The 72089-nt window shown below is 31.1% G+C and overlaps 3 protein-coding genes across 4 annotated transcripts; 2 read left to right on the top strand and 1 right to left on the bottom strand.

Moving 5' to 3' along the window:
* Positions 1-14498: 14498 nt before the first annotated feature.
* LOC148180752 (uncharacterized) lies at positions 14499-31641 on the bottom strand. Its single transcript, XM_088042185.1, has 4 exons — positions 31393-31641; positions 31314-31329; positions 16477-16725; positions 14499-14914 (listed from the first exon to the last, which is right to left on the bottom strand). The coding sequence occupies exons 1-4, from the start codon at positions 31435-31437 to the stop codon at positions 14499-14501; spliced, it is 726 nt and encodes a 241-aa protein (XP_087898311.1). The 5' UTR covers positions 31438-31641.
* A 14349-nt stretch (positions 31642-45990) lies between these two features.
* On the top strand, positions 45991-57315 carry LOC148180751 (phospholipid-transporting ATPase ABCA3-like). The gene is made up of 11 exons (XM_088042092.1): positions 45991-46155; positions 46723-46929; positions 46984-47405; positions 47456-47621; positions 47668-48046; positions 48092-48138; positions 48186-48550; positions 52040-52249; positions 52297-52643; positions 53329-53377; positions 56195-57315. The coding sequence occupies exons 1-11, from the start codon at positions 46041-46043 to the stop codon at positions 57287-57289; spliced, it is 3402 nt and encodes a 1133-aa protein (XP_087898218.1). The 5' UTR covers positions 45991-46040; the 3' UTR covers positions 57290-57315.
* Positions 57316-60333: 3018 nt separating this feature from the next.
* On the top strand, positions 60334-62640 carry DhpD (guanine deaminase). Of its 2 annotated transcripts, none has more exons than XM_088034774.1 (8): positions 60334-60686; positions 60741-60850; positions 60982-61242; positions 61296-61616; positions 61660-61761; positions 61810-61975; positions 62025-62168; positions 62213-62640. In XM_088034774.1, exons 2-8 carry the CDS (start codon positions 60752-60754, stop codon positions 62413-62415), a joined length of 1296 nt encoding a protein of 431 aa, XP_087890900.1. In that variant the 5' UTR covers positions 60334-60686; positions 60741-60751; the 3' UTR covers positions 62416-62640. The 2 variants fall into 2 exon arrangements, with proteins under 2 accessions (XP_087890900.1, XP_087890891.1); XM_088034765.1 differs by having other exon boundaries at positions 60338-60686; positions 61290-61616.
* Positions 62641-72089: the final 9449 nt, after the last annotated feature.

Raw genomic sequence — 72089 nt, 5'->3', positions numbered from 1 at the left:
CACAAAAAGACATTTTTGGGCATAGTCAGTCTTACAGTCGTCTTCTTGGATTTCTGCATAATTGAATAATAGTTATCTGCAGTGGTTCAATTTAATAATAACAGGAGCATCCTACATGGGATTTATGTTATTGTTCAATAGATCAAAAAACAATAATTCTTATATTAAAGTGTGCACCTATTGTTTCCATAAATTACTATGGAGGTAATAACATATACTTTATAACGAACCATTAAGATAAGTTCTAATTGGCGTTAACGTGAGGAACGTTCAGTGATAGTTGAACCACCAAAGAAGCTAGTTACGTTTTGTCAACAATATAAAACTTAATTTTCAATTTATTTCGATATGATGTGGAACCTATTTTTTGAGTGTAATATCACACTTTTTAATCTTAAAATTTTATAAAACGATCACGCAACTGTGTCACTTTTTGTGTTGTGATTTAGATGTCAACCTCATTGAATTTTTATTGGTTTTATATTGGCATATCTACATTTTACACACTCTGTAATGAATAATTATCAAAATAACGTTTAACTAAAAAATTTATTTAGCAAAATTACTCCAATAGTTACACATTTTCTCAGTTTATACAGTCATCTTTCAGAGTTATCAATGAGATGCAGTTACATTCAAGGGAACTGGCAAAAAGTTCAAGATATAGTGTGATTTAAATAATCGAGAGATAGAGAAAAAAAAATTTAAATAACAATTAAATCTTGTTTAATTGGTTGGCACAACAAGAATGAGATGGTGCAAGTCGTTTCGTCTACTACTTGTCTACCCCATGTTTCAAAAATTATAGACGCTCGACAATGCTTTAGCGCCCTGTGCTTCATTTCATTTTGCATCTGACAGCGCGGCAACTTTGCGTAAGCGATTTGCGGCACGGAGATCATGGCTATTCAAGATTTAATTTTACCGATTCTGTAGTACAAAATTGCAGTAACACTGATGTAGCACCTCAGTTGGACTATTGGCTTTAAGAATTTTAGGTCCATATGAGGCTTAACAGATTGTGTCAGTTTTAATCGATTTATCATCACTTTTTGACATGGCAATGTAAGGCAAGCTTTATTATCATTGTGACTGACATACAAAGTAAATTTCTGACATTTGCTGTGCCGTTTTAGTTATTTACAATACTAGTGCGCGAAGCTTATGTTCGTGCATGAACGTTTATTTACGCAAATGCACGAACAAGTTTCGCGCACGAGGATTGTATAACATTTTTTATACGAATATATTTTTAGTTAAATTTTTTAGATTTTACTAAATTTTTAGACAGAATTGTCATGCGATTGCCATGATTTGTAAGCCTTTTTTGACATAGTACTTCCAAGTCACTAAAAAGGCAAACAAAGGGGTAGACAAACTGCTTATTAAATCAAGTAGTTATTGGTAACTTAGCAATCATTTTTTATATTTGTAATTTTGTTGTTGTGAAATATTCAACTTTGTGTGCCCCAATGTCGAATAATAAAACCTCCTGTTATTTATTTGGTTCACCCTTTCAATATTAAGTTCCATACTGACACTGGTGAAACACGTTGTCAAGGCACGATTGTCTTTTGTTTTGTTTTGCGGTCGACTAGCCCTACTCAACCGCGAAACACTGCTTCGCGCACTGAAAAGCGTGCGCAAAACATCGAAAAACAAGCGATGAGTATAAAAATAAATTTTAAGGTTATAAAGACAATAGACAGTTTACAATTTTTAAACATCAATCAATAAGATGTTCGAAATTTTGATTCCGCGATAGTACATCAAATTTTTCTTATGAGTTGGATCTTTGTTGCATAACACCATTCGTTTGTGCTTGAGCTTCTGAGTTTGGTAATTTTCGTTGAGCAATTTCTCAATTTTAATGCACATCAAGACAAAACGAATTGCATTTTTGGCGTCCTGATTGCTGTCGGCATCCGCCTTTTTTCGGCTAGGCGCTAGTTCTAGGACACTCTGTATAAGAAGAAATCAATGACTGAAAACCGTCTATTGCGATGACAAACTATAAGAAAAAAAAGACATTAATGTCTGCGATATAGACAAAACATGTGATTTTACAATTATTAACTTATTATAGGTACAAACAATGCTTTCCAAAGATAAGAAATTTTTCACACAAAATAGCTAATGATTACCAACATTCAAGCAAAAATGATAGTGGTACGTAAAAATGATTGAAAACGTGTGTTTTATGGGTTTTAGGTAAATAAAAAAGTTTATTCCACTGAGAATTTTATACATTGTTTGTTCGCTCTAGAAGTGATGACTTATACCAAATAACCAATTTACTTTTCCCACATGAAAAGACAATTGTGGTAATTATAAAAATTCATACAATTAGAGGGCGAAAACCCGAAAACCGCAAATTAGTGTTAATTAGTATATTCATACAACATATTTTATCATGCGCTTATACAGGGTGATTTTTATTAATATTAATCAAAGGGCGTGTTGACATCAATTAATTCCTGAAAAGTCAAAATTTCGGTATGAGAATGTATATAAATCCTTTTTTGCACGATAGAACAATTTTGCTTAGTTACCGCGCCTGCTGTTGAAACAGTAAGTTGAGTTTACTGGTTACCAAGACAAACAAAACGGTAAGTACAAAATTTACTTACCGTTCTAGAACGGTAAGTAAAAATTTAAAAATAGTCATTAAAAAAGAAGAATTTATATCCATTCTCAGACCGAAATTTTGACTTTTCAGGAATTATTGAAGAACAATTAATGTCAATTATTTGTAACATTTTTATTTTTATAAAAATAATCGAAATTTGTCCATCGTGCAAAAAATATTATAAGCATCACGAACGTTAAGGACTATACCGATCTCAGACAATAATTGGAGTCGTCGCTGCGCTCCTCCTCCAAACAATTGTCTTCGCTCGGTAAAGTGTCCTTACCCTTCTTAATACATAATATACTATTTTTTTAATGACTATTTTTTAATTTTTACTTACTGGGTTCTAGAACGGTAATTAAATTTTGTAATTATCGTTTTGTTTATCTTGGTAACCAGTAAACTCTACTTGCTGTTCCAACAGCAGGCGTAGTAACTTAGCAAAATTGTTCTATCGTACAAAAAATAATAAATTGATAAACGTGGTCTACTTACTCGTATTTTTTTACAACTTTGAGTCTTGAGCTCATAGAACAAAATGGATTATAGAATCAGAATCATGAGGCCATTTAACTTCAGCAATGAGATTTTCAATCTGCAAGTACATTTTTTGTAAAATTTCGTGACGTGCTTGAACGTCCACGCATACTCTGCATACAGTACCTTGCTCCTACTCATTTTCATCTTCGCGCCGCATTTGGCGAGTTACATTCGCTGTAGCAAAAAAATGGATAAGACAATTTTTGTAGAGAATTTAATTGTCAACATTTTTTGTTACTTCTATATTTGCTCTAAAGTACATGGTTTAGAAGATAAAGGAGGAAAACAATTTTGGGGCTGTTTACCCTAATTTTAAATGTTTGGTGAGAGAACTTTTTTTATTGATGTCCTGATCCCTCAAGAATTGTTTCTGCCAAGTTTCAAAACTTTATTAATTTGTTTTTGTCATTTTCGATCTAAATTCCCTGAACTAAATGTGCACTTTGAAAAGTTTTTTTTTCATCATATTTTTGAGTTTCGTCAGTCATAATTACTTAAAAATATTAGTCTTGTGGGCATACAAAGACCAGGAAATGTGTTTATTGACCTTTGTGGCCTTACCTTGTACAATTGAAATTTAATTAAAAATTGAAAATTGGAAAGGTTTTATGGAAATCGATTTATCAGTTATTGCTTATTGAAAACTTCTTGGTAAACAAGTAATAGGTGTAAAAATAAAAGTATGGAATCAAAAATACTACACTAACGTTCAAAACTTTTGCACCCCTCTATAAAACCACACACTAAAGATTAAAATAAAAATTTTCTACTTCAAACAGCATTTAATTTAAACAAAATTCTCCTATAGAAATTTATTGGCAGTTTTGAAACTTATAACGCAAATTAAAAAATTCAAGAAAATTTACATTCCATCAGAAACAATTTTTCTCTCATAACAATGAAAATTAAAAGATTATAATACGTTGGACCACCTCTGGATCTTAATAAGGCATTTACTCGTCTTGGCAATCTTGGCATTCCAACAATGGAATCGTTAATTAATTTTTGTGGCATATTTTCCCATTCTTCTTGAACGGCCAAAACTAACTCTTGTGCGTTATTTGGCGGATTGTTTCGACGTCTGATTGCTTTACCCAAGCAATCCCAAGGAAGTTCTATTGGTTTCATATCCAGAGAGTTTGGAGGCCACTCCATGCTGTGAACATTTCTTTCTTCAAGTGCCGCCTGCACCGCATGTGTGCGATGAGGCCGCGCATTGTCGTCCATAAAAATTAACTTATAATACCTCCACATTCTTGTCGCAGGAGTCAAACAATTGGTCTAACAATATTTTCTTCGTAAATGTGGCCAGTTAGAGTGCGTGGTATATGCAATTACCGCAATTTATGAGGGGTTGTGTGAGTTATTAGCGTTTCTAAGGGTGGTACTGCCATAAAAACGTTAGAAGAATTGGAACAGTATATAGGTACGTAAAATTCCTATGATCCAAAATCCATACACCTGGTATAAGTTGAAATTAATTGTGGAACTACATAATGAGATGTTTAACATGAGTAAATATTTACTAAATTCCTATGAAACAATGTCATCTACCTACTCTTTATTGTTAATTCTAACAGCAATAATTTCCAATCATTGAATTGACAACAATGCTGATGTAAAAATAATCACAACTACTAATTTGTTACAAAGTTCTTATAGGTAGGGGAGAGGGGGGCATAGTGGGGTACCGGGGCATAGCGGGGTAACACTCCTGCTGCTCAAATCAAACGCCGTGAAAAAAGTCGAATAGCGTGTTTTGATTGGTTGTTAGTTGACAGTTAACCACGTGTGTTTTAAAAAACAAAATGTGGAAACCTATATGTTTTATAAAACAAAATGTGAAATTCAGTGTTTTCGTTAAAAAATTCGCGAAGTGAGGGAGCAAGTTTTTTTCAAATCTAGTCATACAAATGTAGTGGCTAAATATGATGAACCTGCTCATTTATGTGCAATATGCATTGATGCCTAAGTAATTTTAAAATGTTGCTTTTTCCAAGTAGGTACACAGTTATTCAAAAATTTGATTTTCCCTTAGGGTACCCCACTTTACCCCTATGTGCGGGGCAAAGCGGGGCAAATCCCATTTTTCAAAATAATGCTCACATGTCGTAAGTTTTTTATGGTAATCAAAAAAAGTACAACAAAAATCATCCGCAATACATTAGTCTATGATATTTAGTAAAAAAAAATTGTTAATTTCTATTATTTTAACATGCGTGGCTAATTGAATGTTAAGTACCCCACTATGCCCCCCTCTCCCCTACCTAATTTATTTGTTTTGATAATGAATTTACTGTATTTTTTGTTATCTTCAGATTTTTCTGGACGCAATTTATTGACACAGTTCTCGAGGATGTTCATTGCAAGAGAAACGAAAAATTCATAGAGTTTTCAAAAATACTAGAGAACTCGAGATAAAGAAATTAAAAACAACGAAGTCAAACTACAAAGTCCAAATTGAAGATACAGGATGTTTTTAGGGTTTAGGGTGGCAAACTTAAACAGAGGCTTAATGGTGACATATTAAACAAGAAAGTGTAAATAATGACAACACTAATAGTGCATCAGCCTTAGGAAATCACTATGAATCAGAGGAATTCGTTACGAAATCAGGGAAACTTAAACGAAATAAAAAAAATCAAAGAAAGTAAGACGAAATCCTTGGAAAATCATTAGGACATCAGGGGCAATCAATAGGAAACTAGGGAAAGTCAGACAAAACCACAAAGAAATCAGGGGAAGTTAGACAAAATCAAATGGAAATCAGGGGAAATTAGCGAGAAAGTAAGAGGAAGTTAAGTGTATGGCATTTTTGAGAAGTAGTAACCTCTGACAAGTTATGTCATCAACAAGAAATCACTAGACAATAAGGAAAAATTATTAAGATATCCGGGGCATTTAATAAGAAATCAGAGAATGTTACTTGAAAATCAGGAGTTAGAAGACATCAAAATAAAATCAGGGGAAGTTAGACAAAATCACACGGAAATCAGGGGAAGTTAAACAAAATCACAAGACAATCAGCGAGGAAATCAGGTGAACTCAGGTGTATGACATTTTTGAGAAGCATTAATACTTGCTCAATACCAATTTATAAATAAATAAATTTAAATAAGCGGGTCATTCCTAAAAAAATGGGCACCAAAATTTAACCCTTTAAAATTGTTGTAAACGTATATGTACGTTTCGCCATTTTTCTCAGAAAATGCAAATGATAAGAATTTGAAATTTTGGAGACAAAAATAAGCGGTTAAGACGAATCGAATAAATAGATTCACATTAGCGTGACACTTTCGGTTTTGCCGGAAGTGCTAGTCAACTTGCTTATTTTAAATAGCACACCCTATATTTTATTACATTTTTGAATTCTATATGCAAATTAAAGATCACTTTCTACATACCGTGCTATACCTACATTGCATCATTTCTGAAATATCTCGATTTAAAAAAAAATTAGCATTACAAAAAAAAATATCTCCATAAACATTTTTGAGATTTTTTTATTTCTATTAGACCACCAAATTTGTTTATAAAAGATCCACATAAAATTGAATTGTCATCATTCCAAGGCATGCTTAAAAAAATTGAAAACAAAAGAGTAAAAACTTTTTTCCGTGTTTTTAGTAGGAAATAGATGTCCAATACATAAAATTAACGCAAAATTTTATTGTACGTTTATATTGAGCTTATTTTCCAATTAACGTGGCGATTTTGAAATAGATTTTAGGGTACTTATCGCGAAAAGATAATTTCTCTTCTGTTGTGCAATTTTTTAACAAAAATCAAGATATCTCTAAAATGGTTTAATTTAAGATCAGCATATTATGCATAAAGTCACCCTTAATTTGGATGTAGAATCTGAAAATGCAATAATATTTATATAGGGTGTTTTATTTTAAATAAGCAAGTTGACTACTACTTCCGGTATAACCGGAAGTGTCACAAATGTGTAAATATTGTCATTCGATTTGTCTTATTCGCTTATTTTTGTTCCCAAAATTTCAAATTATTATCTTTTGTAGTTTATGAAAAAAATGTCAAAACGTATATACATTGTATAACAGTTAAAGAGTAAATTATTGTAGCTCATTTATAATTATTGCTGAAATCTCAAAATGTTTATAAATTTTTTGACTCGGCCATTTTTCTGTGTGTCCGTTTCAAATATGGCAGCGAAAATTCAAAACACCTGTATGTAAGTATAATAATTCTAATTATCCAGGATAAATGCAATGCTTATTTGCGAATTAACAAACTTATTCCTAGACACTCACCAATTTATATAAATTCACGAGATTCTGTTATATCTTTTTTCTTGCTATGACGTGGTGTCCAAATGAGAGACTACTCATGACCAATGTAGCAAGGGAGGGTGCCGACAGCAATAGAGATCGTCAATTTCAAAATAAAAATTGATTATGTTTAATACAAGCTGTTTATAAATGTTTCTAGCATCAAGCGTGGCTTTGGAATTCCCGCCGTACACTATTTTGCCGCTTTGTTCTCATAGTGAACATTACTATCATGAAAATTACTTATAATGTTACTTACTTCAATAACGTTTTAGTTACGGTTTTGTGCCCAAGTTTTCGATTTTTAGGTTTTCAGCCACAACTGAAACAGTTTATTTCCCAAAACTTACTTTGCTTCATGTTTGAGGTTAGCTGCAAATGTCAGTTGACAAATCGAAACCCACATTTGTAATGAGCGGCAAATTTCTTTGACATTTCATCGCCACCCTTGATGCTAGAAACATTTATAAACACCTTGTAGTATTTGATAAAGGATAAAAAAGTAACAACCAATCCCGGAAACCTATTCTGGCGATAAAATATCCTAGGCAACGAGAGTGTAATGTTGATCTGTCCATTATATGATAGTATGTGTTCATAGATACCGATTTTCAAATACTGTTCTGCTTCAGGATTGGCTACCGTTTTTTTGTCTTAACTCGATAATGTTTTGAGCTAAATAAATTTTGTTTCGAAATTTTGGTTCAAAATTGTTTTCTCTATAAGCCTTGTTTCTCTGGGTCACGAGTTCTGGGACAGCCTGTATTTGAATTTTATTTTTTTTCCAAATTTATTTGAAAAAAATCATTTCAAAAAAAACTTTAGCTTTCGCTAAATCAAATTATTCGGTAAGTAATTCAAATTCTATGCCTGGTCCTTGGAATTCGAATAATTGAGTCTATTGATGGAAAACCATTGACGCTTACCTTATTAAACTTCATATGTTAGCCTTAAAGGACCCAATTGGTTGGTAATAATTTAGCGAGGGGGAATGTCAAAATAAGTTTGTTGACATTTTTATTTTAAATGCAAAGATATTTACGTCTCTTTTGATGATAAGTGGGAAATAAAAAACGTCTACTACGTGACATGGATGTTTTTTGCCTAGTAAAAAAATCGCCTATTTTTCTGAATCGAACCTTTGAGCAAACGTTTTTCAATTTATTGATCAAACCTAGGTTTAGAATCGAAACAAGGAAAACTATTTAGGTCCAATGAGCAAGAAAAAAAGAAGTTATCAAGTCTCAATTCTTGAAGACTGTAGTTAGATGATAATGAAGCAAATGTTAACAAAACGGCAGCATTTTGTCTTAGTTCTTTTTTATCGTGATGGTGTGTTGGACTTTGAACCACACGTACAAAATAAGAAGTGTGTACACAGAGTGATTCTTAAATAGATTAGAATATTTTAACTGGTAATAGAACTAATTAAATGTGAGATATTTTTTATGTACCAGCCTTCCCATACAACATCGCCATGTCCGTCGATTCGACAGTAGTGAACATTTTTAATTTAAACTTGTCAAATTTATGATAATTCGGAATTTTACCGTTTATCGAAATTAATTTGTGTTGTCACAACAACACAACAAAACATTTGCGCGACTGAATTATCCATTTTTCTATCATACCTCAAGCGGCTCGTTAAGGATGGGCCAGCGTTTTTCTTCCTTATACATTTCGACAAAATGGTATACAGGTGTCCCAAAATTCGCGAAACAACTTAGTGGTACGTTGATGAGTAATGACTAATACTGTTCAAAAAAATGTTTAAAAAAAAATCTATGCCTTTGTTTTAAAAATATGGGGGCTCAAATATTATTTTTTCACAGTCGTTTAATTCAACAATTAGGACACACTATTTTCCATTAGTATGTTCACAGAAACGACACTTTGGGCGTTAGCAACACAGTTAGCAATTGCTTGCTTTACAATATTATTTGTTTTAACCCTTTAACTGTTACATTTGAATCTTAGAGATAACTTTGAAAATGTTTTTTTTTTTTGAGACTTGAATGGTAAAATAATTTGAAATTTTGTGGAAGAAAATGGTTTATCTGTAAACTGATTGTGATTACATTCAAAATATTGCAAAAATTGTTTAATAATAATAATAATAATAATAATAATAAAATATTAATTTTATTTATTTATAAGAGCAAAACAATACTAGGAGAATATAACAACTTAAAGAAATATTAACAAAATTAGAAAAAACCTTCAGAAAAAAAATCAAAAAACATCCAACAATGAAAAAATTATTAGAAACATTTTTGAGTATGGTAAACTCGAAAACACGGGTCCAAACATAATCCTACATCGCATTCCGAGCACATAACCGTGGAACTTTTTCGTGAAGCTCTTCCATATTTTCTATGCTTACAAACAAAGCAGTCTCTTTGTGCTCTTCTTTTCTTCTCAGTTGATGGAACTTTAGCAGGAAAGTGTCTTCCATTCAATCGTCCAGGATTGTCGCCACATTTTCGTCCTTTTTTCGGAGATCTTTCTTCACCATATTCCTCCAATAACTGCCGTATCAGTTCTAATCGGAACTCGTTCAATTGAGGACGTTTTTCGGTTGAACATTTGTATAAAATATAGCTATTACGAGTTACGACATCCACAATATGAAAAAATAGCTTCTTATACCACTTCATCGACTTCCTTTCAGTTGCCGTAAAACTAATTTGCATATCACTTTTGTCTACAGCGCCCATTTTTTTACAATAGTCATGTACCACTTTTGGCTTTCTTGTTGGTTCATTGGTTCGTCAATTCACTGCCCCGGTGTTAACTATTTCATCTGCATGAATTGTGCTTAGCATGTGAACGTCTCTCTTATCCTTCCACTTTGTACACAACATTATATCAGTATGCTTGACCAGTCTCTGAGTTTGACTAACATTCGGACATATTGGCATACCTTTTCGGTTTGTTCGGACTGTACCCACAGCTCCAGTTCTCTTTTGATGTAGTTGCTCAAAGAGTAATGGTTGAGTATACCAGTTATCTAAGTATACTGTGTGCCCTTGGTCGTAATACGGTTCTAAGAGAGTTTTTACAACTGAACCTGTCAATCCTACTGATTCTTCCATTTCTACGTCAGTAGAATTTCCCACATACACAATCATATTCAAAACGAATCCAGATTTTACGTCGCACAATATGAATATTTTTATTCCAAATCTGTGTCTTTTGGAAGGAATGTACTGCTTCCAAGCCAATCTTCCTTTCCATAGAGATAAACTTTCATCAACGCACAAATCCTTGTAAGGCAAGAAGCAATTTTTAAAAGTTTGAGTCACTTTCTTCAAAACAGGACGAATTTTAAAAAGTTTGTCGTTTGCTTGTGTTTGATTTTCATTATTGTTGAAATGAAGCATTTTCAAAATAAGTAAATATTCATCACAACTCATAAACTTTCCAAAAATTGATTGCTTGAGAAGAGGATCATTAGACCAATATTGACTAATTCGATTCTTTTTGCTGTGGGCCATTAGCATCGTGACCGCCAAAAATACATAAAATTTACTACATGTCAAATCCTCCCATTTTCTTACTCTTGACGTCGGACGTAAATTTTCCACATTTTCAGTAACAGTTTGCGCAAATCTATTGGTCTCACATATAACAAGTGCCACTAATTCCAAATCAAAGATTGATTTGAAAAAATCAAATTCTTTGGCATCTTCTGGCAAATTTAAGTAATTTTCTTGAATACCAGCGTTGTCTTCATCAAATGAAAATAAAATTGGTTGAAATATGTTATCATTGACCCATTTTCTGTTGCCATTTTGATTACCTGCGTGCCTTTGGTTTCTCACTGCTCCTCTTCTACCACGGCGAACTGGTATATCACTGGATTCCGTGGAAGCGGAATCATCAGAATTTACGTTTTCGCAAAAGCTATCTTCATCTTCCATAAATGATAATTCATCATCGCTTTCATACAAATTGTTATCGTGAACGCTCATGTTATTATTTTCACTCAACAAACAACTAACTAGTGTCAATTGTTGTACAATTCTTGACAGCTACTTTTATTTGCAATACCTACTTGATGTTTAGATTCATAGCCGACTTATAACGAGATTTTTTCTTAAAAACTACAAATGTGCAAATTTAATTTTATTTAAAAAAATGAGGATGTTTCTGAAATAAAACAATTCAGGCATAGAGCATTATATCGTCCTCTAAGTGGCAACAACCGCTATCTCAATTTTAACAAGGTCACACGGGAGCGCAAAAAAAACTGGTTTTGGGCAGTGTAAATAATTTTTCTAAATAATTGTTTGTTATCAAATCTTAACCTAAAATAGATAGAATAGAATAGATCTAAATCTATTCCGAAATACAAAAGATAATCCTCACCAGTTTTCCGTGAGAAATTGGTGTGAGAAAAAGTAGTAACAAATTATTTTCACAACTGAGATAGCGAATGTTGTCACTTAGTTGACGATATGTAATAAATATACAAAAAGTGACCCTCAATGTAGATATAGAATTCAAAAATCTAGTAATATTGAGTCTTCCATTTAAACTGAGCAAGTTGACTTCTACTTCCGGTATAACCGGAAGTGCCACAAACTTGTAAATATTGTCATTTGATTCGTCTTATTTGTTTATATTTGTTCTCAAAAATCGAAATTCTTATCATTTGTAGTTTCTGAGAAAATTGTCAAAACGTACATTTACGTTTACAACAGTTAAAGCCCACAAAATTGCAAACGTACATGTACGTTTACAACAGTAAAGGGTTAAAGCGATTACCTTATGCTGTTTTTACCTGAAAAACTATGTGGCAACATTGCACACGCATACAAATAAATGTTTTAATCACAATAGCTTGAAACCTTTCAAATCGAATGACACCTAAATTGTCAGAATTGTGAATTAATAATGTTCACAAATAATGAATACGCTGACATGTATTTGGTGCTGGGCGAGTGCCGAAGCAATGCCATCGCAGCTGCAAGGGTATATCGGGAGACAACCAAAGAGCAATGTTTTTAGACGGTTGGATCAACGAATACATGCAGGAGACAGGGAGTGTAGTACCGGAAGGAGCATTATATCGGGATTGAGGGCGCCCCAGAACAAAAAGAACACCTCAAATGGAAGAAGCCATTTTAGACTTAATAGAAGAAGATCCAACAACGTCTGTGCCATTGCTAATATGTTGGATACCTCGTCTAGCGCAGTCAGCAGAATTGTTCGAAATGAGCGGCTTCATCCTTACCATTTTACAAAAGTGCATGCATTATTGCCAGAAGATTATTGTAAGAAGGGAAAATTTTTAATTGGTTGCTGCAACAGGTGCAAGATGATTCTCAATTTTGTAGAAACATTGTGTGGACCGATGCAGCAAATTTTTTAAGAGATGAATTTTACAATACTAGGAATTATTATTATTACGGTATTTACATTGTCCAAACATCAGCAACGATTTAGTCTTAATGTTTGGGCTGGCATATTCGATAATCGTTTAATTGGACCTATTATTATTCCCCCTCGACTTGGCGGAGAAAATTTTTGGAATTTCTTATAGATGATTACCAAAATTTAATTGGTGAGCTTCCCTTAGCAAGAATTAATAATATGTGGCTACAAATGGATGTCGCTCTAGCCCATCATGCAGCGTCCGTAAGAGCTTAGTTAAACGAAAATTACTCCGGAAGATGGATAGGCAGAGGAGGGCCGATTCAGTGGCCAGCGAGATCGCCCGACCTTACGCCTCTAGACTTTTTCCTCTAGGGCCATATAAAGTACCGTATACCGAACACCGGTGCCAAACCAAGCCGTTTTAATAAACAGAATTTTTGAAGCAGCTGGTGCCATATGAGGAAATGCTAGACAGGGTGCAAGCGAACATAATTCGGCGAGCAGATATTTGCAGAAACCAACACGGGCAAAACTTTGAACAGTTGTTGTAATGTTTGTGTTATTCTGTTTTATTTCCATAGATATAACATAATTTGCACCTACGTATTGTTACTATTTTATTTATTGATATACTGAAGAGGTTGCCAAATTTAGTCTTAAAACAAGGTTAATATCTTCGCCTATGAACAACTTAGATTTTTTTTTCACATTTTTTTAACACTATTTTACCCATATTTTACAACGTTGTGTTAAGATGTTCCGCGAATTTTGGGATACCCTGTATAGGAAAATTGTTAGATTTAATGAAAATTAATTAAAAAAAAATTAAAATATTTTGATGTATTTATGAATCACCCTGTATTTCATTTTCGACGAAACTAAAAATAAAAGTACACTTTTGATCATGAAATTTTGTACAATGTCAACCGGTAAATTAATGAGAAATGCGCTCTAAATTCCCCATGAAAAATCAACTTTGAAGTTTTGAGACGCCAACCATAATTATATTAAAGTAGGTATGGTTCAAATTTTTTTGACATAACATGTGTCTTAAATTTTATGACCAAAAGTGTACATTTTGACAAAAATATTAAGCGAAACGTTACTGATGAGAATTTATAAAAAGCAGTGTTTTTCTTGATTTTGTTCGTATCAGGAAAATTCGTTCAAAATGTTTGAAAACCACTTTTCGAATTCCACAAGGCTTGAATAATTACTTCTTTAGAAGAATTATCAAAAAACGTAAAAGGTTTGCCCTACTGTTTATACAGGGTTTTGGGGTTATCGCTGCCAAACTTTAATCGAGAGTGCATATGGATTTTTCTCCAGAAAACTGAGGCCTCCTGAAAGAGTTTTATTGTAAATTTTGATTTTATTGAATGCTGCCTACCTACATTTAAACCCAAATTTAAATTTTAATATTTATCATAGTTTTATAGAGCGAATAAAACTTTTGGACCCCTAATAGATACCTAAACAATTGACAGGAAAATAATAATCTTTGAGCAATAATGGCTATTTATTAATTATTATATTAATTACAACCATTGTAAATATTATATGTATTGTTTTCAAATACTTACACAATAAGACATATTTTTAACACTAATAAAAGATAAAAACCAATAAAGTACATATTTTTTCTTAACTTACTGACTTGGTCTAAAGACGCACACATCCGGTCTATTCTCTTCACATTCTAAGTCAGGATTAGGTAATTTGACTTGGAAGAAACTTTGACGGTCAGGATAGTAAGAATAAGTTTTCTCCCACGGTAGTCTGCCACATAGATTTTTATATTCAAGATGTGAAATCATAAATCCCGGTGACATATCTGATCCTGAACACGAATTCTTTCCATCAATAGTCGAAAAACTTAAACCTTTTTGTTCGCTGTTTCCAATACATAACGTGTCACCTTGTTCGTGATAATTTTCTGATAAACAGTAATCGTGTGAATCCCTAATTTCCACTCGTTGCAAAGCGCCTAAACAAAATGGCTTTTTTGGTACAATTTGACCATGACAGAAGAACGAACTTCCATCTCTTCTTATCAGTTGTACATCTAAAACAGTAAAAACATGTCTTATTAGTACCTATCAGAAGTACATAATAGTATATTAAAGAACGAGTGCCATTATAAAACAAGTCTTTTATACTATTTTTGAATTTGCACCCTTTTTTTATTAAAAATTTAAATTTTCCAATTCTCAGAGTTTTCGTGTTACACGATTGGTAATGGTTTTGTAATCACGACTTGCCACTTGATTTTCAAATTCAATTTAAAATTTGACATTCATTGAGTTTCACTATCACTGAATTTTAACCTAACCTCACAGCCTGCATTCACATCTATTATATTTAGGTACATATATTATTGACCGCAACAATCCAATTATATTGATATATTTTTTATTCATTTTATTAAAAACGAATTGCAAAACCCGTAATGTGAAATTGACCAAGAACTTGACAGGAAACAGGTGACAGCCAGACTAATTAGTTCTGCCAACTTTTTAAAAACAAAATTTCCCACTTTGAGTTCTTTTATACAGAGTGATTCTTATTAATATTAATCATAGACGGCTTTGCAAATTTTGACGTAGGGCGTAGTGCAATTCGCTACTATAGTATATCCGGTGAGAGATTGGGAGATTTCGACAGTTGACATGTAGGTTGGCAGCAAATTATGCTACAAAATACACTAAAAACACTAAATTCCTACCCGAAATGAGTTGACAGGGTTGTCAGTAACTGGGGTTATTTTGTTATTTTAAATTTCGTGCACTTTTTTGACTGTGTTACACATAAGCGTAGAATTGTCGGGGGTTAGGGTGCATTTGTTATTTAATTAATTTTCGGCAATATTGAACATTGAACTACAGCTACTTGTTATGCACCATTAATGCGAACTGAAATGATGCAAATCTAGTGTAGGCAAAGCACATTTTGGACATTTAAATTGAATTTGTTTTACCGCAAAATAATACCACATGATACGCCATTGGGCTCCAACTTCGCTGTCATTGATCTGTCATCTGTCAAGTCAGGTGTGAGTATTAGATTTACGGATTGCGGTTGTTACAAAACACATGAACACTTTTTGTGAGCTATGCTTGGTGACAAAGCACGTAGTTTTTTCTAACTTGTGTGTGTAAGAAAACAGAAGTCCCTTTGATTATTATTAATAAGAATCACCCTGTAGATATACCTGAGCTCATTACCATCAGTCCACTCATTAAAAAGTTAAGTTGGCAGCAGCCCCTAGCAATTTTTATCAATAGTTTGCAGCAATAGCGTTTGACCTTGATCCAACTGTGGCATGCGTAGAAGCTAATCGTCTTGGGCAAGATTGCCAGAACTTGTTAAATCTCTATTGAAATCTAAATATTGATTAATGCACTCAACGTTGACAACGTGTTAACCTCAAAAATCACTACATTTAACTTTCCCCTAATTTTCTCCCTAAAGAATTGAAAGCCTGACTTACACCCAAAAATTTTTGAAAATTTACACAGGAGAGTGGACTGATAGCAATGAGCCGCACTTTACCTATAAACGACTCCAAATTGAGTACTCTAATGGACCTATTAAAGCGGCAAATTCGAAAATAGTTATTTAAATTACTCTTTAAATTGATGATAGTTGTGCCTCCTCTTCCATCCATCATTTGACGTTTTGATTGTTGTATTCGCATTGGTTTGAAAGTTTCCTCCATTTTTTTTGCTATACTACCAAAATCAAACATTGGTTTATGAACTGAACCAAACATGTCGTCGAATGGTGACGATTTGTGAAACGAAGGAAAACCAAGGCGGGACCCAAAACTTGGAAGACTTGGAAAATTTGGGCTGGATGGAAAACCAGGGAACCCACCTGAAAAATAATATAAAGATATAAGAGACTAATAATTAATAAAAACTATGTGGACGATTTGCTCTAAGTAGATTAAACAATACTACATTTTAATTTCTAATTGTGGGTTGTTTGTCCCGATTCGATCTCATTGTCAGTTAAATATTGAATCAAGAACAAGTAAGTTCATCAAATTCATTATAGTTAGGAATTATGATATTTGCAAATCTAAATCTTTAGTGTCTATTTTATAATGTCTAATTAGTTGAGATAATCAAATAGTGCAAAACAATGTCTAAGTTGTTGATCAAATCTTAAATTTGTTTATTTAATTGTTATCAAGAAGCCAAGTGACGCTTATTTTATTTATTGAAACTCCACTTTACAATATGGTAAGTTTTGTTTTGCTTCACTTTATTCTGCTGTTTTTTTCAACCACGGTAATCAGTTTTAAGGTGTATAAGTCGTGAATTTGTAATTACACATGATAAATACAATTATTCGCAAACGTAATTAAAAATTTTAATCAGTACATAGCACTGTGGCAAAATTCGTCAATTCATCTGTCACGAAAATTAATGGTCACCCAATATGGAGGAACGTGTACACAATACGTATTTCCCTAGGTTAAATGTGTTGTACATAAAGATAATCAATCTTACCGTGGTTCTGATTCAATTGAAAAACAAACTTATTCTATATAATTGCTAGCTAAAATCGCTATTTGGACATCGAATATGTAGTTTGAATAAGTACTTTTTCATGTTTTAGTTGGAAAGTTAGATGAAGCACTTAGAGAGCTAAAAGCGAGAAGCAACTACTTCAAGTCGATTTTACAAACACCGCAATACGCCTTATGTCAAGGACAATATAAATTGTATGTTGCTATGGTAATTTACAAAACATTTAAAAGAGCGCAGTTATGCCATCCAACCCACAAAATTGCAAAAAATTAACTAATACGATTTTTGATATACTAATACACTTTTCTTTAATATAGAAGATCCTAACTCTTAAGGCCACAAAACCTCTAAAACTGTGATTAATTTTAGCAGAAAATATCCCCCCAACCCACATGCTCCCTTTTAGCTGTTTATTTATACTTTTGAAAAAATTTCAAAAAAACTTATTATTTGATTATTTTTTAATCTAAACTGTCTTCTGTTGGAGAAGATGTTGACATGTTGAATTATTATAACAATTAATAAATTCCAAACGCGTTAAAAACGTTTTATTTATTTTGCAAAAAATCTTACCCCTATAATGTCAGGAAATTCATGTTAAGTGTTGAAAATATCCTCGAAAAAAAACATAAAGATTTGTTTAGAAAAGTGTCTCAAAGGCAAAAAAAACTTCACTCGTTCATTACTATTTTAAACTTAAAAATATTTTCAAATCTTTAAGGTCGATCATCTCAAAACTATGTCAATGTGGGTTGGATGTTCTCTGCATAACTGCGCTCAAATAAGATATTTAGTTAAAATAATTCGCTATTTTTGAAGTAGTCTTTCTGAATTTAGTTTTACAGTGATTGTAAAATGTTAGAAGCATAAAGAACCTTACAGGTCTACATTTCGAGGTGATTTTGTTACTCAACTGATCCAAACTTACTCAAATTGATGATAAACGCAAGTATATTAATTGGGGATACTAAAAAAAAAAATCTGTGTATTGGAGTAAAATTTTCGTTGCCACCAATTTTTTTTAAGATACTGTAATTTCTTTATTTTCTATCCGATTTTAACGACATTTGTGGAGGTTATCACTCTCGACTGATTTATTAAGAGTGTCGATTTAGAAAAATTTAGACCGAAAAAGAGAACTTTCAGAAATTTTGATTTCTAGAATCAAAGAAAAATTTTTGACCAAAAAAAAGGTGACTAAAAATTTTTAACGACCAGTAAGTTCTTCATTTTTAATGCCACTATAACCAAATTTGTGGAGTTTATAAGTCTTGACTGTCTTATTAAGAGTACCGATTTAGAAAAATTTTGACCAAAAAGGAGAATATTTAGAAATTTTTACTTGGACAACTGTGAAAATGTCAATTTTTTTCAACTCTGTAACTTCGTTATTTTTAGTGCGACAGGAACGAAATTTATGCATGTTGTTTCTTTTGTTTGTTTTAGTAATATCACTAATTTGCAAATATTTAGATCAAAAAGTCGAATTTTTAGAAATTTTCGTGTTAAGACCAAAAAAATGCCACCATTATTTTTAGATACTGTAATTTCTTTATTTTTTTATCCGATTTTAACGACATTTGTGAAGATTATCATTTTCGACTGCTTGCTTTATTAAGAGTGTCGATTTAGAAAAATTTAGACCAAAAAAGAGAATTTTTAGAAATTTTGATTTCTAGAAGTAAAGAAAAATTTTTGACCAAAAATATTCAACGACCTGTAAATTCTTCATTTTTAATGTCACTGTAACCAAATTGGTGGAATTTATAAGTCTTGACTGTCTTATTAAGAGTACCGATTTAGAAAAATTTTGACCAAAAAGGAGAATATTTAGAAATTTTTATTGGGCAACTGTGAAAATGTCATTTTTTTTCAACACTGTAATTTCGTTATTTTTAGTGCGACAGGAACGAAATTTATGCATGTTGTTTCTTTTGTTTGTTTTAGTAACATCACTAATTTGCAAAAAATTAGATCAAAAAGTCGAATTTTTAGAAATTTTCGTGTTTAGACCAAAAAAAAATGCCACCAATTTTTTTAAGATCCTGTAATCTCTTTATTTTTTATGTGATTTTAACGACATTTGTGGAAATTATCACTCTCGACTGATTTATTAAAAGTGTCGATTTAGAAAAATTTAGACCGAAAAAGAGAATTTTTAGAAATTTTGGTTTCTAGAAGCAAAGACAAATTTTTAACGACCTGTAAGTTCTTCATTTTTAATGCCACTATAACCAAATTGGTGAAATTTATAAGTCTTGACTGTCTTATTAAGAGTACCGATTTAGAAAAATTTAGACCAAAAAGAAGAATATTTAGAAATTTTTATTTGGACAACTGTGAAAATGTCAATTTTTTTCAACACTGTGACTTCGTTATTTTTAGTGCGACAGGAACGAAATTTATGCATGTTGTTTCTTTTGTTTGTTTTAGTAATATCACTAATTTGCAAAAACTTAGATCAAAAAGCCTCGTTTTAAGACCAAAAAAATGCCACCAATTTTTTTCAAGATACTGTAATTTCTTTATTTTTTATGCGATTTTATCCACATTTGTGGAGATTATCACTCTTGACTGCCTTATTAAGAGTCTCGATTTAGAAAAATTTAGACCGAAAAAGAGAATTTTTAGAAATGTTGATTTCTAGAAGCAAAGAAAAATTTTTGACCAAAAAAAATGTGACCAAAAATTTTCAACGACCTGTAAATTCTTTATTTTTAATGCCACTGTAACCAAAGTGGTGAAATTTATAAATCTTGACTGTCCTATTAAGAGTACCGATTTAGAAAAATTTAGACCAAAAAGGAAAATATGTATTTAGAAATTTTGATTTGGACAACGGTGAAAATATCAATTTTTTTCGACACTGTAATTTCGTTATTTTTAGTGCGACAAGAACAAAATTTATGCGTTTCTTTTGTTTGTTTTAGTAATATTACTAATTTGCAAAAATTTTACTATCTTGATTTTTTTTTTCTTGGTCCACGTTTCCTCTGAACCCGTCAAATATGAATTTATTCATTATTTCTAGGACCACGTATGTTTAAATTGCTTGAGTAATTTGAATTTGAGCTTCACACATGACCTAGTCGCAATGAAGTTATCTTTCACAAGAAAACAGAATGGGGAAAAAAAAATTTTATTTACTTCACAAATACTGTGGAAAATGAAAAAAAGTAACGAAAAAATGAAAAATAAAAATTCCCCATAAGTGGGAAGTGGAAATCAATCAAATTTGACAGTTTTGTATAACATTGAATTATATACAATGCCACACAAGATACCATAAAATGACAGCATCAATTACTAATAGAATTAAACTTTACTTGATAGTTCCAGATTTCCACCGCCGCGATAGAAGCGCCAAGGATATAATAATGACAGATTTATTCATTCAACTAATACTTAATCAACCAAATTACTCATGACTAATATAATTATAGCCATAACTGATTTAGTAGTTAGTTTTAGTCATAGAAAATTTACTCCACTAGTGCGATGTTCAGTTCAGTTATACAGTGGAAACAATACAATTTCATGCATTTTCTGATTACGGTTAATGAATCATGTTTAATGTCGTTCATAAAAATTGGATATTGAATCTAATCCTGTTATCACAATTAAAATACAAAATTGGACAATTGCATGTTGTTTCTCGTGGGAATTACGGATTAAAGTATTATACAGGGTCCGGCAACACTTGTGTCCACCCCCAAAATCGTCTTTAATTTTAAACATAAAATTTTAAAAATTTGCACTCGCTCACAGTTGACAAAGCTCTCGAAGCTGACGCAAAAGTTTGTTTTTTATCACTGATAGTTTTGGCGTCGCGACGCCTTAAAATGTAATTTTTAGGGAATTGTGAGGGTTTGTGATATCAACCCTTAATTTAATTTTTTTTCCAACATAAATGTGTTAAGACTATCTCAGTTGTTATTTTAGATTCAATGCAAATTCTCTTCAAAATTTGAGAAAAAAATGCGGTTTTATCAAATTAGTTTCCAATTTCATTACGTCAAGATTGGGAACTACGTTTACACCCATCTGTCAACATTTTGTGTCACAAATGACATCTATCTTTTGGCTCGCTTTAGATTGTAACAAAAGTCTTACTTGGTGAAATTGTCGCTTTGTCGATGTTAATTAACGATTTCTGGTGTCCATAAAGTGCAACATGCCCGTGTTAATCAAAATTAACCTTTATAAGAATGAATGAAGTGACTTGTGAAATTTTGGTGTAAACGTAGTTTGCCGCTGCGCTGTCAGAATTTTGAAAACTAACTTGATAAAACAGCGTTTTTTTCCCAAATTTTGAAGAGAATTTGCATTGAATCTAAAATAGCATCTGAGATATTTTTAACACATTTATATTGAAAAAAAAAATAAATTTACGAATTTTTCTTATCGGGGATTTAGTTCCTTGAACTACTTCCGTTGCAAATCAGAGGAATTTACAGTTCTAGGTTAAAAGCTAAGCGAAAACAAAACAATATTTTGGAAAAATTTAATTTTGAAGACAAACTAATGCTGGGAATTGCAAAATTTTTAAACAAGGAATAGAATTTTTGAAAAATTTTCTTTTAAAGACCAACCAAAAATGTTTGCCACTCTCTATTAAATTCCGTAACTTTGATAGTTTTTATCATAAAACAGTAAAATATTGAGATTTTGCGATCTAAGACTTATTAATCAAGTGTGCCAAATTTCAAAATTTTTGAGTAAAAAATAGAATTTTTAGAAATTTTGATTTTTAAGATGAATTAAATATTTGTACCACTTTTTATTAAATTCTGAAACTTTCAGTTTTTTCTCTAAAATAGTAAAATTTTGATGTTTTATTACTTTAGACTTAATAATCAACTGCCTAAGTTGCAAAATTTTTAGCCTAAAATCAAATTTTTAAAAAATTTTGTTTTGAAGACCAACCAAAAATGTTCACCACTTTCTATTAAATTGCGTAACTTTGACAGTTGTCATCATAAATTAGTAAAATTTGGAAGTTGTACGATTTTAATTTCACTTATTAACTGTGCTAAATTTCAAAATTTTAGAACAAAAAATAGAATTTTTAGAAAATATTACTTTTAGACCAACAAATAAATTATTACCCCTTTCTTTTAAATTTTGTAACTTTGTTAGTTTTTACTCCATATTATTGAAATTTAAAGCTTTTACTACTTTAGGCTTGCTAATCAACTGTGTTAAATTTCAAAATGTTAAGACAAGAAATCGAATTTTTAGAAAATTTTGTTTTAACGATTAGTCAAAAATGTCCACCACATTCTATTAAATTCCGTAACTTTGACAGTTGTTATCATAAATTAGTAAAATTTGGAAGTTGTACAATTTTAATTTCACTTATTAACTGTGCCAAATTTCAAAATTTTAGAACAAAAAATAGAATTTTTAGAAAATATTACTTTTAGACCAACAAATAAATTATTACCCCTTTCTTTTAAATTTTGTAACTTTGTTAGTTTTTACTCCATATTATTGAAATTTAAAGCTTTTACTACTTTAGGCTTGCTAATCAACTGTGTTAAATTTCAAAATGTTAAGACAAGAAATCGAATTTTTAGAAAATTTTGTTTTAACGATTAGTCAAAAATGTCCACCACTTTCTATTAAATTCCGTAACTTTGACAGTTGTTATCATAAATTAGTAAAATTTGGAAGTTGTACAATTTTAATTTCACTTATTAACTGTGCCAAATTTCAAAATTTTAGAACAAAAAATAGAATTTTTAGAAAATATTACTTTTAGACCAACAAATAAATTATTACCCCTTTCTTTTAAATTTTGTAATTTTGTTAGTTTTTACTCCATGTTATTGAAATTTAAAGCTTTTACTACTTTAGGCTTGCTAATCAACTGTGTTAAATTTCAAAATGTTAAGACAAGAAATCGAATTTTTAGAAAATTTTGTTTTAACGATTAGTCAAAAATGTCCACCACTTTCTATTAAATTCCGTAACTTTGACAGTTGTTATCATAAATTAGTAAAATTTGGAAGTTGTACAATTTTAATTTCACTTATCAACTGTGCCAAATGTCAAAATTTTAGAACAAAAAATAGAATTTTTAGAAAATATTACTTTTAGACCAACAAATAAATTATTACCCCTAGGGGTTGATATCACAAACCTTCACCATTAACTAAAAATTACACTTTTAAGGCGTCGCGACGCCAAAACTAGCAGTGATAAAAAACAAATTTTTGCGTCAGCTTGTAGAGCTTTGTCAATTGTGAGCGTCTGCAAATTTTCAAAATTGTAACTTTAAAATTAAAGACGATTTTGGGGGTGGACACAAGTGTTGCCGGAGCCTGTATTATTTAGCTCTGATGAAAAAAAAAAGTTTTCTGCAACGAAAACTAAATTACAGTAGAATCTTCTTAATTCGTATCGTGATAACTCGTACAAGTCGGTAATTTATATAAAATGGATAATTAAATAAATCCGGTAATTCCCAAATAAACATTGGGCTTCGGTCCCTTCGGATATACGTGTTATTATTGTCCTTATTGAGGTCTTATAATCTGTTTTTCTTGTAAAATATTAGAGTTAACGGACAGTTTTGGCGTGGCAACTGCTTAAAAATGTAATTTTTTTTCAACATAAATGTGTTAAAATACAAGTTATTTTACATTTTATGCAAATTCTGCTTAAAATATGACCAAAAAAAAGCTGACTTAGCGAGTGTTTTCTCAAAAATTCAAAAATCGCCAAACATTACATTTCTTAGGCGTCGCGATAAAAATTTATAATGTGGACAATAGATGTTTACGGTTTTTTAGTTTAGGTCTATTTTTAATTGAAAGTACAAGATAATCTCAAATAAATTTTGTTTTGTTTCAGAATTATGTAGTTTCTTTTTTTATAAATAATGTTTACAAGCTGAAACTTAAGCATTACAAAAAGGCTTTGTATTTTGAGAACAACCAGACAGCAGTATCATGTTTTGTTGTCAAATTTATGACTTTTGAGTGGTGAAAAGACTGAAATATGGCTCGTAATTTAAAAATCACAAAAATCTTGGTCAAAATTTTTGCAATTACACAAATCCCTTTTTTTCAAAAAAAAAATCCAATTTATTTATGAAGATTGAACATTGAATAATAATGAGGTATTGTATTTATTAAGTTTCATGGGTGTAATTTGTAAATTATCGGACTCAATTATCAAAGTATTTAAGATTTATTAACCATGGGCAATAATAACACTAGCCGACATTTTGAAATTTTTGGTCTCTAACATTAACTGAATAAGCTATGCGCAGTCAAATAATGTTAATAGAGATCAGATATGACAACCAAATTTTTTCATGACGTACAGTTTTTTTGTTATAGAACTTAACAAAATTGGATATGTATAAATAAAGTAATTAACTGCAATGGTAGAAAATCAGTTAAAAATTAAAAAAAAAGTTATTTTTTTCTAATTACAACAATTATTCAACATAAAAACGAGAAACAAAAAATTTGAACATAGAAAAATTAATGTAGAGACTATTTTTTTTCTCTTATGAGGACTATTATCTTGTCTCTAGAGGCTCCAACAAAAATCTCCAAGCATTGCAGGATCCTATCTGCTTTGATAGTGCCTCTCCATAGCACCAATGTCTTGGTGGAAACGCTCTTTTTGTTCAACAGCTTCGAGGTTTTCTGGGAAAAAATCCAGGTGGGAATGGAGAAAGTAAACTTTTAGTGACATACGGCTTCCCAATTTTCTATAATTCTCCAATAAAGTTTCAATTAATGTTCTGTACTCTGGGTGCTTGTTATTCCCAAGAAATCGCGCTATAACGCTTTTTAACGAATTCCAGGCAGCTTGCTCTTGTTGGTTAAGTTTTTGGTCGAAAATTTCATCTTTAATCAGTTTCCTGATTTGCGGCCCAACAAAAATTCCTTCTCGAACTTTTGCATCGCCGATTTTAGAGAATGAAATCGACAATTGCTTTGACATTACAATAATTGATCACGGCTTACCATGCAAAAAAATAATAATTGAAATAAAAATTTAAAAAATGAAAATAAAGCGAAATAAATTACTATTTGAAAATTTTCAAAAAAAATCGAATTTTTAAAATGTGACGTGATGGAAATATTTTATATTCATATTCGTAATGAGAATGCGATAAATGAATTATACCGCCAGGGTTTATTAATGTTAGAAAAATCATGTCGCCTAGTGTAATTTGGCCATCAATACAGTCAAAACCACAAGTTGATAGTAAATTTTGGTTCAGAATTGTTGCCTTCATAAGCCCTTTCTCTTTGGGGCGCGAATTCTGGGAGATCCTGTATGTACTTAAATCAGATTTAAATTTAAATTTAAAAAATGCTTAAAGTTTACAATTTTGAGCCAACTACTACGGTCCTAATTCCTGACTTGTGCTGACAACGCTTTCTAACGCGCTTTTTTAGTGTCGTTCGTGCTATTTTGCTTTCAACAGTCTTCTGCGCTTCATTAAATGTCGAGTGTTTTAACTTAATACTCATTATTTAATTTGATTTCGGAAATCATCAACTGTGATTCAAATTAACCACTTTAATTTTTGAAAAACGTACCTACATCATTCCACTGTGGTGGAAAATCAAGATTTGATTTACCACATTTATACATATACCTAGAATATTAATTTATAAGCGTTAATTTCGGAAGCTCAGTAGAAAGGGGGGCCCATTAGTGATTAATTAAAGGTCAATCAAAGGGCAAATAATTAATTATTTGATTAGCTTAATGACTTTTTAATTGCTTTTTAATGGGTTATTAATTAGATACCAAAAGTGAAAGTGTAAATTAATTAAATCGATTGAACGATTAATTAATTGTTTTTTAATTAGATATCAAAGTGAAAGTTTTAATAATAACTCATTACAAATTTGATATAAAAGTAAAAGTTTCAATTAATGAAACTGTCTAATTACATCTTAATGACGTACCTTATAATTAGTGATCAAAGGGAATGTTTTAATTAATTCGATTAGAAATTTAAATAGACTCATCATTACATTATTTAACGACAAATTAATGAACGAATAATGATTAATTTGACATAAAATTAGAAAGTCCTAATTAATTTCTAATCGAATTAATTAAAACTTTTTAAAGACATTGTTGTTATTTATACCAGAGCTCATTACTATCGGTTCACTTATTAAAAAGTAAAGTTGGCAGTAGTCCCTAGAAATTTTTATTGAAAGCACTTGGCAGAAAAAGTATTTGACCTTGGAGCAATTGTCACATGCGTAGAAGCTAATCGTCCTGTGCAAGTTTGCTAAAACTTGTTTAATCCCTATTTAAATCTCTCTTTTGGAACTTACTTTTGAATAATTCTTAACTAATGTGAGATGTTGATACACTAAACTTTTGTGTTAACTTCAAAAATCGTTATTCAATTTTCCGCTAATTTTCTCCCTAAAGAAATCCGGATTTACACCCAAGAATTTTAGAAAATTTACACAGGAAAGTGGACTGATAGTAATGAGCTGGACTTTGCAGCACTGTAACCTATCTGATAACAGTATACTTCTGCTTCAAAATGCTCTTAATCGAAAATAAATTAAAAAATTGTCGTCATTTTGTCACATCCGTGACATATAGAATTGCTGTGTAAAAAGCTGAATAATGTAGAGGAGTTTTGAAAATTTGAAATCTACCAACTAGTCTCACCAGCATTAGGTGAAAATTCTAAAGTAAACAGAGCCTACTACATTTTACAAAAAAAATACAAAGGAATAACATTTTTTGCTTAATTCAAAACAGATAAATCTGCAATTAAAATTTCAAAATTATTAGTTTGTACTCTGAAATTCAATTTTTTCATTTTTTATTTACTGAATTGTTTAATTGCAGGTAAATATAAGCAGGCTGTGGAATCAAAATATCAAATAGTGCGTTAAAGATTAAGGGAAAATGTCAATAAATAACGTGTATAAAAGTATATAAATATTAAAAATCGGATAATAAATGAAGTTGCATCCATAACCATAATTGAGAAAATTGAAAACAGTTTTAAAGAATTACGAGTTAGAATTAAATTATGTGCTGAAAGAGGTTGTGGGTTAATCGAATAGTTGAAATTTGTTTAAATTAAGGAATACATTTTATTCCTTTGACATTTTTCACAAAATTAAAAATAAAAAAGTTTTTTGTTATTTTTTGTTTTTATCGATTTTAAGAACACAGCCTGATAATATTAAAGTTTTGATTAAAGATTTATTTGTTTTGAATTAAGCAAAAAATATTATTCCTTTGTCATTTTTTTGTAAAATGAAAAATATAGTTTTTTTTCCTCTTGTGAACTCAATCCGGGGACATTCTGTATATTGTTTTGCATTCGAAATATAAATAAAAGTAACAAAAAAAGTTATCCATAATAAAATCTCAGGTCCTTGAACCAAATTTAAATTCAAAATTCATATTGCGTATTATCAAACTTTCAGTTCCTTTCAGTAGATTATGATTGTTATTTTGTTTAGCATCATGCATTCTTATGCATTTCCAAGCCTGTCTAATGTATGTGAATCTATTTCAAAATGCCTAAAGGCAAAGATTTTGATATTAAAGTGCAGCTCATTGCTATCAGTCCACTCTACTGTGTAAATTTTCAAAAATTCTTGAGAGAGAGAGAGAACAATAAATGTAGCGATTTTTGATGTTAACACGTTGTTAAAGTTAAGTGTATTAATCAATAATAAAATGAATTAAAAATTTGTTGCAAAAGAAACATTTCAACGCATCCCACAGTTGCGTCAAGTTAACTGCCAACAGTTATCAATAAAAATCGCTAGGAGCCTTTGCCACCTTAACTTTTTAATGCCCGGATTGAGTTCACATGAAGGAAAAAAACTTTGTTTTCCATTTTACAAAAAAATGACAAAGGAATAATATTTTTTGCTTAATTCAAAACAGATAAATCTGCAATTAAAATTTCAAAATTATTGGTTTGTACTCTTAAAATCAATTTTTTCATGTACTTATTTTTATTTATGGAATTTCGTAATCGTAAATACTGTTATTCAAAATATCAAATAGTGCATTAAAAATTAATGAAAAATTTACTCAATAATGTGTAAATATTAAATAATAAATGCAGTTGCATCCAAAACAATAATTGAGAAAATTCTAAACAGTCTTAAAATATTACGAGTTAGAATTGAACTATGTGCTAAAAGTGATGGTGGGTTAATCGAATAGTTAAATTCACATTTGTTGTAAAATTAAAAATAAAAAAGATCTTCGTTAGTTTTTTTTTTTAAGAACACAGTCTGATAATATCAAAGTTTTAATTAAAATTTATTTATTTTGAATTAAGGCAAAAACTATTATTCCTTTGTCATTTTGTTGTAAAATGAAAAATAAAGTTTTTTCCTCTTGCGAACTCAATCCACGGACACTGTTTGTGAGCAGATACTTAAATTGCTCAACAGAGAGGCCAAGGAAAACAAACGTTTATATTTAATTTTTAAATTTATATTGTAGTCCGGTCAAAATAGACATTTCAAATAACAAAAACTCCGACAGAGCCAAATATTTGTGGAGACCATGGGTACACCAGTAGAAATGAAATGCCAAAAGTCCCCATAGATCCCATGTGTGCTAAAAAAGTTATTCAAGGTCAAAGGTCAAAATTTTCGTTTTTTTTATTTTTCTCGAAAACGGTAAGTTTTTTCGAAAATATAGCTCAGACAAAAATTGTAGATCATAAAATTATCTACAAACAAGATCCTTATACTTTTTTTCCTAAGGATCACCATTCCTAAGATATTTCCGTTCTAAACGGCACACATTTCCACACCACCTATGAGGTAGTGTACTTGGCGCGTTTTGTTTTAGCGTGGTTTCCCTGGAAGTACTGTATTTACTGCATGATGATTGTTGATTTTGACATTGATACAGTGATTGATTTACACGGTAGTTCTGATTTCTGTTCATTTTTTAATCTGACTCATATTCTTCAAATTCGACTTTAACAGTCATGTCTTCTTCGATTTCTTCTTCTTCCTCTTCTTCTTGCTGGATATTCATAACAGGAAGACATGATAGTTGTACTTGTTTTTTGTTCCGTGTATTTTTTTTGCAAAAGTCAAATATCTATACTTGTCAATACAATTCATTTTATACATATAAGAGACACAAACAGACATTTTTACTTATATTAAGTGTTTGATTGTGTATATACGTGTCATTTGTGTGCATATCATGTACCGGGTGTTCCAGCGATTGCTGAACATAGAGAAATAACATGGGAAAATGAATTTTATTTTTTTCCTGCTCTCTCGACCCTCCAAACTGAATTTGGTCAGTGGTGGATTTTTCTTTGAATGATTCTTAATCAGACTGTAATTTTTTTAATTCGATACTTTTACGGCATTATTCAAAAAAATCAAATTAAAAACGGTTAATTTTGAATTTCCCGCCGGAATGTCGGTACATTTGAAATTGAATATTTGTCATTGTGACAGCAGAGTTAATCACCGTGAGTCCAAACTAACCTCACTTTTTAAACATTTGGAGGATTAACAACGATGTCTAACGTTTCAAAACTCTTGTTCTAAGCTTAAATTGTTAATTTCTGACGTAGGCAACTTCAATCTGTGCGAAAATATGGTTAAAATTTGACAAAATGTTGCGAGAACTTTGAACTCTTATTAAAAACAAAAACATGTTTGGCTGTGTTCTTCTGTTTGACAGTCTCAGCCATATATTTTTTGTCGTTTCACAAATGACCGACATTCCGGCGGGAACTTTAAAATTAACCGTTTTTAATTTGTTTTTTTTTTAATAATGCCGTAAAAGCATGAAATTTAAAAAAATACGGTCTGATTGAGAATCATTCAAAGAATAATCCACCCCTGACCAAATTCCAAAAAATAAAATTCATTTTCCCATGTTATTTCCCTATGTTCAGCAGTCGCTGGAACACCCGGTAGAATGTAACTCTTTAAACTTTTAGAACGGAAATATCTTAGGAATGATGATCTTTAGGAAAAAAAGTATAAGGACCTTTTTTGTAGATAATTTTATGATCTACAATTTTTGTTTGAACTATATTTTCGAAAAACTTACCGTTTTCGAGAAAAATCAAAAAAACCAAAAATTTTGACCTTTGACCTTGAATAACTTTTAGCACACATGGGATCTATGGGGACTTTTGGCATTTCATTTCTACTGGTGTACCCATGGTCTCCACAAATATTTGGCTCTGTCGGAGTTTTTGTTATTTGGTCAATATTTTTATGTCTACTTTGACCGGACTAATTGACAAAGTCTGCTTTTTACTAAAATTATTATAGTTTTTTTGTTAAAACAGTCCTTGAACAGTCACTTATCAAATTTAGATTACGTTATGACATAAAGCATGACAAATCTATTAACAAAACGAAACTATTCTGACAGTCATTATTCAATTACATATTGCATTTTAATACAACTTAACGCCAATATAACTTGTGACTAACGAAACATGTTTCAGAGCAGGCCTTGAGAATATTCACGTAGGTCGCAAACAAATTTCAGGACTTGAACATTTGTCATTTGATTTTGTTTTTAATTCATTTTCAATAAATTGATTTAGATGGGGAGAGGGGGAGATGGGGGTTTGTTACATTTACAACACATTCTTCTTTTTTTTTTTTCATTTAAGAACAATTGAGACTATTATGTTTATCTCTCTCTTCATAGCTTGCTCTAAAACATTTTTAGTGGATCACACGGTAGAAAAGCTTAAAGATGACCAGATACCTGCTTATATTGAATGAACTTAAAAGAATACCGTATTATACACTTGCAATTGTATGTGATCGTTAATTAATTCATATGTATTACTACAAAAGAAGTACATACATGATAACAATTAAATAAACAAAAGCTTTCCATTATTTTTATGGTGATTGCAAGAATTATGTGGTTGGTACTTACCGAATTGTCCATCTGCCTACAAACACGAAAACAGAATGATATTTAATTTAATGTTTAAATCAGTCTAAATCAAACTCACCAAATGTACAACCACAATTAAAAACAAAAACATTCTTTTAGCCATTTTAGTTAGTGATCATGAAAACACTGTGTCAAACTAAATTATTGATTTCATTTCTTGATATGTATAAAGCCTGTACACAATTTCATGGTCCGATTATTATTGAAATTGGTTTTTAATGCGTACTGGAAACGACTGTTTACGTTTACTTTAAAGAAAAGTCACTACGACTAAGTGAGAAAATAATGGCATTTGACAAGAGATTTTTCATCATTAGTTTTCAGCTATACAATAATGAGGTATTGTCAGAACTGTCTACACCTATTTGATAAATATGAAATTGGATTCAATCGAAATTGGAGTGGGACGCGAATTAGTGTAGGTGGAGTGCTTTGTCACCGAAAATTGCGGTAAGGCTGAATTACGACTTATTACTACTACAATGACATTGTACAACGTATTCTTTAATTTCCAGTGCCATCAACGAATGCATTTCATTCATTTTGACGGCGTTTTATACAGTAAAAAATACTTAGAGCACTTTTTTGGCCAAAGTTTGATAGACGTTTTATATCGTTACCTCAGAAGCATAAGAAGCATAAATTATAGTTTCGAGATTATTAACAAAACAGGTATTCTAAAAAATCACGGTGGTGTTATTAATCTTTTTTTGAGTTTAAGAGCGAATTGCGAGTTATTGATGACTATTTAATTCAAATCGTGCGCAATTTGATCTAAAAATATTTTTTGGGCATATTTTTACACTTGTTTCCTTATGCTTCTAAGAAAAATTAGATTATCTGGAGTTAAGTCCCACTTAGTAATAGAAACTTTCAAAAAAATTAACAATGTTTTTACAAAAAAATTATTAGAAATAATTGCTAACAAAGATATATTAAAATTAATCCAAATTCAGCAACTTCTATGGACTATTAACCTTAAACTCTCACAAATTTCGTTCTTCTGACAACAAAAAACGTCGAAATTGAAGCACGTTCAAGTTTTTTTTGTAATTTTTTTTTAACTACTCGAAATAAAAATGTCTACAAATTTCCCTTTTTGCTCTAAATTTTTGTAAACCGGCACTGTTAAATAATACAGTCAAGAATGATTATCTCCACAAATTTTGTTAAAATTACATAATAAATAAAGAAATTGCAGGATCTTAAAAAAAAATGGTGGCATTTTTTTGGTCTTAAAACGAAAATTTTTAAAAATTCGACTTTTTGATCTAAATTTTTGCAAATTAATGATATTACTAAAACAAACAAAAGAAACAACATGCATAAATTTCGTTCCTTTCGCACTAAAAATAACGAAATTGCAGTGTTGAAAAAAATTGATATTTTCACAGTTGTCCAAATAAAAATTTCTAAATATTCTCCGTTTTGGTCCTAACTTTTCTAAATCGGTACTCTTAATAAGACAGTCAAGACTTATAAACTCCACAAATTTGGTTATAGTGGCATTAAAAATGAAGAACTTACAGGCCGTTAAAAATTTTTGGTCAAAAAACAAAAATTTTTGTTTGCTCCTCAAAATCAAAATTTCTAAAAATTCTCTTTTTTGGTCTAATTTTTTCTAAATCGACACTCTTAATAAGACAGTCAAGAGTGATAATCTCCACAAATTTCGTTAAAATCACATAACAAATAAAGAAATTACAGAATCTTAAAAAAAATTGGTGGCATTTTTTTGGTCTGAAAACAAAAATTTCTAAAAATTCGACTTTTTGATCTAAATTTTTGCAAATTAGTGACATTACTAACATTAACAAAAGAAACAACATGCATAAATTTCGTTCCTTTCGCACTAAAAATAACGAAATTGCAGTGTTGAAAAAATTGATATTTTCACAGTTGTCCAAATAAAAATTTCTAAATATTCTCCGTTTTGGTCCTAATTTTTCTAAATCGGTACTCTTAATAAGACAGTCAAGACTTATAAACTCCACAAATTTGGTTATAGTGGCATTAAAAATGAAGAACTTACAAGCCGTTAAAAATTTTTGGTCAAAAAACAAAAATTTTTCTTTGCTCCTCAAAATCAAAATTTCTAAAAATTCTCTTTTTCGGTCTATTTTTTTCTAAATCGACACTCTTAATAAGACAGTCAAGAGTGACAATCTCCACAAATTTCGTTAAAATCACATAAAAAATAAAGAAATTACAGAATCTTAAAAAAAATTGGTGGCATTTTTTTGGTCTGAAAACAAAAATTTCTAAAAATTCGACTTTTTGATCTAAATTTTTGCAAATTAGTGACATTACTAACATTAACAAAAGAAACAACATGCATAAATTTCGTTCCTTTCGCACTAAAAATAACGAAATTGCAGTGTTGAAAAAATTGATATTTTCACAGTTGTCCAAATAAAAATTTCTAAATATTCTCCGTTTTGGTCCTAATTTTTCTAAATCGGTACTCTTAATAAGACAGTCAAGACTTATAAACTCCACAAATTTGGTTATAGTGGCATTAAAAATGAATAACTTACAGGCCGTTAAAAATTTTTGGCCAAAAAACAAAAATTTTTCTTTGCTCCTCAAAATCAAAATTTCTAAAAATTCTCTTTTTTGGTCTAATTTTTTCTAAATCGACACTCTTAATAAGACAGTCAAGAGTGATAATCTCCACAAATTTCGTTAAAATCACATAAAAAATAAAGAAATTACAGAATCTTAAAAAAAATTGGTGGCATTTTTTTGGTCTCAAAACAAAAATTTCTAAAAATTCGACTTTTTGATCTAAATTTTTGCAAATTAGTGACATTACTAACATTAACAAAAGAAACAACATGCATAAATTTCGTTCCTTTCGCACTAAAAATAACGAAATTGCAGTGTTGAAAAAATTGATATTTTCACAGTTGTCCAAATAAAAATTTCTAAATATTCTCCTTTTTGGTCAAAATTTTTCTAAATCGGTACTATTAATAAGACAGTCAAGACTTGTAAACTCCACAAATTTGGTTATAGTGGCATTAAAAATGAAGAACTTATAGGTCCTTAAAAATTTTTGGTCACATTTTTTTTGGTCAAAAAACAAAAATGTTTCTTTGCTCTTCGAAATCAAAATTTCTAAAAATTCTCTTTCTTTGTATAAATTTTTTTAAATCGACACTCTTAATAAGGCAGTCAAAAGTGATAATCACAAATGTGGTTAAAATCGCAAATAAATTTAAAAAAAAATAAAGAAATTACAGGATCTTAAAAAAAATTGGTGGCATTTTTTGCGTTTATCATCAATTTGAGTAAGTTTGGATCAGTTGAGTTTAACCAAATCACCTCCAAATGTAGACCTGTAAAGAGTTGGTTCTTAATGCTTTTAACATGATGTGGTACTTAGTTCCTTAGAGAAACCTAAAATCGTTTGTTTTTCAATTAATGAGGATTATTTTTCTATATCTTAAAGAAGATGTAAAGAGTAATAAAAAACATTATTTAACTCATTTTTCACAAAAATTGGAGAATTGGAGACCGTTATGCTTCTGAAGTACATCGGTACTTTTATTATATGTTTGTTATATGATTTACGATTTTTAAGGCGTTTTATAGAGAAAAAAAAACCTCAAGAAATTTTTTTATAGGTTTGCTACTCTTATTGTACAGTACGTCGGTCAAAATTTGTTTAAAAAGTGGCCTAGGATTTTTTTTTCTCTATCCAACGTCAATAAAGCTTGTGAAATAACGTGATTTTGATGAACCTGGTCAACTACAAGTTTGTTCGTGTATTAATTTATTATTCGACTTTACAAATGGAAATCATGTTAGTACAATGTAGTTTCTACCCACGCAGCAATTTCCTGAAGGCTCTAATGTCAATTGAGGTTCAATTAACTGAGATAAAGTGTATGAGTTAATAAATTAGCATTATGATTATGTTTCATAAACCAATAAGATCATTAAAACATACTAAGTATTATGCTGATTGTTTTTGTTTCAAAGGATACCTACTCATTTATTTCAAGGTCATAAACGAGTACGTTAACACCTAAAGGCTGTTCGTGATACAATTCAATACATAAATCCTCTTAAATTTGTCGTGAAGCTCGACAATTTTCATAATTTATGACCTTGAAAGGTGCGATTCAAAATAAATGAGAAGTACAAATCTTTCCGCTTCAAAAAAAACAATTAAAGTAAACCTTTATAATATTGCCTAATCAGTATGACAATGAAGTGTTGACTAGATACGTGAGCAAGCTTTATAGTTTTTAAAATCAACCAATTTTTACCATTTGTCGTGACAAAATAAGTAGCATCAGCAGCAAAGTCCCTATATCTATAGGTCTGAGCGAGTCCACTAATCGCGTTTCCATGTTGATGACGTCAAAACGGTTCGCCTTTTGGCGCGAAGTTTGAACACATTGGTCAGCAAGCAAACTGCAGTTACACCGGTGTATTTTTGCGTGAATGTATTTTCACTTTTGACACTCAATTCAGTCATAAACTAATTCGACCAAACAAGCTTTTTTTAAGGTTTCATGACGAGCACAAGTGGTGTCCTCAATCGCTGCTTGACCCAAGTGTCTCTAATAAGAATAGTAATTCGCACTTGGCTAATCAGTATCAAAATGCTTTCAAATGTACTGTCAGAAAAGTTTGGTCTTACCTCACCATTTTCTTCCACAACCCACGTGGGGAACACCAAGAAAACCTCAAGATTCCGCACATTTTGAAATGGTTTGCCATATAGCAATTTCTGCCAGGAAATGGTGAGGAACACAAAACTTTTTGACAATACAACTTCCGATCTTTCAATGAATAAAGTTTTTGTCATTGAATTATTTGTGTCCCAGGACTGAGTGTCTTAAGATCCTAGGATATTTCTGATGTGTTTTTCTTCAAATAGGAGGTAAATACGGTGATAATAAGCAGGCATAAGAGCCAAAAAGAAACTGAAAATTTTTTTGGCTAGAGGACCAATCATACAAATGCGCCACTGCTCTCTGTAGGAACCCTGTCGAATTAAATGACACGAACCGTTATGACGTCACATTCCCTCTCGCCCCCCGTAACGGCACCCACCCATACTTGGCAACTCGCTCAGACCTATAGATTTAGGGACTTTGCATCGGCAGTTCAGTTCGGATTCTATCTACCTGCACCCTTTTATTTTAGATTTTCCAAATTTAGATCCATTTTATATTTTTTATGTAGTCACCAGGCAAATGAACTGTCACTTACTTCACCTTATGTTGAATTTTTTGTAAATGATTTCGTTGAATGTAAGTAAATGTGCTGAAGAGAATGGGAAACTTGCTACGAAAATTCAACTTGCTGATTTGGAAAAACTTTCTAAGAATGATCCGGCATCCCTTTTACTTGGCTTCTGAATTGATTTGGGTTTTAGTATTAATTCTTCTCTTACTGGGGTTAAGATTTTTTGGTTCCTTGAAATTCAAACAAGAACGGAATTTTCAAGCTGAAGACTTCACCAACTCTGAATGTCCCGGCGGATACCAGAACGTAAAAGAAATGTAAGTTGCTTTTCTGTCTATATAACTTCAATAATGAAACGACTGACATTTTTAAGAATTCTGGCCATTTCTCCGAAAAATCCTTTATTGCGAGAGATTATAGCTAATCACTGTTTTTCTATGGGCATAAAAGAGAAGAAGAACATTCGAATCATGGAATTTGAAAGCAAATTTGACTTAGACCAAAAAATTACATCTGACAAGATGTTTAATAGAAAACTCACATTCGCAGTTCAATTTAGTGATAATGTAAAAGGCATTGATACATTTTTAGATTTTCCGTCTACTATTGATATTACTATAAGGTAATGCAACATGGAACAGATAATTATTATAATTATTATAATTATATTTTAGACTTCCATCTGTCTCTAAATCGGGCGGTTATTTCAAATCTTATAAAACCAACAGGTTGTATCCTACAATAGATACCTTTTCGTGGGATCACGGTAGATACATACTTCGCCGTCTAAGCAGCAACTTCCGCAATCTCAGTTTTGAAAATATTTTGTTACTACTTTTTCGGAATGAATTTCTCGCGAGAAAGTTACTGGTGGAGATTATCTTTTGTATTACTAAATTTATCTAACCTTATGCTTAAATTTAATAACAAGCAATCATTGAGAAAAATTACTAAAACTGCCAAAAAACTGTTTTTTGTGCACCCGCGTGATTTTGTAAAAATTGAGATAACGTTTGTTGCCACTTTAACGACGATTTACTAAACTTGTTTGTTTGTATGTACAGTCAGCAGCAAATGTATTGAGCTCATGGGTCGAAACGAGGTGCAGTAAACTCTCAGCGGGTGGTGTCGGTAATCTGCACCCTCATAAATTAGGATTTAGTTTTGTTTTTCTAAGGTGGATAAAAGGTTAAATGATTGATAAATCAATGTAAATAAAAAAGTCACAAGATAAAACAAACAAAAATAATTAACTTCATTGTAAACAAAAAATTAATAAAACATATTAAAAAAAGGCTTAAATATGAATAAAAAAAAACAAATTAAAATAAGGCTTAGGTTATTTTGCGCCCTGGCAATCCACCTCTTCACCTCTTCCACGTCGTTTCCTAGAATGAAAATTTGCGTAAAATTAATTTGAAGTCAATTAATTATTATTAATTAAATTTCATTTTTGATATTTTTTTTTTTAATATTTTTTGTAAAAGTAGAACATATTACACATTTCTGAATCAAGAAAATTAATATCTTCTAAACTATGAAAAAAAAAATGGGTGTCAATTTAAAATAAGAAGGTATCGCCCAAAAGATACTAAGACATTTAGAAAAATTTTAAAATCATCAGTTTATAGGAAATTAAAAACCATTTAATTTGTTTTTAAAATTTTTGAAATCGGTTTATAAATAAAAATTCTACAACACCTGCCGTTTTTAAAAAATCACCTTGTAATAAAAAAGAAGTGAGTTAATATTTTAACAAGCCAAAATGACTTAAATATCAAATTTCAATTTCAATTTAATGCAAATGTTAGTTAGAACCTTATAGTTTTCAGGTCAGTTTGTATGTAATTCTCGGCTCGCGAAATATCTATTATGTATTCATCAACACATCAAATCTTTCGTAGTTAATTAGAAGCCAAAGAGATACAAACATCTGGCATTGAAGGACACACTTGCGGCTAGTTAAAGATTTTTTACAACATTTACTCTATTGTGTGCAATGGTGGGTGCGGGACAGGGCAGTTTTAGGTAGAAAATTTGGATCCCAAAACAACATTCCAAAAGAAAATTTCTACAGAGGATTTGCACCCTTATTGATGATTGACAGCTGTCAGGTCGACTGCAAGTTGGGTTGCATAGTTACGAAAACTGAAATTTTGCTTTACGGTGTTCCACCCTTAAACACGAACTTGGGGGTGTTTATAAGTGTTAATAAGAAATTATTAAAAAGTCAAGAAAACGTCCTTTCAAAAATTTAAAATAGCTGCAAATTAATCTGAAATTCTTAGGAAGGATTACAGTTGATCCGTTTAGTGAAAATTGGATTACCTGTGTTTAACCCAACCTAATGACATTACTTTGACTGTTACCGACTGCCGCTGTTTGGCAACTTTTTATACTGGGTTCTGCAACACTGATAAACACCCCCAAAATCGTCTTTAATTTAAAAGATAAAAATTTTCAAATTTGAATACGCTTAACGGTTGACCATGTTCCAAAATCGGGTGCAAAAATTAGTTTTTTTTCATCGTTAGTTTGGCGTCGTGACACCTGAAAATTAAAATATTTATCAATTTTTGGAGTTTTTGAGAAAACACTCGGTAATTTAAATTATTTATGACATAACTGAATAAAAATTTCTGTTTTTATTCTAAACCAGCAAATCATGTTTAAAATTTGAGAAAAAACGCTGTTTTATGAAGGTAGTTTTCAAAATCATGTCGGTACAGTAAATTTTTTGTAGTAAAAGTTTTTATACATTTCTCAATATATTCAATCATATTAATCTCATGCAGTTCCAAGTGTTATCTTGTTATCAAATTTACCGTAAATTATTAACTTACTATAAAATTCCTCTACTTAACAATTAACACAAGTGAAGTAACTCTTTTCTTTTCTTTATAGTTTTATTATTGTCTATTTCGACGTGTTAAATGCATTCTCTGCCAATTTTACTCAGCAATGAAATGAAAAAAAGTGCTGAAACTGCACGAAGTTGTGATATCTTTATATCATAATTTTTTCATAGCAAACTATATTTGAGAGTATTTTGGTTATAATTTCTTGGGATTCTGAAATCATAATTTATGAAAATTTAAAAAATTTGCGTTTTTGAGTGCAAATACCTGTCGGTTTATCTTTCACCCCTGTAACTATGCGGTAAATATTTGGGAAAATCAATTCGCCAATTTTCTCCAAGATACCACGTTTGCCAGAGCAAAAGAACTCGACGTTGAAAACCAAGGGTTTTATTCTCGGTTGCCGAGCGGGCGGGTAAAATATCGGAAAGGGTCAATCTATCGGTAAGTTTAATAAACATATTTTAATTTATTCACTTTTTCCATTTCAATATCAATTTTTTTTATTTCTAGGAAACGACGTTTAAGAGGTGAAGAGGTGGATTGTCAGGGGGCAAAATAACTTCGAGGCCTTATTTTAATTTGTTTTATTTCATTTTTGCTTACAATAAAGTTTAATTTTTTGTTTGTTTCCTTTAACTTGTGACTTATTTCATTCAACTTTTTATCCATCTTAGAAAAACAAAACTAAATCCTGAGATTTTAGCAATTAAAACTTGCCGGTCGAAATTGCGAAATTCGTTCATGACTTCACGACTGTGTAAATTAAAACCTCACAAATTCCCTGGTCAGTTTTTCAACAACAAAGTTTCGAAATTTCTTCGGCCCCGCAAATTTGATTTATGAGGGTGCAGATTACCGACACCACCCGCTGAGAGTTTACTGCACCTCGTTACGACCCATTCCGCCCATGAGCTCAATACATTTGCTGCTGAGTGTACATGTAACTTATTTCAGATGACGCGGAGAAATATTTTTGCACTCTGCAATACATACTGACTCATCATCTTTTACAACTAAATTGGATAACTGTTAAATTGAAATCATTTCCCACTCCGCCACATTATTCTGATACCTTGCCCTTGAAAAATACTATCAAACTAATATTTTTCATAACTATCTTGCTTATATTTCTGTCTCGCTACCTATACCTGATTAAAACCATCAGTGAAGAAAGAGAAAACCAACTTAATGTAAGTTTTCTTATAAGTCCACTTAATTTAGATCAATTATTTCAAAACAATGGGAAAATGGTTATTTGTGTACCAAGGCCAAGAAGTGTGTCTTTCTTGGCCGAGCCTTTTTTAAGAAAAAAGGCGAGGGCAAAATGGCACTTTTTGGCCGTGTTACACACAAGATTTTTTAGGCGACATCATTAAATTTACAAGTTAGTTAATTTTTATTTATGATTTATTGATTTAGATGTGGTTTTTGATGTTGCTGCGACAGCACTGATAACCACGTTCATTTTCAATAATTCAACACGTCTTTGTTGCACTTTACAGCAGTTTTTCGATTTGATTTCACCCAGATAATTATAAAATTGGGGTAATGTCGGTATCTTGATGTAATATGCAAAACTAGGGATAGATGGCGCCACCATAGAGCGGCCAGAAAAGACTTACTTTTAGGCCGCTTTTGGGGCTTAAAAATTCCACTTTCAGTTTAAGTCGCCTAAAAAATCATTTTTGGCTTAGAATAACTAAACGTTGTCCTGTTAATAGAGTACGTAGTATTTAAAAATTGAAGTGAAACGTCCACGTTCACATAACTCCAAAAGCAATTCTGTATTCTAGTCTAGTCAATCATAAAATCGGTACCTCAGAAGCATAAGGGTTTATCTCCATAAATTATAGTTTCGAGAAAATTAACAAAACATGTATTCTAAAAATCACGGTGGTGTTATTAATATCTTTTCAAATATGCAATTGATGACTATTTATTTCAAATCGTGCGTAATAGTCGTAACCTTTAATCCAAAAATAATTTTTTGGCAATATTTTACACTTGGTGCTTATGCTTCTAAGAAAAATGAGATTATCTTAACTTAGTAATAGAAACTTTCAAAAAAATTAACAATGTTTTTACAAAAAAAAATTGAAATAATTGCTAACAAAGATATATTAAAATTAATCTAAATTCAGCAACTTCCATAGACTATTTAACATTAAAAACTCGCACAAATTTCGTTCTTGTGACACCAAAAATGTCGAAATTAAAGCGCGTTCAAGTTTTTTTGTATTTTTTTTTAGCTGCTGGAAATAAATATGTCTACAAATTCTCCTTTTTGCTCTAAATTTTTGTAAATCGCCACTCTTAATAAGACAGTCAAGAGTGATAATCTCCACAAATTTCGTTAAAATCACATAAAAAATAAAGAAATTACAGGATCTTCATAAAAATTGGTGGCATTTTTTTGGTCTTAAAACGAAAATTTTCACTTTTTGATCAAAATTTTTGCAAATTAATGATTTTACTAAAACAAACAAAAGAAACAACCTGCATAAATTTCGTTCCTTTCGCACTAAAAATAACAAAATTGCAATGTTGAAAAAAATTGATATTTTCACAGTTGTCCAAATAAAAATTTCTAAATATTCTCCGTTTTGGTCCTAATTTTTCTAAATCGGTACTCTTAATAAGACAGTCAAGACTTATAAACTCCACAAATTTGGTTATAGTGGCATTAAAAATGAAGAACTTACAGGCCGTTAAAAATTTTTGGTCAAAAAACAAAAATTTTTCTTTGCTCATCAAAATTTCTAAAAATTCTCTTTTTTGGTCTAATTTTTTCTAAATCTACACTCTTAATAAGACAGTCAAGAGTGATAATCTCCACAAATTTCGTTAAAATCACATAACAAATAAAGAAATTACAGAATCTTAAAAAAAATTGGTGGCATTTTTTTGGTCTTAAAACGAAAATTTCTAAAAATTCGACTTTTTGATCTAAATTTTTGCATTTTAGTGACATTACTAACACTAACAAAAGAAACAACATGCATAAATTTCGTTCCTTTCGCACTAAAAATAACGAAATTACAGTGTTGAAAAAATTGACATTTTCACCGTTGTCCAAATAAAAATTTCTAAATATTCTCCGTTTTGGTCCTAATTTTTCTAAATCGGTACTCTTAATAAGACAGTCAAGACTTATAAACTCCACAAATTTGGTTATAGTGGCATTAAAAATGAAGAACTTACAGGCCGTTAAAAATTTTTGGTCAAAAAACAAAAATTTTTCTTTGCTCCTCAAAATCAAAATTTCTAAAAATTCTCTTTTTTGGTCTAATTTTTTCTAAATCTACACTCTTAATAAGACAGTCAAGAGTGATAATCTCCACAAATTTCGTTAAAATCACATAACAAATAAAGAAATTACAGGATCTTCAAAAAAATTGGTGGCATTTTTTTGGTCTTAAAACGAAAATTTCTAAAAATTCGACTTTTTGATCTAAATTTTTGCATTTTAGTGACATTACTAACACTAACAAAAGAAACAACATGCATAAATTTCGTTCCTGTCGCACTAAAAATAACGAAATTACAGTGTTGAAAAAATTGACATTTTCACCGTTGTCCAAATAAAAATTTCTAAATATTCTCCGTTTTGGTCCTAATTTTTCTAAATCGGTACTCTTAATAAGACAGTCAAGACTTATAAACTCCACAAATTTGGTTATAGTGGCATTAAAAATGAAGAACTTACAGGCCGTTAAAAATTTTTGGTCAAAAAACAAAAATTTTTCTTTGCTCCTCAAAATCAAAATTTCTAAAAATTCTCTTTTTTGGTCTAATTTTTTCTAAATCGACACTCTTAATAAGGCAGTCAAGAGTGATAATCTCCACAAATTTCGTTAAAATCACATAACAAATAAAGAAATTACAGGATCTTCAAAAAAATTGGTGGCATTTTTTTGGTCTTAAAACGAAAATTTCTAAAAATTCGACTTTTTGATCTAAATTTTTGCATTTTAGTGACATTACTAACACTAACAAAAGAAACAACATGCATAAATTTCGTTCCTGTCGCACTAAAAATAACGAAATTACAGTGTTGAAAAAATTGACATTTTCACCGTTGTCCAAATAAAAATTTCTAAATATTCTCCGTTTTGGTCCTAATTTTTCTAAATCGGTACTCTTAATAAGACAGTCAAGACTTATAAACTCCACAAATTTGGTTATAGTGGCATTAAAAATGAAGAACTTACAGGTCGTTAAAAATTTTTGGTCAAAAAACAAAAATTTTTCTTTGCTCCTCAAAATCAAAATTTCTAAAAATTCACTTTTTTGGTCTAATTTTTTCTAAATCTACACTCTTAATAAGGCAGTCAAGAGTGATAATCTCCACAAATTTCGTTAAAATCACATAAAAAATAAAGAAATTACAGGATCTTCATAAAAATTGGTGGCATTTTTTTGGTCTTAAAACGAAAATTTTCACTTTTTAATCTAAATTTTTGCAAATTAATGATTTTACTAAAACAAACAAAAAAAAGAACCTGCATAAATTTCGTTCCTTTCGCACTAAAAATAACGAAATTACAGTGTTGAAAAAATTGACATTTTCACCGTTGTCCAAATAAAAATTTCTAAATATTCTCCGTTTTGGTCCTAATTTTTCTAAATCGGTACTCTTAATAAGACAGTCAAGACTTATAAACTCCACAAATTTGGTTATAGTGGCATTAAAAATGAAGAACTTACAGGTCGTTAAAAATTTTTGGTCAAAAAACAAAAATTTTTCTTTGCTCCTCAAAATCAAAATTTCTAAAAATTCACTTTTTTGGTCTAATTTTTTCTAAATCTACACTCTTAATAAGGCAGTCAAGAGTGATAATCTCCACAAATTTCGTTAAAATCACATAAAAAATAAAGAAATTACAGGATCTTCATAAAAATTGGTGGCATTTTTTTGGTCTTAAAACGAAAATTTTCACTTTTTAATCTAAATTTTTGCAAATTAATGATTTTACTAAAACAAACAAAAAAAAGAACCTGCATAAATTTCGTTCCTTTCGCACTAAAAATAACGAAATTACAGTGTTGAAAAAATTGACATTTTCACCGTTGTCCAAATAAAAATTTCTAAATATTCTCCGTTTTGGTCCTAATTTTTCTAAATCGGTACTCTTAATAAGACAGTCAAGACTTATAAACTCCACAAATTTGGTTATAGTGGCATTAAAAATGAAGAACTTACAGGCCGTTAAAAATTTTTGGTCAAAAAACAAAAATTTTTCTTTGCTCCTCAAAATCAAAATTTCTAAAAATTCTTGTTTTTGGTCTAATTTTTTCTAAATCTACACTCTTAATAAGACAGTCAAGAGTGATAATCTCCACAAATTTCGTTAAAATCACATAAAAAATAAAGAAATTACAGAATCTTAAAAAAAATTGGTGACATTTTTTTGGTCTCAAAACAAAAATTTCTAAAAATTCGACTTTTTGATCTGAATTAGTGATATTACTAAAACAAACAAAAGAAACAACATGCATAAATTTCGTTCCTGTCGCACTAAAAATAACGACATTACAGTGTTGAAAAAAATTGACATTTTCACTGTTGTCCAAATAAAATTTTTTAAATATTCTCCTTTTTGGTCAAAATTTTTCTAAATCGGTACTATTAATAAGACAGTCAAGACTTGTAAACTTCACAAATTTGGTTATAGTGGCATCAAAAATGAAGAACTTACAGGTCCTTAAAAATTTTTGGTCAAAAAACAAAAATTTTTCTTTGCTCTTCGAAATCAAAATTTCTAAAAATTCTCTTTTTTGGTCTAAATTTTTCTAAATCGACACTCTTAACCAAGTCAAGAGTGATCATCTCCACAAATGTGGTTAAAGTCGCATAAAAAATAAAGAAATTGCAGGATCTTAAAAAAAATTGGTGGCATTTTTTGCGTTTATCATCAATTTGAGTAAGTTTGGATCAGTTGAGTAACCAAATCACCTCCAAATGTGGACATGTAAACTGAAACACTTAATGGTACTTAGTTCCTTAGAGAAACCTAAAATCGTTTGTTTCTCATCTAATGGGGATTACTTTTCTACATTATTTAAGTCATTTTTCACAAAAATTGGAAATAGATTCCTATGCTTCTGAGGTACCGAAATCGCTAACAATTTTTTTTTAGGAATTCTTGAAAGTTATGGGTTTTCCTGGTTGGTTGCAGTGGTTAACTTGGTTTTTTCAGAACTTAATAATTTATACTATTATAACTACAATAACGGTGCTCAGTTTAATGAAGTTCTTTCCACGCCCATATTTCTCCCATTCTGAAACTTTGGTTGTGTTCATTTTCTTCTTTCTGTATGCAAATGCAATTACCACCCAAGCATTTTTTATATGCACTCTGTTTTCACGTGGTACGTTGCAAGTTCCTATAATAAATAAGAAGCAGTTTTCTTGTAAATAAAACTTAAAAGTTAAAAATTTATTCAATACACGTGGGCCAGAGTATCAAATTCCTGGTACTTTTGGTCCACCTGTTACCTAAATAAATAATCTAAATATTAATTCTACCTGCTTCTAGTCCACTTCTAATACAGAATCTTTGTTTATTCGGTTTAATTTTTAGCCAGCAAAACAATATTTTTTGGATTAACTTATTATTTTGTTTCGACGTTACCATCCATGTTTACATTGAATGCTGAGAAGAAAACATGGGTTATATTGTCAAGCCTATTTCCCAGCAGTGCCCTTTGTTTTGGTCTCGAAACCATCTTCGCCTGGGAAGCTCTACACACAGGTTGGTATTCGTTTGATTAAAAAGTAACTCCATGTTTTGGACAGAGGTGTACTAACACTCACCTTTTTTCCTCAGAAAGCAAACAGTTCAATACTACTGGCATGATGATCACATTGCTGCTAACATTTTAACCAACTTTTTTGGGAATAAAATGTTTGTGTTAGCAACAGGTTTTCATCCAAGAAAGTTCTAAGGAATACTCATACAAGTTTTAATTGAAATATAAATGAGGAGTTATTTTTCAAAACTCAATAAATATTTGTTCAATTTTCTTCAAATTTAAACTATTTTGGCATAAGAAGGTAACTTTACTGAAGAAAATATACATTGTTAGATTCACCCAAAATAATCTCAAATTCACATCAAACCCACTGTCAGTCAAAATTGGATTTATTGAGTTTTGAAAAATAACTCCTCAAATAATGCTTTCTTTCATGCTGAATTTTGACATGCTGGGGAAGACACAGGTTTTTTATTTTCCACTTTTTTAATTAAATCGTCCAAGAAGATAATGTTTTATTCTAGGACCATTTCAATGTTATTTGATCTAATTTGCAATCATTGTAGGTGTTCATTTGGACAACATTTGGGCTATAATACCCCACACGCAGAAATATTGTTTTGGGGACATTTTAATCATGTTAATCTTCGACATCATGCTTTTCATGCTTTTGGCATTGTACACTGAAAAACTTAATGGAAACTATGGAAAATCTTACCCATGGTACTTTCCATGTCTTCCTTCCTTTTGGTGTCCACAAAAAACGCAATTAGGCATGTATAAAAAAGACGAAATTTTTTTAATTACGTTATTATTTATTATAATAGTTGACGGCAGCAAAGTTAGCGAGGACGTATTAGTCGAATCACTCTCTGAAAACCGTCCTATTGGAATACAATTGATCAACGTTTCGAAAAGCTTTAAAGGACAAGATGTGGTCAAAAATTTGAACTTGGATGTATGCGAAGGACAGTTAACGGTTTTACTTGGTCATAACGGTGCCGGAAAAACAACAATTATCAACATGATCATTGGAATGATGCCCCCTTCGAGCGGAAAAATTATTTTAGGCAATGATGATCAGAGGATCAAGAATACGATAGGAATTTCTTCACAACACGACGTTTGCTTTAAAGATCTGACCGTCCAAGAACATCTCATTTTTTTTGGCACTCTAAAAGGAATGAAGAAGGAGGAAATTAAAGAAGAAATAGACTCTTACTTGAAACTTCTAAACCTTACTCATAAAGTATAAAAATCAAAATTTATAATAGTCTAGTTATTTTTTCAAAATTCTAGAAAAAATCGTATCCTCGTTCTTTATCGATAGGAATGATACAAAAATTAAAGGTAGCTATTGCACTTTGCGGGAAATCAAGTATTGTAATTTTGGACGAGCCTACATCAGGATTAGATCCAATGACTAAAAGAGAAGTTTGGAATTTACTGCAATCTGAGAAAGAGAGTAAGAATTACAATAAACATCACCAAAACATCAGTTTTTTTCGTAGAAAGAACAATTTTATTCACCACGCAGTCCATGGACGAAGCTGACACGATAGGAGACAGAGTAGCTATAATATCAGGTGGAGAACTCAAGTGCTGTGGATCTAGTTTTTACCTAAAAAAACAATACGATATAGGCTACTCTTTGATTTTGAACGTTACTCCACAGTACCAAATTGATAGAAATTCAATCTCAAATTTATTAAAGGGCCACATATCGACGGCCAAACTTGATTCTTATGTAGATTCTGAACTGACTTACAAGATTGGTAATGATACTTCAAGATTTGAAAACATGTTACAACAGTTGGGACAAAATACCTCGAATTTAAAAATTAGAAGTTTTAGGATCTCACCGGGTTCGCTGGAAGATGTTTATAAGAAGTATGAAATATTATTTTGTAATTTTTTTAATGTGCTCTGTTACAGGGTTGGAACCGTCCATGACAAAAACAAAGATTTTAACAGAAATACAGGTTCAGTTAAAATACTGATGACCAATCATTTTAAGACAAATTTTTAGGTGGAGAAGTACAATTAGAAAATGAATATCTAACAGGTCTTTTGCTAATAGTAAACCAAGTAGGAGCCCTATTTTTAAAGCAATGTTTGAATTCAATAAGGAATTGGCCATTATTCATCATACAAATTATTCTCCCGGTTCTAATTATTTTGCTTGGAGTTCCAGCTGAGGATACATATTCTTCTCCAGCTTTTCCTAAAGCGTTTCCTCCTTTGAAATATACACTTGGGTCTTACGATAATCCAGTAATCTTAATGTCTGGACTTAGAACCAAATACTACCACCAATACAAAGAAATTTTGATTAAGGATGACTACAAAGTTGTAGAAGCGTTAAGCGTCCCTATCGAATATAAAAAACGGGTAAGGAAAAAATGATACATAAAGGTTAGTACTGCACAAAAAACAAATACTTCTACAGTAATAAATGAAATTGCTTGATATCATTAGAATAGTATATTAAAGAACGTGTTCTTTATACTATTTTTTTGAATTTGCACCCTTTTTTTAATAAAAAATTTTCCAATTCTAAGAGTTTTCGTGTTACACGATTGGTAATGGTTTTGTAACCGCCACTTGATTTTCAAATTCAATTTAAAATTTGACATTTATTGAGTTTCACTATCACTGAATTTTAACGTAACCTAACCTCACAACCTGTATGGAGTGCGGGCATTACCGCCTGTAAAGTATGCAACCTCCCACTCTGGAGGATCAACAAACCGTGTCGGTCCATTGAAATACCATTGAAAGCGTATGTTAATTATTTTTGACTGTGTTTTTACTATGGTTGGGTTGAAACCTTTTAATATGTATTATCTATACTGTCATTAAATAGTAATTGTTTATTTTAGGACACTTTTGGCGTAATTAGTGGCCCAAAAACGCCAACGAATGACGTGTTTCCAAATTTGGCATTTTAAGAATCGTAAAAAAAAGTTACAGGCGTTTGTCGCTTGACGATAAAAATTAAAATAAAATTGAAATATCTGCAGATTAGACAGAAAAATAATACAGTGCTTTGTTCTTTAAATGAATAAGCTTTTATCTTCCTTAATTTTAGAAGAAAGAATTTGAAAATGATAAATTGTCTACGAGTTTTTGAAAAAAGTGAACTTTTCCTTGGTGTTGGACATCTTCGATTTTTAAGAAAAGTTGCTCAGAATACATTTCTTACAAAATTTCAACTTAAAATTCTTATTTCAATTTTTTTTATATATTAAAATCTTTAAATTCGATCGATAATTATTGATAATGAAATATTATTTTGTTCGTTTCTGCTAAATAAATTATTTTGATTATTTTTTTATTTCGCATAAAATTATACTCAAAATTTAAAGTTGAAAGAGGTTCAAAATTGTGTAAGCTCATTTTGGTTCCCCAATTCTTATTACTGCTTAAAACCACTTACAGCCGCGGACACAAAATCTTAGACGTCATTTTTCTGACGTTTCAAAAATTTGAGTGTAGTCTGTGCTTTACTGTCATTGCCATTACTGACGTTTAAAACATCAAAGTAGTGACAAGTTGACAATTAAGAATTATCAAGACTGAAACGGATAAAATTAGAATAGTTTCTTTAGTACAGAGCGGTATGATCTAGTCAGTTCCTTGCACAATATTGAAAACACCGAAAATTTTGAAATTAAAAATAATAACTCAAAATTGACAGTACAAAAAAGTCAGGTTACTAAATTCATGTGGGGTTTTACACCATGCGACAATTAAATGACATCGACGTGTAAGATTTTCTGTCCGCGGCTGTATGTATGTGATAAAATAAAATTTGGAAATTTTTCGTTTAAAACTCTTCATTTGGTACAAATGATTTTAAAATTCGATTCTAAGCAACTTCTCTTAGAATATTACCTAACTTTTAGAAATATTCCTAACGCGAAGTAAATTACAAGAAAATAGTTTTATTCAAAAAATCCTAATAGATTGTCATATCTGCTGTATTTAGTATCGTCATGGATTTTGCAAAGTTGCAAGTTGCATATAATATCCCTAAAAAAGAACGATTTTATCAACATTTAACTTAATATGCCAAAAATTAATAGAGATACCAGCTTGTATTCTGTCTGAAATTAAACATTTACCATTCACTGATCAAAATTATCATTAAGGCAATACATTTTAAGAAGTTGCAACCCAACTACAATACAAAAAATAATTAAATACTGCATCTAAACAACGTTTTCAATGCTATTTAAATGGACCGACACGGTTTGTTGATCCTCCAGAGTGGGAGGTTGCATAATTTACAGGCAGTAATGCCCGCACTCCATTATATTTAGGTACATATATTGTTGGTCGCAAAGGACAATTCAATTATATTGATACATTTTTTATTCACGCAGCAATTTATTAAACACGAATCGTAAAATCCGTAATGTGAAATTGACCAAGAACTTGACAGGAAACAGGTGACACCCAGACTAATTAGCTCTGCCAACTCTTTAAAAATAAAATTTCCTACTTTGAGTTCTCTTATATACCAGAGCTCATTACTATCAGTCTACTCATTAATAAGTTAAGTTGGCAGCAGCCCCTAGCGATTTTTATCCATAACAGTTTGACCTTGACGCAACTGGCATGCGTAGAAGCTAATTGTCTTACGCAAGATTTTAAATCTCTATTGAAATCTTTCTGTTGCAACAAATTTTAAATTAGTTATTGATTAATACACTCAACTTTGACAACGAGTTAACCTCAAAAATCGCCACCTTCAATTTTCCCCTAATTTTCTCCCTAGAGAATTGAAAGCCTGATTTACACCCAAGAATTTTCGAAAATTAACACAGGAGAGTGGACTGATAATAATGAGCTGGACTTTAAATACCTATAAACGAGTTCTCTAATGGACCTATTAAAGCGGCAAATTCGAAATAGTTATTTAATAAACTAGTTTGTTAATGAAGGCGATTAATGATCGACACTGTTTAAAGCACGAACGAGCGAAGCGAGTGAGTGTCTTTAATAGTGGAGATCATTAATCGCCCATTAACAAACGAGTTTATTACAACGTTTTATCGTTGACCACACAATACCTTTATTTGGGTGACAAAATGGGCAAGAGTTTCACGGAAAAATCATTATATAAAAAAACATAGTTACCATTGAAAAAAATGACACCACTTCTTCAGTGGAACTGAACATAACCTCAAACCAATTCGATAAAGTGCAAGTGAATGATGTTCACAGCGCAATAACTCTTCCATTTTTAACCTTAAATAATTGTAGTATTAATAATTTCGTTGTAAATATTCAGAAATAGAAACATAGTTGAAGATATAGTTTGTACGGTGAGAGATTGAATGACAGAAAAGTCACCAAATCTACGCGATAAAAAGTGTAGCATACGCGCGAAATTTAAAATAACAAAATAAGCCCACTTACTGTCAACGTTGTCAACCCAGTTCGCGTAGGAATTTAGTGTTTTTAGTGTATTTTGTAGCATAATTTGCTGCCAACTTATATGTCAACTGTCAAAATATCCCAATCTCTCACCGGATAAACTATACTTGTGCTGCGTTCTAAATAAAGAAGACGGGAATTTAATTTAAGGGAGTTATATTTCTGAATTTTGTTTATTCTTATTAATCCCGAATTTGTTATTTATAACAATATATATATATATTATAATGGATATATTATAATGCCGTAGTTTTTATTTTATTTCTGTGTGTATTTCTGGTTGCATATGTCAAAATGTCAAAATTACAAAAAGAGCTGCATAATGAAAAAGAGAGCGTTAATGACACCCATTAACGCATCCTTTTTCAGACAAACTGATTCATTAATATCGACATTAATAAGAGGTCAACGATAAAACATTTTAATGGTTACTTTTAGGCAAGATCGTCTCCCATGAATACAAAATTTCACTACATTGTTGGAGCGAGTTTTGCAAGTGAATACACTATTACAGCTTGGTTCAACCAAGATGCGTACCATGCGGCACCTTTATCTTTAAGCCTCGTACACAATGCGTTATCTCAAAGAGAATTTAACAAAACAATCACAATCATTAATCATCCAATTGATCTTCTTGACGACGTTAAGGTATTAACACACAACTCCAGTTAACGTACTTTAAAAACATCTTTTAGGTTCATTTCATAGACTCGTCGCCTACTGACAAACCTGCTGAAGAACCTGACACTCTTTTACTGTCACAAATTGGAGTAGGAATGGCACTCGTTTCAGGAATATACATTCTATTCTATATTCATGAACACAAATCTGGTTTCAAACACTTACAGTTTGCGTCTGGAGTTAGCGTTATTGTGTTTTGGTTAGTAGCGTTCCTTTATGACTTTTTGACGTTTCTAATAACAATGGCGTGTATAATTATAACATTAAAAATAATGGATGTGGAAGTTTTAGCAGAAAAGGAAAAAATAGGTAAGAAAAACATGTCAAAAATAAACTTAAATCGTCACTTACAGATATTTTGGTGATCCTTTTTTTGGTTTTATTTATCTATATGTTGCCGTCCATATATCTACTCTCTCACTATGTCTCACCAGATTCTGGTTTTAATATTGTTGTATTATCGTCGATATGTTTCGGTAATCGTTTTCTTTTCATTATCTTTATTCTGTTATATATAGTGCAGATCGCGAGAGTATTCACCAGTAACATAACATATTACGTCTGGATATGTTTTCCTTTTTTCTGCTTTGTAAGTGGAGTTTACAATTTATTCATGACTGAATATCACAGTGTCATGTGTAGGATAAGAAGTTGTGAAGATGTAACACGATGCTGTTATTGTAAGTAAGAGTGCGACAAGTTAAAAATAGTATATTACGCAACGTGTGGGGTAAGAAGCCAATTACGCACGAGGGGAAAAATTGTGCCTCACCCCCGAGTCGCGTACTATACTTTTTCTACGACTTTCTCTCGCGCAACAGTGTACATTTTTTCGATTATTATTGATTAATCACAACTAATGATTTTTATTAAGACATTGGTAATTCAAACATTTATTATAAGAAACAACAAAAACAAAGAACAATTTTCACAATGTCTTTCAACTCCTGTTATAGCAAACTATGAATTACTTGAATCCATCCGATTGTCTCATCAAGTCTCCCCGTAATTTCTCGTAGTTTGCAATATTAACGACGTGTTTAAAGGTTAACGTGGTTCTCAACATTGAATAAGAAGCCCATAGGGACGACGAAGGTTTGAATCTTGTTTTAACTTGCCAAAATACGCTAGTAAAACATTCTCGGAGGAGGACTGCACTCTGTCAGGTCAAGAACTTGCTATTGCAAATGTCAATTTTGACAATTTTTTCTGACATCCACAGCACTATTATGTAATTATACAAGGTGTTTATAAATGTTTCTAGCAAGGGTGGCTACGAAATGTCAAAGAAATTTGCCGCTCATTATAAATGTGGGTTTAGATTTTTCAACTGACATGGAGTGCGGGCACTGCCGCCTGTAAAGTATGCAAGCTCCCACTCTGGAGGATCAACAAATCGTGCCGGTCCATTTAAATACCATTGAAAGCGTTGTTTAGATGCAGTATTAAATTATTTTTGACTGTGTTTTTACTATGGTGAGGTTGAAACCTTTTAATATGTATTATCTATACTATCTATATATATCTATAGATATATATATATCTATCTATACTATATGCTATTGAGTAGTAATTGTTTATTTTAGGACACGTTTGGCGTAATTAGTAGTCCAAAAACGCCAACGAATGACAACTTTCCAGATTTGATATTTCATAAATCGCAAAAAAAGTTACAGGGTTTTGTCGCTTGACGATAAATATTAAAATAATACAGTGCTTTGTACTTTAAATGAATAAGCTTTTATCTTTCTAAATTTTAGAAGAAAGAATTTGGAAATGATAGATTGTCCACGAGTTTTTAAATAAAGTGAACTTTTCCTTGGTGTTGGACATCTTCTATTTTTAAGAAAAGTTGCTCAGAATACATTCCTTGCAAAATTTCAACTTAAAATTCTTTTTCTATTTTTTTTTAAATATTAAAATCTTTAAATTCGTTCGTTAATTATTGATAATGAAATATTATTATTTTGTTTATTTCTACTAAATAAATGATTTTGTTTATTTTTAGTTCGTATAAAATTATACTTAATGGGAACTCAAAATTTAAAGTTGAAAGTGGTTCAAAATTGTGTAAGAGAGCATGGACAACATTGTACTGAAGAATTCATGGCTCATTTTGGCTCACCAATTCTTATTATACAATATATTACTGCTTAAAAGAACTGTACGTGATAAATTAAAATTTTTTAATTTTTTGTTTAAAAACTCCTCATTTGGTATAAATGAATTTAAAATTCGATTCTAAGCAACTTTTCTTAGAATAATACCTAACTTTTAGAGAAATTCCTAACGCGAAGTAAATTACAAGAAATTAGCTATATTTAAAAAATTCTAATATATTGAATCTGCTTTTTTTAGTATCGTCATGGATTTTGCAAAGTTGCAAAGTATCCCTCAAAAAGAACTTTACGATTTTATCAACATTTATCTTAATATGTCAAAAATTAATAGAGATACCAACTTGTATTCTGGCTGGAATTAAACATTTACCATTCACTGATCAAAATTATCATTAAGGCAATACATTTTAAGAAGTTGCAACCTAACTACAATACAAAAAATAATTAAATACTGCATCTAACTACTATTTCAATGGTATTTAAATAGACCGGTACAGTTTGTTGATCCTCCAGAGTGGAAGGTTGCATACTTTACAGGCGGTAGTGCCCGCACTTCATTTGTAGTTAACCTCAATCATGGAGCAAAGTAAGTTTTGAGAAGAAAACTGTTCTAGTCGTGGTTTAAAACCTGAAAATCAAAAATTGCGACACAAAATCGTAACTGAAACGTCATTGGTTGACATAAGTAACATTATAAATAATTTTCAAGATAGTTATATTCACTATAAAAAAAAGCGGCAAAGTAGTGCATGACAGGAATTCCACAGCCACCCTCGATGCTAGAAACATTTATAAACACCTTGTATATATTACCCACTGGTCATTACATTGCAGTGTGTGTAAAGTCTGTTTTTTTATTAAAAAACCACCAACACCGCACTCTCCCACCACTACAACCGGCAACATCGTCGATGGTGACTTTTTGGTGATAAAATCAAATAGGTTAGCTGCCTAATTGACAATTTGATTACACAAAACGGCCTTTCAGGCTGTGCCGAGTCTTTTCACCATTAAATCATTTGATTTGCAATCCAACAGGCTGTAAAAGAAACGTTTTTAACGGAAACACTGCCCAATTTTCAGAAATGTCAAACATTTGACAACTATTTTCTCACCAAAAATCTCCCTAGGCAACGTTGCCGGTTGTAATGCAGGGGAAAATTGCGGTGTTGGTGGTTTAAAGAACGGACTTTAACCATGGATTTACTTTGAAGGACAACCGTTTGTAATTTATACAAGGTGTTTATAAATGTTTCTAGCATCGGGTGGTTATGAAATGTTAAAGAAATTTGCCGGTCATTACAAATGTGAGTTTCAGTTTTTCAACTGACATTTGCAGTTAACCTCAAACATGGAGTAAAGTAAGTTTTGAGAAATAAACTGTGTTAGTTGTGGTTTAAAACTTGAAAATGAAAAACTTGGACACAAAACCGTAACTGAAACGTCATTGACGTAAGTAACATTATAAAAAATTTCAAGATAGTTATATTCACTATAAAATATTCACACCTTTGATGCTAGAAACATTTATAAACACCTTGTAGATTACTATAACAGGAGTAGAAAAAAAAGTTTACCTTCTGCAAAGATCAAGCAACATTAATAGAATTATAGTAATTTGCTTTATCTGTGCAGTGTTCTAGATCTTTGATTTTAACATATTAAATAATTTGTAGCTACCAATTTATATGATGCGACCATGAATGGTATAATGTTTAACGTGTATGTGGCAATTGCAATGTCATCAGGCTTTTTTATTCTATTAATACTAATAGAATCACGATTTATAAAGAACAAATTTAACACTGAACGAAGACCCTCTCCACCTTTACACAGGAACTCCGATGTAATAAAAGAAGAAAGTAGAATAAAATATACATCGAATTTTACACTAAATGATACTTACGTTGTAATATTTCGAGATTTGACTAAACATTACAAAAACACCATGGCAGTTAATGGTATTACTTTTGGTGTAAAAAGTGGAGAATGCTTCGGTTTAATCGGAGAAAGTGGAGCTGGTAAAACGACAATATTGAAAATGATGACAGGCGAAGTGGGAACTTCGTACGGCTCTGCTTGGATAAATGGCTGGGAAATCAACAGCAATTTGACAAAAGTGCAACAATCCATAGGCTACTGTCCACAGTTCGATGCTCTTCTTGATGATCTGACTCCACGCGACACTATGAGAATTATGGCTTTAATTCGTGGAGTTCCTTTGAAAAATTGTGGATCGTTGATAACCACACTCTCTGAAGAACTGGACTTTTCCCAACATTTGGACAAACGTTTAAAACATATAACTGATGGAAATAAAAGAAAACTGTGTGTAGCACTTGCGTTAATTGGCAATCCTCCAGTCATTCTTCTAGACGAACCATCGAACGGTTTGTCTCCGGATTCTAAACAACGATTATGGGCGACTCTAAAGAAGTTGAGAGATAACGGAAAGTGTATTATTTTAACGACGCAGAGTATGGAAGAATGTGAGGCTTTATGCACAAGAGCAGCTGTCATGGTCAAAGGAAGCTTTCAAAGTCTTGGATCAGTTCAAAGTGTTAAAGCTAAACACCAAACTACTTACAAGTTGATTATCAAAATGAAGAAACCTGTTAGCGAGGCCACAATTACATTAATCAGTAATTTTATTATGAAGAATTTTCCTTATGCAAATGACGTTGAACATTTTCAAGACATAGTAACTTGCGAGTTAGAGAGCGAAAAAATTACGTTGTCAAAAGTGTTTGGAATAATAGAAAAAAATAAAAAAATGCTTCAAATTGAAGAATATTCGCTGGGACAATCCAGTCTAGAACAAGTATTACCATTACCATTAGTTATGTCATGCGTTAATTCATTTTTTTTACATTTTCAGGCATTTTGACACGACACATCATAATTCTTACAAAACTGGACAAAAGGCTTCCAAATTATCGTCTAACCATTTCGAAATGTCGTGCCAAGCGCATTAACAGTTTAATTATTGTAATATGCAGTTTAACAAATTTATTAAATAATTGCAGTCTGTCTATATCTAATAAATCGTTGAAGATTATTCTAGTAGTTTTAATTTTTGAATGTTTTGGGCCTCGGAGTCCTAATTTTAAAGTCAAGTTTTCGACCTCATCGTTGCGCTAACCTTGATTTAGAGTTGTCAAAAATTCTTTTCTTTAAATATAAATACAACGTGTTTATAAGTGTTGCTAGCATCAAGGGTGGCTATGAAATGTCAAAGAAATTTGCCGCTCAAATGTGGGTTTTGATTTTTCAACTGACATTTGCAGTTAACCTCAAACATGAAGCAAAGTAAGTTTTGAGAAATAAACTGTTCTAATTGTGGTTTAAAACATAAAAATCAAAAACTTGGGCACAAAATCGTAACTAAAACGTCATTGAAATAAGTAATATTATAAATAATTTTCCTGATAGTTATATTCACTATGAAAACAAAGCGGCACAATAGTGTAGCTACGCCTGATGCTAGAAACATTTATAACACCTTGTATAATAGTATATTATGTAACAAGTTTTATAAACGTCCCTTTAGACACGTGTTTATTTAAGGACGAGCGGAGCATAGCTGAGCGAGTGTTTCAAGTAACGAGTGTCTGGAGTAGTTTATAAACGTGTTACGTACTATACTTTTTCTACGTCAAATTGCTACCATAATAATTATTGAAACTAACATGTGTCATTGAAAGTGAAATATATTTATTATAGTACAAAAATTAACAGAACTATTTAGACTGAATGACGTTAATTGTAACATATGATATATTTTGACAATTATTAAACAGCATTAATGTTTTTTTTAATTGACGTTATTAATATTAAGTTCAGTGTTGCAGTTGCTTGTAGTGGTCTATACATTCGTCAGCTCTTGTTCCATTAAACTACATGTATCATAATATATAAAATACATAAAATTATTAATTTGGCATACTTCTTGATGTCGATGTCATTTTTAACGTTGCTTTTAGACATTACAATAACGGCATTCTTTTATTTGACACCATGCAACTAGATTTTATTAACTTTCGGGTCGTTACCAAGGTATGAGCAATGTGATTGGCGTTGCTATGTTGCAAATGAAATTTGCAGTAACGCAAGTCACATTTGAAATCAACCCCTTTTATTGCTTTTTTTTTCAATTTTGATAATTTTTTAAAAAATATTTTTTTGTAAAATATTACACATTTCTAAATCAAGAAAATTGAAATCTTCCAAATTATGAAAAAAAAATATGGGTGCCAATTTATAATAAAAAAGTTGAGTATCGATCAAAAGAGACTAAGACATTTAGAAAAAAATTAAAATCCGCCTGCAAAGTATGCAACCTCCCACTCTGGAGGATCAACAAACCGTGTCGGTCCATTTAAATATCATTGAATGAGTTGTTTAGATGCAGTATTTAATTATTTTTGGTATTATAGTTGGGTTGCAACTTCTTAATGATAATTCTTAATGATTGCCTTAATGATAATTTTGATCAGTGAATGGTAAATGTTTAATTTCAGCCAGAATACAAGCTGGTATCTATATTAATTTTTGGCATATTAAGTTAAATTTGGATAAAATCGTAGTCTTTTTTAGGGATATTTATATGCAACTTTGCTAAATCCATGATGATACTAAATACAGCAGATATGGCAAATTCAATCCAATTACGATTTTTTGAATAAAGCTGTTTTCTTGTAATTAACTTCGCGTTAGGAATATCTTTAAAAGTTAGGTATTATTCTAGGAGAAGTTACGTAGAATCGAATTTTAAATTCATTTATATCAAATGAGGAGTTTTTAAACGAAAAATTTCCAATTTTTATTTTATCACATACAGTTCTTTTAAGCAGTAATACATACATTGTATAATTAGAATTGGCGAACCAAAATGAGCCATAAATTCTTGTTCTATCAATCGAATCTCAATGTTGTCCATGCTTTCTTACACAATTTTGAACCACTTTCAACTTTAAATTTTGAGTTCCGATTAAGTATAATTTTATGCAAACTCAAAAATAAACAAAATCATTTATTTAGCAGAAATGAACAAAATAATAATATTTCATTACCAATAATTAACGATCGAATTTAAAAAAAATCGAAATAAGAATTTTAAGTTGAAATCTTGTCAAGAATGGATTCTAAAATTAAGGAAGATAAAAGCTTTTTCATTCAAAGTACAAAGCACTGTATTATTTTTTCCTCTAATCTGCAGATATTTCAATTTTATTTTAATTTTCATCGTCAAGCGACAAACGCCTGCAACTTTTTTTCCGCTTTTTAAAATATCAAATTTGGAGAGTCGACCACTAATTACGCCAAAAGTCCCCTAAAATAAACAATTACTACTCAATGGCAGTATAGATAATACATATTAAAAGATTTCAACCCAACCATAGTAAAAACACAGTCAAAAATAATTAAATACTGCGCCTAAACAACGCTTTCAACGGTATTTAAATGGACCGACACGGTTTGTTGATCCTCCAGAGTGGGAGGTTGCATACTTTACAGGCGGTAGTGCCCAAGGTTCCTAAATTAAGCAGGTTTGCTCGTTACTAAGGCTGAAACTCCACCCTCTTTTGGTTGCTAGGGACGTCACAAGAAAGTTCTTTCAATTGATTTGGGGTGTAAAAACATTGTTGATCGCCAATGTTGTTTAACAAAGTTCTTGTAGAAGCATCAGAGTGTTAAATATTGCTGTTTTAAATAATAATAGCAATGAAAAAATTCAAAGAGCTTTCCGATGACGTATTCGCGCCAGTTCAAGAGGCCTGCTCCTATTGGCTCAAAACTTTGTAGCAAACCTGTTAATTTTAGTAACCTTGGGTAGTGCGCGCACTCCATTAGAACTTTTTTTTTTCAAAACTTACTTTGTTGCATAATTGAGGTTACCTACAAATGTCAGTTGGAAAATCTAAACCCGCATTTGTAATAAGCAGCAAACTTCTTTGACATTTCATAGCACCCTTGATGCTAGAAATATTTATAAACACCTTATACATACCTGAACATCTATCAGCACGTGCTTTAGTTAATTTACAGTTATCTTTTTATTTACACAATTATTGTACTTATCTATGAGGTTATACTTCCATGTCTCGTAAAATAAAACAATTGGTGATATCTAGCAGACTGAAAATACATCTTCATTTATATCATATCAAGTTTAAGGACCTCTCTAGTTCTAATCACAGTGCTCAACATAACAAGATAACACCATTTTTAAAACCTTAGCGTAGAAACAGCATCAATCTCTTTGTTACGAAGAACGAACTGACGTAAGTACAATTTTTCTTAACAGTTTTATTCTACAGAGTCAATTTGTATTGTAGTACTTAAGACGATGAGTGTCAAAGCATTTATCGGACAAATAATTCACTGTGTGGAACCTTACAAATTAACTGTCCTTGACCACGGATTCGTGATTGTCGACAATGGAAAGGTAATAAAATCCCATATGACATTTTCAATTGATGGTAGTACTACCATGAACCATTGCCACGCGGAGTAATGTCAACCAATCTAGCGTGCATGGATAGGCAACCAACTAAACAAACAAGATGTTGATTTCAGATAACTGCAATAGGAATCGACTCTAATTTTGAAGCTACTAAAAGGCAGCTAGGTGTGACTCCTGTAGAGACTATCACCCTGACCAAGACCCAACTTCTTCTTCCAGGATTTATCGATGCTCATATTCATGCGCCGCAATACCCTAATGCTGGTTTGGGGTATGACAAACCTCTTCTACAATGGCTTGAGGACTACACCTACAACTTGGAGAAGAAATATAGAGACCAAGACTTATGTAAAAGAGTGTTTAACGCTGTTGTGGTAAGATCTAGTGAAATTTTGACTTCACTTGCAATTTATGATTTAAGAGGAAGACTTTAGATCATGGTACAACTACAGCATGTTATTTTGGTTCTCTTTTCAAAGACAGCACTAAAGTTCTTGCCAATGCTGTAATAAATCACGGACAGCGAGCTTTTGTTGGGAAACTGAACATGACACAACTTGCCCCTGAAGATTATTTAGAGACACCTGAAGATTCAATTAAAAACACTTTGGAATTTATCAAAGACGTGAAGGGTATGGCGAATCCGTTAGTGCAGCCGATTATAACCCCCAGATTTGCTTTGAGTGTTGATATGAATTTAATGAAGAAATTGGGAGAAATCGCGAAAGAGCAAGATCTTCATATACAGGTAGGTACCAACTAAGAAAAACAAAGTGAATGCAGAATTTCAGTCTCACATATCGGAAAATAAAGATGAAATAAAAATGGTGCGGCAGCTCTTTAACGATACGTATGCTAACGTTTATTTCAAAGCAGATCTTTTGACGCCAAAGGTAAGCTTAGACTTTGTGTGAGAAAAATAGAAAAAATAGAACTTGTAGACGGTTATGGCACATGGCATACATCTTAGCGACACCGAAATGGAGCTTTTGAGTAAAACTAAAACTTCCATTGCTCATTGTCCTGAGTCCAACGTCAACATAGCTTCAGGAACTTGTGAGGTCAGAAGATTACAAGCGCATGGCATTACAGTTGGATTGGGAACTGGTAAAAAAACTTTTATTTCTCTCTTCTTTCTTCATTCTAAATTTTGCAGATGTAGCTGGTGGCGCTTCACCTTCCATAATGAGTGCAATGCGATCAGCGATCAGTGCTTCAATCCACATTTCCTTCACGAAAGATTATAAACCCTTAAACTACGAAGACGTGTTTTACTTGGCTACTATGGGAGGCGCCAAAGGTAAAGTTTTTGATAATTACAATTAAATTAAAATACTCTTTTAGCCCTTGCACTGGAGAATGAAATTGGGAATTTTGAAGTTGGGAAAAGTTTCGATGCTCTCATTGCTGATTTGAATGTTCAAAATTCATCTGTGGATTATTTGTTGGACTGCACACCAAAAGAGTTATTGCAGAAGTTGGTGTTTGTGGGTGATGATAGGAACATTTGTAAAGTGTTTGTCAATGGTAAAGTCGTTAAGGGATGAGGGTGAAAAAAATTTAGGGACTATTGCGTCGACCTGAAGATTGAAATTGGGCCTCTGGGTGGGAGATGGCGCTAGCTGTAGCAAAAGTATTTTAAATTTGATGTTAATGCGCTTTAGTGCCAATTAGTTAAATCGGAATTCTTCTAGTAGCACAGGGTTCAAATAATTTGTGTTTTTATTAAAAATCGTTTTTTTTTTGTTTTACCAATAAATAATAATTTTTGATTCTTTGAATGTTATTTTCTCAAAATTTGCATTCAATTTTTTCACTGTTTAGGTTTAAAACTTGCCCGATTTATAACTTCAAAAAACCTATTTAAAATCAAAATTCAAACAATATTAATGGAAATCGAGTAAAAACAATCGATATTGAACTCAAATTCTCCAATACATCGGAGAAAACATCGATTTTAAAAAATAGTTAATAAAAAAACTCAATATAGCATAGTTTTTTGTGAAAAACAAAAATAAATAAAAACTTTACGTAAGAAACAAAATAATAAGTAAATAAATTATAAAAAAATAACAAATTCGAGATTAATAAGAATAAACAAAACTCTAAAATATACGCTGACAACCAACTAAACGAAATATCACCAAAATCAAGAGTGTAAAATAAAATGCATACATCGAAACCGCAATTATCGATTTTTAATGATACATGGAAAATAAAAATATATGTATTAAAAATCGATGTAAAAGTCCCAGATTTATATACAGGGTGATTTTTTTAAAACGGCACGCGTTGTAGAATTTTTATTTATGAACCGATTTCAAAAATTTAAAAAACAAATCAAATGGTTTTTCATTTACTATAAACTGATGATTTTAAATTTTTTCTAAATGTCTTAGTATGTTTCGGTCAATACTCAACTTTCTTATTTTAAATTGGCAACCATATATTTTTTTCATAATTTGGAAAATAATAATTTTCTTGATTCAGAAATGTGTAATATGTTCTACTTTTACAAAAAATATTTAAAAAAAAATATAAAAAATGAAAAAATGTAGGCAATAAAAGTTAATCAAATCTAGGTGCGTGGTGTCAAATAAAAGAATGCCGTGAATGTAATGTCAAAAAGCAGCAAATAACAGAAAGGATTAGCAATTTTTTTTGAAATTATTAATAACAAAAGACAATAATAATTACAAATCAGAAAAAACATCTACCTAATTTAATTAAAATACAGTTAAAACGCCATCCTGTGTTTTTCATGGCACAATTGACATCATGCACTTAGATTTTATTAACTTTTATTGCCTATGTTTTTTCAATTTTGATAATTTTTTTTAAAATATTTTTTTGTAAAAGTAGAACATATTACACATTTCTGATTCAAGAAAATCATCTTCCAAATTATGAAAAAAAAAATAGGTTCCAATTTAAAATAAGAAAGTTGAGTATCGACCAAAAGATACTAAAACATTTAGAAAAATTTTAAAATCATCAGTTTATAGTAAATTAAAAACCAATTAATTTGTTTTTAAAATTTTTGAAATCGGTTCATAAATAAAAATGCTTCAACGCCTGCCGTTTTTAAAAAAACACCCTGTAGAAAACCAGAAAATCCAAAGATTTTTGGGTCGTCACAGTGCCAATTTATTTATTTATCGATCCCATAATAGTTATTTAAGATACAAATTTAAAAAGTCAATATTGTATGTGGGACTGTCTTAAAACATGACTTAAAAGCCACAAATGTCATAACGAGACTTTTTAAACGTGTTTCTTACACTTTTTTATCTACGACTGTTCTCCGATTCTAACTTATAAAAAAAAGTTGATTAGTTAACGGCTCCTTTTTTAACAAAAATTTCCAACAAGAGTGAAAACTTATTCCTACATCATTTTTTCTACCATTAAACATTTAGTACTTAAAGTCCAGCTCATTGCTATCAGTCGACTCTCCTGTGTAAATTTTCGAAAATTCTTGAGTGTAAATCAGGCTTTCACTTCTTTAGGGAGAAAATTAGGGGAAAATTGAAGGTGGCGATTTTTGAGGTTAACACGTTGTCAAAGTTGAGTGTATTAATCAATGATTAATTAAAATTTTGTTGTAAAAGAAAGGTTTCAATAGAGATTAACAAGTTTTGGCGTTCTTGCGTAAGACGATTAGCTTCTACGCATGCCACAGTTGCTTTCGCTGCCAACTGTTACTGATGAAAATCGCTAGGGGCTGCTGCCAACTTAACTTTTTAATGAATGGACTGATAGTAATGAGCTCTGGTATAAATATACGTTTTAAGTGCATTATAATTTGTCCTGTACAAATTATTATCGTTCACTAAAGAGTCGTCTTTCAATATATTGTTGTAATGATTAATGAATGTATGCAAAAATAAATTACAAATGTGTGAAAAATGCCACATACCATGCTGACAATATACGTAATGAAAGAAGTCAGTTAACGATTTTTTAATTAAATATAATTAAAACATGTTTCGCTCAAAACAGTGTCATTGCCTGAAACAAAATTTCTCATTTTTCATGGTCGATAATTGCTACAAAACTACTCTTTCCTGTTAAAATTTTGATCGTTTAATTAACACCTTCCATCAGCAGCAAATTAATGTTTCTAAAATGAAACCTGTCAACAACTTGACATTGACATTTTTCTGGTTGATTGATCACTTGAAGCAAAAATATTCAACATTTGACTGTTTCGTAATTTGCATATTTAATCGAATGTAGCGTAGGTCGTACATTTTTTCTCACAGTAAAATTGTCTAATTTTTTTTTCTTTCACATTGTAAACAAAACGGTTTTATAATCATATTATAAACCGTCCACAACCTGTCACTTGTTAAAATGAGCTTTATTCACTTGTACGAATAAATTTTATGCAAATGACTTACTTTGCATAGCTCCTCTACACCCACTCGTGAAGTCTTCACGCCGTTTAAAAATCTTTGTAACACATTGTTATTGCTTGCAAATCGCCCACATTAATCTGTTGGACACGTGACACCGAATTGTCTACCGTCCTGGTAAGCATTTTCGCATTATAGCCACTTGAGATGGAAGACATGGGTCATAAAACAGCCTGCATTTTCCGCACCCTCAAAATCAGTGCGGGAATACTAATCAAGTTTGTGTGAATTTTTCTATTTCGTCTTCTTCTATAATTATGTGGAAATTGAACACTTTGATTGCTGTAATAACCGTGGAAGATTGGCTCACTTGCGGCTTTTTTTACGAAATTTTACACCATATTGGATTTTCCGTTTGCCATTATGTGCAGCCGGCGCTGATAGGATAGTCGTGGAAAGTGTTGTCATATCTTCTTAGTCTTCCTCAATATTGGTGTTATTACATCAGCACGTGCGAATTATTGCCACCACTTCTTATTGGAATTTCGAGGAAACGCTGAAATTTTTACTAGGGCTGAAGTTTGTGGGAATTGTAAATTAGACGTAGGTAGACTAGTCATCAGTTATGAAGCTATGATGAAGACTTCTTATCTGAAGATAATTTCGCTGTTGAAATAACTTTTGGTAAATTATAGAAAAAATCGTGTAGACAACGAGTTTAAAAAACGACGAGGTTAAGCACGTATTGTCGTCAGGATGTTTTTATAGCAAAAGGAAATGAATTACAAACATTACCAAGTTGCCGATAGCAAAAAAAATTGATAAAATTCCATAAAAATGTAGACCTGTATTTTTCCCATAATTAAATAAAACGAGTGTGAATTTTATATTTAATACTTATTCAAAAAATTCGGTGTTATTTTAGAGGTTCTATAATAATTTTGGAGTTCCTGACTGAGATGCAATTTTTTATTTCAAAATTTGACATTACACAGAGAAAATGCTCTACAAAATTTTTGCACAACGTTGGATGATTGTAAATTTTTTTCAAACCGCTGTTTACTTTATTTCAAATTAATTGTGTGGTTTTTGTTTGCATTTTAGTTCGACGAATTGTGTAAAATTGTTAAAACCAAGTGAGAGAATTAGTTTGGAATCAAACGTAATAATTTTTGAGAAAAATGCTCAAGGTTATTATTAATGTGCGCATGTCCAATCGGATTTCTCCATTGATGGTTTCTCGAAAATCTGTACAGACCAAAGAAAATAATGTTTGTGCATCTTTGGACCTTCTAGAATTGCGTCGTCTTCGAATTTATTCGTTGCTTAGAAGAGGTGTGATGTTTTGAAACTGAAATAAACGCAAGTAGGTAAGTGAAATAATCTTTTCCTCAATACTTTATAATGTTGTTTTTGTTTATATTTTAGGTTAATTAGGCCCGGTAAAGCTAGTACTGTCTTCGTTTGTAATAGTTTTTCCTAGTTTGGTTAAATTCTCTCATTTCTAAATAAAGTCCTAGACGAAATTAAGAACAGCTTAGTGGAATGGAATCAACTGGATATTTATCACCAATTTTCTAGTAAGAATACAATTGTTTGATAGGTTTAACATAAAGCATGCAATACATATTCATGTAACACCCAGAACTTGGTTTCTTTTGTCAACTTTAGCAGCGAACTTATAAGATATAAGTTAAGTAAAATAGTTATTTACAGTCGCGTGTGGTAACTTACATTTTACAGCGCTCAATCATTAAAGCACGACGGCGTTGTGGTTAACGCACAAGAGTTGTATTAAACTTTTTGGCCGAAAAACTTTTAATTCAAATAATTGGGTTTTTCAAAATTCATGAGAACTGTCACATCTGACATTTGTAAATTTCATCATCTGTCAATTCGCGAAAAAAATGACCGATGGTGGCGCTGCGATCGTTGCAAAGATGGCAACGGAGAAGCATAATTTGTCATTAAAAAAGTGTATTTTTGTGGTCGTTTATTAGAAAAAACATGAATTTATCTACAATATTCAGTGTTAATTTACATCGTTGGGTGTAATTGTTGCTATATCTGAGCCTACAAACCGATGTGTACCAGATTTGTACGTTTTGAGACAAAATTGCAAACTACAGTCATTGTAGTATAAAACTTTGTTAACTCCTCTTGTTAATTCAGGATGCATTGGTTCCCCGACGCTCAAATAGTTGTCTTAAAGAGTTTGTTAATCATACTTGGGGTATTTAATGGGTTTTAACTGGTTTTCTTCTAACATTCCTTTGAGGTTACGTTCGCACTTTGTCAATCATTTACTGTACCTCAACGAACGAAATACCCACCATGTATCCGTTAGATATTCCTTGGTTCAGTTATCTAAAAGTAGATTTTTCAATAAAAACCTTCTGCAAGCACTGTTATTATTGTTTAGCTGATTTGCTGGTTTGGTTTGTAATGCGAGCCATTTCACGTAATAACCTTAAACCATGCGTTACCAACACAAGAATCTATTAAAATACATTAGAAGGAATTAAAGTACTACTTTGAAAATGTTAATACACCTGAGAAAGATGATTTTTGGGTCGACAAATGCATTGTTTCTTATGCACCTTCACAACAATTATACTTCTCAGTAGTGTTAAAATGCGCCACTAGAGGTCGTATCGGAACATTTTCATCGCGAATTCTGTCAATTCAGTAGTTGGTGCACAAAAAGTACACAAGATGGCGCTGTATAATAAATGTTTTAATATCACTTTAAATATAGAAATATTGTCTTAATTGAGATAATAATTTAGGTAGATTGCACTTTAACGATCTATCTTCATTATGGTAAAGGGATTTTATATTATAAACACATCTGAAGAGGAGACGATTTGGGCAATTTTTACCGCACGGCGTGTGTAAACGTCCAGGGCGCTTGTAAAGTCCGTTTTTTTTTTTTTTAAAAACCACCAACACCGCAATCTTCCCCTTCATTACAACCGGCAACGTTGCCTAGGGAGATTTTTGGTGAGAAAATAATTGTCAAAATTTTTGACAGTTCTGAAAATTAGGCAGTGTTTCTGTTAAAAACGTTTCTTTTACACCCTGTTGGATTGCAAATCAAAGGATTTAATAGTGAAAAGACTCGGCACAGCCTGAAAGGCCGTTTTGTGTAATCAAATTGTCAATTAGGCAGCTAACTTATTTGATTTTATCACCAAAAAGTTACCATCGACGACGTTGCCGGTTGTAAAGTGGTGGGAGAGTGCGGTGTTGGTGGTTTTTTAATAAAAAAACGGACTTTAAATATAATGTTTCCGAAGATGTCAATTGAATGTTAATTTGACGTTTACAATTCATGAGGCCAAAAATATTACAGATTAAAAGCAATTTGAGGCAAAAACTAGAATAAATTAGTGTCCCAAGTCTAAAATTTGAATCTTCAGGAATCAACATCACAGCCTTACTATTTGTATCAAAAGGTATTTACAACATTTACACTACTTATTGTTTATTAGATTTAGATGCTCCAATTGCGTTCATTATTGGCATTACAATCTTTTTGTTTGTTTATTGTTAAAATTATAATTATAAAGTATGTTTCGTTGTTTTAAGTGTAATAATGAACATTTTAATGACACCAATATGTATATAAAACATTTAAGAAAGAACCATTTTTTAAAGGATAATGATAATTTGCGTTGTAGTTTAGAACAGTGTTGGCGAATTTATAATAGTTTTAATTCATTTAGGAAACATTTGAAATCTCATGCTAAAAATCAAATGATAATTAATATCAAAAATACAAATTAATTTGAGATTTCAGTCAAATTAACTGGTTTACTTATAAAACATTGTTAGATATGTTTATTAAATGAATATTTTGAAAAACATGAGACTTGGACATTTACGTAGCGACTTTACATCTTAAATTAATATGCCCTAGAGTATTGCAAATGTAAATGATAAGTCTTGTGTTTCTTTTATATAATATTTATGTTTGCAGTTTTGATTTTTGTAATATATTAGAATAAATAAAAGCTTTTAAAAAATGTGCACAATTTTTGTTCACCTTTTCCCTTAAATCCTATGTACAAATATAACACATAATTGGGCAATTTTTATAAACAAATTTTACAATGATTGAATATATTTAAAACAATATTGGAGAGAAAATTTTTATAGTGTGGTTTAAAAATTCACCCAATATTGCGCAAACACAATTAATACATTATCGTGCAATTGAACTGAAACCGACATTGTGCGAAATGATTTTACAATAAATTGAATTATGAATGAACAAAATTGTAGAAAAGTGAAAGATGTACAGTTCTTACTTTGACAATTTCAAAATACTTGACAGAAAAAAAAATTTTTTTTCAATAAAAGACACGACTTGAAATGTTGAAGTCAACTAAAAATCAGTCTTTTTTATAGTAGATACGACATAAACTGACATTTCTTTGAAAAATCATTGCAGTATAGTCATTATTATAGTATATTATGAAACGCGTTTCATAATGAACATTTTGCCGCACGCACGTTTTTAAAGTCATAAAGTAGTAAGTGCGGCAAAATGCATTATGAACAAGTATCATACGCTATTTTTTCTATTTCGCCTTATTTTAAACGAAAAAACTTGATTTCGAAATCTAGGGAATTTTAGAGTAGTTGGCATTTGCAAAATGTTCGGGAAAAAATTCGAAGTAGCCAAATCCAATTTCAGTCAGTTTGACACAGGTGTGACGTTTTGAGGTTACCGGAGCCCAAGGGAGCCAAGAGAGCGAAGATGTTGATCATGATCATGATGGTTCTCTTGCAACCAAAGAGTTTTTCTCAGATGAATTATTAAGCCAAGTACAACAAGAAATAATAGTGTATTGATCGATTTATCAACACCAAAATCTAAATTGTCAACGTTGACGGCAGGTTGACGGTTTGTCTGCTGCAAACCTAAGAAAAATATATGTTCCTGGAAATATTGGCACGAGATTGGTTCATTACGATACCGAAATACGCTCAAACGCGTATCGAAATATCTTCATTATGAACGCGAAATAGAAAAAATGTATTTTAACCAATCAGAGCCGACTAATTTCAATATCAGACAACGCAGTTTGACATAATGACCAAATTTCGCGTTCCTAAAAAAATGTCATTTGTAATTTTCATTGAATGAACAATATTGTAGAAAAGTAAAAGATGAATTGTACAGAAAAGTTTAACAATTCATTTCAAACAAACACATGCAACTAAATTGCACAATTTGGTCTTGTCACCGGATTAGACACCAATTGTCATAGATTTATAAACATTTGTAGACAAAATTGACATAAATTTTTCTCTCTGTCTTACTACAACTCTTACTACTACTATTACGTTTATTTTTGTTAATTTAACTATAAGTGGTCACGGGAAATAAATTTAATTAAAAATATGATTCATCGTAATCCGTATTTTACAAACACACTTTAGCTGACATTTTTCATTAATTCGGAATGTTCTAAATTGAAAAAATATGTCCGCTCGTGGGTACCACAATAATGATATAATTTAATGTGCATGTTGTCAGTAACCCACTACTTGGGTGGTCCAGGGCAAATTGGTCAAGCCGTTCAAATGAATCGCAACCGGCTAACCCATAATTGCGGTTATAATAATAACTTGGTCGTTTGTGAGTACCATCCAAGCGTACAATCGCAAAAAGCGTGTGGTAATGATATTTCGGCTGCAGACTTGCCAATTTTTAATTAATGATTATCAAACATATCATAATTCGAACGCTAAAGTTAAACAAACCGCTAGGGAGGGAGAAATTTCATTTAATTACTCCGGAAGTGATCTTAAATTAATATTATTTATGTTTATGGTTTGTTAAAGCGTTTTATGGATCCGTCTTTCACTACTATTCTACTAACAAATCATTTTGTTCAACTTTATGTCTTTATTATAAAAATATTTCTTGCTTCTAACTGGTTAATGAATCTTACGGGCGAATTATCATGATTTATTAGGCTGTTAGTGCATAAATAATAAGTCGCTGTTGTTTAAATTAAAATTTCTTGAGTACTCGGGTTTAAGTTTTGCTTTGCGATCATCGTTTTGATTTATTCGGTTTTTGCCAGCGACCTACGTTAAATGACACTGATTTATGTCTCTTTTATGGCAATTACTCGATTGTACAATCAACCTTGGCAATGAACTTGGTGCGTTCCCAACAGATGGCGCAGATATGTTCAATGGGAGTATCTAATCAGAACACCCAGTAGTATATAATTTCTTAATTCATTTATAAACTTTTATTGTTAATTGAACACGAGCAGGTATTATCATGTTATTATATTGTAGGAAAGAAGCTAAATGCTACCCGTTTCAACATAAAACTATACAGGGTGTCATTAAAAGTTACAATGTAGGCGACAACGAAAATTTCATATTTTAGAATTTTATATATTTTTATCTGTTTTTCCGAGCTATTATTACACTTTTAGTTAAAGCTAGTTCTGCAGTGGCGTAACACAGGTTTGTACGGTAGGTATTTTTCTGTCTGAAGGTCCAAACATTTAAAACCAATAAGTTTTTTCTTTAATTTTGAGCCACGCGATTTAGAACTTTGTAAATTTTATTCCTCTAAAACTATTTAATTCGGTTAAAACTCGCGAAACCTCTATAAGTACGCCACTGATTCTGTGATAAATTTCTATTTTCGGTTGAAACTTAAAAAAAATTGTATTCAGCATTTGATGAATTACATTGTCTTTTTTTGTAAAGCAGTGGTTCCTTCTCATTCCGCGAAACCATTTTTCTATCGGAAACTTTTTACCTGCTTTTAATTTCTGTTGTTATTTTTTTGCTTTTAAACTAGTTTGTTACTGTTATTTTGTTTT

Source organism: Gnatocerus cornutus, chromosome 1 (assembly GCF_029298725.1).
Source record: "Gnatocerus cornutus isolate USDA-ARS CGAHR chromosome 1, icGnaCorn1.1, whole genome shotgun sequence".
NCBI lineage: Eukaryota > Metazoa > Arthropoda > Insecta > Coleoptera > Tenebrionidae > Gnatocerus > Gnatocerus cornutus.
The sequence above is the reverse complement of the archived record's forward strand: the minus strand, read 5'-3'. Positions and strand labels throughout refer to the sequence as shown.

Coding starts and splice junctions, on each gene's coding strand:
- LOC148180752 (XM_088042185.1), bottom strand. CDS start 31,437: ATGGCTAAAAGAATGTTTTTGTTTTTAATTGTGGTTGTACATTTG. Junction 14,915..16,476: donor AACTATCATCAATTTAAAGA/GTAATTTAAATA, acceptor TTACTGTTTTAG/ATGTACAACTGATAAGAAGA.
- LOC148180751 (XM_088042092.1), top strand. CDS start 46,041: ATGTTTACATTGAATGCTGAGAAGAAAACATGGGTTATATTGTCAAGC. Junction 52,250..52,296: donor ATCTTCTTGACGACGTTAAG/GTATTAACACAC, acceptor AACATCTTTTAG/GTTCATTTCATAGACTCGTC. Junction 53,378..56,194: donor AGCCCATAGGGACGACGAAG/GTTTGAATCTTG, acceptor CGATTTATAAAG/AACAAATTTAACACTGAACG.
- DhpD (XM_088034765.1), top strand. CDS start 60,752: ATGAGTGTCAAAGCATTTATCGGACAAATAATTCACTGTGTGGAACCT. Junction 60,851..60,981: donor TGATTGTCGACAATGGAAAG/GTAATAAAATCC, acceptor TGTTGATTTCAG/ATAACTGCAATAGGAATCGA. Junction 61,617..61,659: donor AGCAAGATCTTCATATACAG/GTAGGTACCAAC, acceptor GCAGAATTTCAG/TCTCACATATCGGAAAATAA.